At 38.9% G+C, this 60,948-nt stretch overlaps 1 protein-coding gene across 21 annotated transcripts; it reads left to right on the plus strand.

Annotated features, from left to right (window-relative positions):
- The first annotated feature begins 23,908 nt into the window (after nucleotides 1–23,908).
- On the plus strand, nucleotides 23,909–58,402 carry LOC102051563 (RCC1 and BTB domain-containing protein 2). 21 transcript variants are annotated; one of them, XM_055701859.1, is made up of 15 exons: nucleotides 23,909–24,050; nucleotides 27,681–27,745; nucleotides 29,381–29,474; nucleotides 33,718–33,781; nucleotides 36,548–36,706; nucleotides 37,163–37,313; nucleotides 39,490–39,656; nucleotides 40,372–40,530; nucleotides 42,075–42,182; nucleotides 44,160–44,302; nucleotides 46,050–46,240; nucleotides 50,290–50,416; nucleotides 53,472–53,608; nucleotides 54,231–54,361; nucleotides 57,933–58,402. In XM_055701859.1, the coding sequence occupies exons 2-15, from the start codon at nucleotides 27,727–27,729 to the stop codon at nucleotides 58,071–58,073; spliced, it is 1,791 nt and encodes a 596-aa protein (XP_055557834.1). In that variant the 5' UTR covers nucleotides 23,909–24,050; nucleotides 27,681–27,726; the 3' UTR covers nucleotides 58,074–58,402. The 21 variants fall into 21 exon arrangements, with proteins under 21 accessions (XP_055557834.1, XP_055557835.1, XP_055557838.1 ...); XM_055701863.1 differs by having other exon boundaries at nucleotides 23,972–24,050; nucleotides 27,681–27,796; nucleotides 29,298–29,474; XM_055701861.1 differs by having other exon boundaries at nucleotides 23,972–24,050; nucleotides 27,681–27,796.
- Nucleotides 58,403–60,948: the final 2,546 nt, after the last annotated feature.

Genomic DNA, 60,948 nt, shown 5'->3' on the forward strand with positions numbered 1-60,948 from the left:
TTGAGAGGGCAAGGCGGCTGACAGCTTACTGCAGATGTTTCTAAGGGAAGTATTGATGAGCTACCTTTGGAACAGAAGAAGGCATCTTCCAGATAAAAGGCAAGAAAGTTTTGTGATGTAGTGATTTCTCGGTGTGGATGGATTTAGAGAGAGATCACAACGTTTGACACTGAGTGATACAGAAGCTGTGATAATGCATTTGAGAGTTGGGGTGGCTGCTGCACCGGCTGCTCTGATGAAATACGTGTAAGGTCACTGGGACCTTCCAAGATTTTGGTATAGCAATGCTATAATGACACAGATATAAATGAACTGATGCTTGACCAGTGGGACACGTAAACAAAATGTACTGTAAACTAGACTATTTGGGATTTAAAAGGCAAAGACAGAGGCATGCTTTTGGAAATGCACCCCAAGCTCATTGCCTCCACATCTATTCTTTCTCTTCTTCTGGCCAGAAAAGCAGGTTGTGAGCATGAAAAACATAATAAACTAATATGAAGTTGCTCTTTGTGGTATTATATATATATATATATATGTATATTTCAGCAATTGTAAACATTAACTCTTCCTCTTGATTTCTGTCTAACTAAGCTTATGACTTCAGTGTTATCTTCTTAGGGTGAGTGATCCAAATCATTCCTAGCTAAAATAAAATAACAGTGTTTATTGGCACTATGTCCAAACTCAGTCTAATCAGATGGAAATCTGTGTGTTTGATTTCAAGAGCAGTGGGTTTAAATTAAAATCCAAAAGCATACTCCAAACTTTCTGACCTCTGAATTTTCAGAACATTCAGACTTGAGTCAAAATGTTGATATGGAGAACCTAGAATGTAGAAAAGCTGGCAGTCATATTTGATTCTACCTCTGAACTTTGAAGCCTGGAATATTTTTCTCCCTGTGGTAAGTGTAAGTAATAGCACTCATGGCATGACACAAAGACCATAGGGCCAATATTTTAATGAAGTCAGGCTTTTCTTTGGAGGGGAAACCTACAAGCAAAGCCAAAATGCTACAAGAAAACTACTGCAAGTGCAACGTGATTTATCTGAATCAGAGTCCCACCACGGTGCTGGAGCCGACCTATGTTTTGCTGGATGCGCTACCTTTCAGTTTAGCTTCAAACAGAAGCCAAGATGGTTACTCACTGCCAAGACACCTTCCTTAAGGAGATTCCTGTAAGGAGCTATTTTTGGGAGACCCTTCCACTGCACTGAGGTAGCTGAGCAAGGGAAGGTCCCTGATATGTCTCAGGGGAATGAAAGCCCAGGCTGAGGTAGCTGGGGAATTGAAGGGCATCAAGAGGAAGGGAGACATGGAACAGAAGCACCTGGACTAATAGAAAATGTGAGCCAGACTGATGAACGAGGCAAGAGAAGGAGAAGATGGCTGTGCAGTTCAGCTGACTGAATGCTGCTGAGAGAAGGAGACTGCACCCTTTCCAGGAGAGAGCATCCTGAGCGGTCCTGGCTGGTTGCCTGCACTGGACCACTCACAGGGGCTCATGAAGTGCACTTTTTCTGGGCTTGTCTGGAGTACTGCAAGCTGATCTGGAGATCATGTATCTACACAGAGCTACAGCCAATAGCAATGACAGTTCCCTCTTAATCCATGTATAATGCAAAGTACACCAAAATCAAAATTGGCAGATTTTTTTTTAATGTTACTCAGGGTCTCAGCTTTCAACAAACAAAATAGAGTTGTGTTATCCCCTCATTTCAGAGGATCTTGGAAAAAAGTTATGATTTTCAAAGCATTCAGACACTGAAGTAACATGCATCATGGCAAATCACATATGGAAATTACACATTGTTTTGAGAAGAGGAGCAGAACAAGGCTTATGGATCTGCTTTATTCCACCTAAATAAATACTCACTTAAAGTGCACGATATAGGCACTTATTCACCTTAGGCTCCCCACTGCAGCAAAAAGAGAGAAAGAAACACTTCCAGAACTGGAAAACCCTGAGGAATGCTAATGTCTCTCCACTGACCCCAGAGGGATCTTTGGACAGCTGTCCCCTAATTCCAGGGCCAGTAAACTAGGCCAAAGGCTGAAGGCTGAAGCAGGTTAAAACAAAACTTCTGAGGAGCAGCTCTTGAACAGCCATCACTCTTCCTTTTTGTGCAGATTAAAGGCAGAAATTCTTTGGAGCAAAAATAGCCAGGGAACAGATAGCTAAAGACTGTACATTAACGTGCCTGTACAAAGGGGAAAAATTAAGGTTGTCAGTGTAAATTTTTTCTGGCATTTCCTAGCTTTTGAGAGCTTGATTCTAAAACCTTCATGCTCTTTTAGCACAGCTTGGTGTGCAAGATGCGCAGATACCTCTCATTTATTCAGGGTATCTCCATTGCTAGACCTAAATACATCAGTCTTACCTTCTTGGCCAAAATGGTCATCAAAGACTGGTAATGGACTTTGCCTTTTTTCTTTTTGTTACTTTTCCATGTTCAGTTTGGGCTGGATACAGGATTTCCTTAAACTTCAGAAATGCTTAATGAACCTGTGAGTTAGGCTTTAGATCATGCAATCTCTTATTTAAAACGCAGTATGCTTTATACATATATATATATATATTTTCCAGTTTTCCTTCAGGTTGTGTGAAAGGAAGGGACATGGCTTTGACAGCCCCTTCCCCCCTGTTCTGCACCAGTGTTAAAGGCAACCCAGACACTCCCTGTGTACAACTGAAAAAGAGGTCGCACACGAGCCCCCTAATTCAAGTATAGGCTGTTTCCAGAAAGGATGTAAAGTACATCTCTAAAATGTGGTGTTGAGCACCTTCAAAGAGAGCTTTCCCAAGAATCACAGAAAGTTCAGTTTGCAGCAGCACCTCACAGCAAAATGCCTTTAGCCAGAGCCGTCGATGAGGTACCACTTCTCATCCTCCCCCTTTTCTGAAGCTCTGGGTGGAAAAGCCACATCACAGCGTATCTGGAACATACAGAATTCTATATGGAAGTATTATTTATAGAATATAATTATTCACTGTCTTTGGCATGGATTGCACACAGCATCATTCCTTCTATAGTCCTCTCTACTAAGGGATTAGCTGCTGCAATGATTTACACATGAGTATGAATATTTGAATTAAACCTTTGAGTTACTAATGTTATTTTAGGAAAACAGCCATGTTATACTAAGCTATTCTGGTCAAGTTTCACTGGAATAAAAGATACTTTACAAACGATGATTTTGTTCCCATTTCCAACATCTCCCATCATATATAAGTGAAGAGGGTTACAAGTTATGGCTATTGACACCTGACAACACCCAGAGATGGTAGAGCAAACCAGGCCATCTTTCACAAAGCAAACACGACATGCACGGTGTCATACAACCTGTCTTAGGCTCTGTCTTGTGCTCTTTCAGGAACACAATGTGAATTATCAGATTACATTCTCTGTCACCACTACTGTGCCTCTTCTGCAAACTATAGGTAATTAATTAAAGGCAATCTATAATACAATCTCAAATTAATTATACACTTGAAGCTTTGGTAAAATTAAGGCTGCCTCCTTCCTTTACTTTATTTTCCAAATCTACATCCATCCATGGTCTGTCAAAATTTGTCTCCACAGTCTAATTACTGGCTAGTTTGTGGCCAGAAGTCAAACTTTGAAACCATTTTGCTCCAACTCAGTAATTTCTTCCTTTGCAGTACCTCTAAGTGTGGGCACTGCTCTTTTGTTTTCAGTCATTTCAGAATGAATGTATTACATCCATGATTTGATTCCATTTATATAGCATTGGTTAGGGTCACAGGAAATGTTCAATGTGCCTTTTAATTCAAACTGGTAAGTCCCATCTAAACAGTACCTTGATGTGAATTCCAAGAAAACTGGAAGACACTATTATAGTAATATCAAAATTTATAATTTTGTAGTAAGGTGGCACTATTACTGAAATAGAATTCCTGCTAGTGCCAAATTGTATATAGCTTACAATCTGTGTCGTTTTACTTTATGATATACTTTATAGTAAAAGGAGGTAAGCAGGCATGCCTAAGGCTGCATATCTGACTTTCTTCAGACATTAAAAAGGAATCATGCCCCAGCACCACTGTCCCTCTCTAGTGACTCTATGTCACAGCTAGCTCAGACATAGACATTGACTACCCAAAAGGTTTAGCATAAAGAGCCACTATATCAAAAGCTTATACCTAAATGACAATAAGGGCTTTGATTGTGCCTATATAACCTGCTGAGAGCACAGGTGGAGCGTGGGTCAAAGGGACAGGAATTGGTTGCTGTCAACAGGGCTGCTCCTGACTGCAGCGACACAACGAGCTCCCTCTTTTCTCCTAGGTGCCACAGCTGCTTAGATGTGTGAACCCATGAGATGTGCCTTTCCACCCCTTCCTGCCTGTTTGTTCAGCAGCACAAACAGCTTTATCACTCACACATCATGGTATGAAATACAGAAAAGCCAGAAAGGCTATTACAGCCATGGTCTTATTTTTCTTTATGTTGGTTCATGGTCTTGCAGGAAGAAACCATTACGTCTCCTGGATTACCTGGAGGAGTTTAACACTAAAAAATTATCTTCGTGTTCTTATACCCTATATTGATAAATTCAAACCAGGTATTGATTTCAGAGCTTCTGAGAATCACCACCAGTTTAAAACCTTTTCTTCAAAGAGCAAGCATATCTGGTCTGATTTTTAGGGCCAATTAAAAATTGAAAGAGGAAAACTCTCAGCAGCAGCCAAAATAAATCTTTCCTCTGCGATCACTCTTGCCTGCAGCTAGTCAGTATTTGTTCTTAATCATATTTTCACACATTGCAGTATCTTGTCCTTTGGAGAAACATATGGAAACAATGTCCAGTAATACTTTCCAACAACCCATATTTTTCCTGCATTATGGCACATACAGCTTAATAGATGCATCTCTGGCAGGGAAAGGGTCTGTCAGTGAAATTGCTCACAGTAATCGCATGCCCTGCAAGTCTGGTTATAGCTGCTGCTGTTTGACTTGCGGGGGGCTTTGGAGCTGACCTGTGTTGATAAAGGAAGACAACAGAGGCAGAAGGTGGACAGCCACACGGCAGATTCCTAACACCGCATCTGCTTTTCGACCTTCAGTCATCCGATCAGAAATCAATCCTAATGGCACTGTTAAACTGGCTTAACGACTACTTTTTGTCCTTGGGATGGAAAAAAGCATAAAGAGTCCTGGGTGTTTTTAGCATATATCCTTTATATTTGAAGTGACTAAGCATCTTGGGCATAAATGCCATCTAAAACAACCTCTATAATTATTTTTCACTGGCAGGGGGCCTGTGAGACCAGAGATGATGAAATAGCTTGTATCTGATGTATTTTGCTATGAACAAATAAATTAATAAATGTGTGATTCTCTTGCTCACCAAACCTGACATCCCTAAGAGAACACAGGTTCACAACAAAATTGAAACAACTTCCTAATTCCTTGGTTCACTCTCAACACATCTAAAATTAGCCTGTAAACTGCTTTAATTTTCAGTAAGAAGCCAATGTCAGCTGTACATTGCAGGAGGGGGACACAATTCCGCCGCTCCCTGAAAATAAAACTGCCAGCACAAAGAGGTATTGAATTAGGAAGTTTTCTCCAAAATCTTTCCACAATTCTAAACAGACTAATCCACACTAACTCTTTCTTCTAATTTTGCCTTAGGCTCTCTTCTAACCCACAAGATGGAAGTTTTGAGGTCTGAAACCCATTCAGCAAGAGGAACACAGCAAATTGTCTGCCATGGTTCACTGCAGTTTGGGTTTCCATCAGTCCAAACACAACTATCTGCCTTACAATTTGTGGTTCAAAACATAAAAGACTGTGACGGCTGAAGTAATTATAATATACATGAAACTGTCTGAAAAAAATAGCTAAACTCCATTTATGGAAAAAACCCCACGTTTTTGTGTTTAAAAATATTGTACGTACATATAGAAAAGAACAATAGGGAAAAGGCAGTTAACCTTCAAAGTTCAGCAGCACTTTATTGAAAGATTGTGTTGATGCTACTCAGCAAATAATTCGGTCCACCCCAATACCAGAAAATGTAGACAGTGAGGAACTCCAACAACATAGGAACAGAGAGAAATAGCACTAGGATTATTATTAGCATGACCAGAAAAGAGAGAGTTAGTCAGTAACAAGAATCGATACTAATAATTAGACCTTCAGGTTTAAGGATTCAGAAAGCAATCTGCATTTTAAGTAACCCAGTACATAATGAAACTAATAATATCCAATGTCTTTTTTATTTTTGATGTCACTAAAGAGAAATCAAGATTATTTTACTTATGTTGTTTAATATCTTAATTGTAATTTTAATGTCCAGAAAAATTGTTGATTTACATTTAAATGTAAGTGCTCAAAGACTGTGTTCAGCTTTTCCAGATAGAGCCAGAGATCAGACATTTCTAATTCTTTGTACAAATCAGAGTAAAAAAAGAACTGAGTGTGAATGAAAGTCATTTGCTCTGATGAAAATCAGCTGAAAACATCACGTATCATGGGTAGTTCACAACAGTATTATGGTATTTCTACATACACCTCCAAATGGACAACCTCAAGTTATAATCATCAAAAAATTACCCAGTAGCTCAGTACATTTCAGCAGGTTATCCTGCTGTTGCTTTGTAAGCAGCCATGTGCCCATGAAGCCCAATAGTCAGCGATGGATTTGCTCCATCAAACAAGGATTTCTGTGCCAGTCACCATCCTAAATTCCTACCATAATCAACAGAGAGAAAGGGACATCACCAGGATTTGTTTCATCTTGTCCTACAGCAAAAATCTAAAATAAAATAAATCACTCCTCAAAACGATGATTATTCTCCACTGTTTATAAAGGATACATGGATGATTGTATATGTCTACCCTGTAGATACCTAAAGGTAGGAAAGATGCTCCCACCCATGATGCCTGCTTGTGTGGGGACTGGATCTGGCCTCACTGAGGAACACAGACGTTTCTCTCAGCTCACATCACTATAAGTTCCAGTCCCTTTTCACAGCATGAAAGACAGATTTTTTTAGATTCATTAAAAAGGGAAGATATCTGTATTTCTGTGAAGCCCCTTGCTTTTGGGAATCGAGCCAGACTCCTCTTGGTATCCCACATTATGAAAAGACTCACTTTTAGCCTGGCGCTCTTCGCATAGCTTTACTTCTACCCATATTTTTTTTGGCTTATGTAATTTTCACCTGTCTCTGAAACATTTTCCCCTAGAGTAGATGCAAAGCATGCATCTGCTGGGAAGATTAAAGTATGATTTGAACAGTACTTTTTCGTTCATAATTTTATTCTTAATTATCTTGCTTCATAGAACTCCATCCTATCAAGGTTCCTGTTACTCAAGAAGAGTAATGAGCAAACTGAGGCTTCAAATATAATTTAAAACTTCCTTAATTTAGACTGTGACTCTAAAAGTTCAGCTGCATCCTGGGTTTATTATCTCCAAGGGCAAACTAATATTAGTTTGGTTTTCTGCTTCACTGTAACTGATTTTTTCCAGTTAACTTACTGGTTTGATCAGTCATTTGGATACAAAGAACCAGGAGGAAGGAGGAAAACAATGTCAGAGTTTTCTTCTCAGAGGTTGGATAGAGTATAGAAGAGAACTGGGTTAGATAGGATTGTAACTATAGCTCCTCAGAAAGAAAGAAATTCACTGAGAAGGAGTAAAAGCCAAAGAAAGACCTTCTGAAGAACAATTCTCTACATATGAAGCCCCTGCAGGGGACAAAAATGCACAAAAGAAATACTTTTGGTAAACTGGAGCTGGGAGAAACTCCTCTAGAAATTTTGAATAGTTCCACCCCAGTGTTCACAATATGAAGCTTGCACCCAGAAGCCCAGATGGCTTCCAGATGAATAAATATCTATTTTGACCACACCCCATTTAGCCCTGTTTTGCTTGGTTTTCTGTTCACTGAACTGTGCTAATCTGTACCCTTATCCCCGCTGCATGCTCTGTCACTTGTCAGGCAATACGCTTAGAAGTCACAGGCCTTGCTTCAGTCCCCTGGCAGCAAGTCAACCAGTCAGCTGGCAAAGCTGGATAATTACTGCTTAGCCCTAAAGAGCTTAACATTTGTTTGCATAGACTTGAGTCCTGGCAACACCAAGGCACTGAACCAGAGGGCAAAGTTCCTTTTCCCTCAACACTTTCCATAAGGGAAAGGACACAAGGGACTTTAAGACAGATACAAAATGGTAGTTACCAAGAAGGATTACTGGGGACTGAGAGATGTGGACTATCCTCTATGGTTAACTTGCTGTCATTATAGTGTAGAAGAGGCAGATGGGCTTCATTATTCCTTCTTTTACACTTTTATGGAAAACTGTACATGTCTCCACTGGTCTAAAGGTTTTTTGGGGATAACCTTTGCAGAGGTGCTTAGAAGAAGACCTGAAAAGTAGACTGTGGTAGAGCTGAGAAAAAAAGCAGCAAGGAGACATCAGTTTACATGTTCCAAGTAAAGCTGAAGTTTTCTGTTTATTCAGTGCAACTTGCTTATGACAACTTCTGGCTTTTGAGTTTCTCCTGATTGTTATTGCTGATTTTCATGGCTGAAGCACCCTGGCTGGCTCTGTCTGGAAGGAATAACACTAGTCAGGGTGATAAGGAAGGTGCTTAAATAAGATTGAGCCACATTAAGCGCTGTTGCTCTACTGACCTGACTGCAGCCTTTCCATGACATCAGTGTTCAGTGTGTAGGATGCTAAACTGGAGCAAGGATGGCAGCTGCCGAACGGCCACCCTACATGTCACACTCATGCATGAAGTAAGGTGATCCTATGACCACAGAAGGGAAGTCTTGAAGGACTTCCTTGGTCACTAAATCTTGAAAATGCTGGCAATCAGGTTATACAATCCTGTTGGTGGTCTCAAAGTCGAAGTATCAAAAGAAGCTTCAGTATTCAACCTAAGTACCCTCATTCTTCAGTTATGTTGCTTGTACTCCCATTTAACTCCAGTAGCACATTTGCATTGCACCCTGGTAAGCACTGGGGTGATTTAAAGCTGCATTAAACATGATGGGTGCAGAAAGACAGAAGTAGCAGGACGTTTTAGAGCCCAGTGTGAGCATCATCAAAATAGCGAGGGGAGCTGCATCCTACCCCATTAGTCAGCACTGCTCTGCAAGAGCAAACATAAACCCAACTTGGAGCTGGATTTACTATCTGTTCATAATAACCTGTGAAAGTCTTCAGAGGCAGCCTAAATGGTCCAGGGAAAACCACACCTACCTTCTCACGGTGTTCTCAAGGTGTTTATCAGTCCTATGAACCAGCCCTGCTATGCCTGACCTCTCCAAACCATCTCAGTTAGATGTTTACTAAGCAAACATCACATGGCAGAGAGACAAACCAGTCCATGGTCCTTCCTGGAGGAACGCTGACTCTGCTGTCAGCCAGGGCAGATGGGAAGCATAAGCAGCCTTACACTGGGATGGGAGAAATGTGAATGTTCAGGGAGAGATTTCAGAAATGCTTTAAGCTTCAGGATTGCAGCAGAAACTTAAGAGATCTTTAGTGGGTTTTTTAAGGTTTTGAGAGACTGTGGTTTGGTGTGCACCTCTGAACCTTGAGACTCAGGTACCATAAATACATCTTTTATACAAACTTATTCTTCAAGTATATTCTACCTATGTCCCCTGAAATGTCAGTGGGGTCACAACTGTGAGGCGATCAGAACCTGCTATCTGGCAACTCAGCATCTCATAGGTTGGACTGATGACTTAGAGACACTTTGTACTTAGCATGTTTATATGACTGTAATGTGCACAATCCTTGTTCTGTGAAATTCCAGTGCAAGCTTTATTACAGTGACAATACCAATGGCTGCTTGCAACATTACTGTGTTTCTCCATTAACAGCATGCTCCTTTTTTCTGTTTCAGGTGGGGGCTTTTTTTAGAAAGGTGTGTGAGAGGCAGTTGTTGCATTTTTATGGATAAGCAGTACATAAATCAGTCTTCCAAAACATAACAAGACATCTTTTGAAAATGTGCTAAGGGTGGTTCTATTTTCTAATTACTGATGTGCTCCCTTAAATCTGTCTAGAAAAATAGATGACATCTTAATAATTTTTTTTTTGTTTACTAAGCAAAGCCTGCAACACTGGTATAATCCTGTTTTATTCTCTTGGCTACTTAAACTATAGCAGGAAGAAACATAAAACTATAGTGCTTCCATTAATGATGCATGGGAAAGAGTAACAAGCACTTAACTTTGAGAACCTCAGAGGACTAATGTACTGAAACCGGGGCCTGGGTGGAATGTAGGTTCCTGCTTCCCCATTGTTACGAAAACTGCCAGAAAGCCACTGCCCAGCCTCAGACATGAGCATCCTGAGGGAATGAGCTCAGCTGGATAACGCCCTGTTGAAAGGCCTGGGTTCTCATTAGTTTTTTCATCCTGACCAGCATTCATAGGGATACAGACAGACTGGTGTGCTCTGCACACTTGCAGATGGTCATTTTGGGGGTTCTTTGGGTTTGCTTGGTCCACCTCATCTCAAAAGGGAAGTAGCAATGGACACCAAAGATGGACAAAGTCTGGTGCTCTGACATTGGTCTCCAGCCTATGCTGCCCTATACTGCTCACAAGCAGACCATCTCTCAGGTGCTAGCACACAGTTAGCTAGCTGGGATCGGCTTTGCCCTAGGTGCCAGTGCACTGAGAGCCATTGGACCCACAGGCATACAGATCTGGAAATGGCATTTGGATACAGGTTGGGAAATGCAGTCAAGCCCTTGAGAAACTAGACCTTTGTGCACATTGAGAAGTTATTGAGATGCAAAAAACATCTTCCTACTTGCCTGGGGATAAGGAGGGAACTGCTGGGCTGGTCATGAGAGAGTTTCTCTAGCTGAATACGCAAAGAAGCCCCAGCAATTTCTGGCTACTGGCCACTGTCCAAGTGAGCCTTTCCATCTCCTGCAAGGATGGAGGCCAGAAGAGCATGGTGGCTGTGACTAGAGCACAGCAGCTGGAGTGGGGCACAGCTCTATTGCTTATCCCCTTTCTTCCAAAGGAGAACTTTGCATTTCTTTTCCACTTGATCCTGCTGCAGCTCATCCACCCAGACCCTGGGACTTGGCAGGAAGGAGCAAATCAAGATGTGCTCCAGCTGCGCCCTGATGTTCCTGGAGGGACGGGGTTAAGTAACTTCAGGGCTAACACAATGCCATGGTGGTGCACCCCAGCTGCCTGCACCTGGGGTGCAGCTGCCTGCACATGCTAGCTTTTATATACATATTTTTAAGTTGTTCCATTCCCCGCGCTCCCCAGTCTGTCCCTCTTAAAATTATTTAATGACCTGTGGGCTAAAAGGTTGTTCTGTCATTAAAGTCCTCCTTCACATGAACAGAATACCTTTAGTGATGATACACCTGACTTGCAGGTAAGAAAGGTTTGGGCATGGAGCAGTGACACAAGTTTGCCCTTTAAAAACTGAGTCAGCGGAATGCACATCTATGAAGTGAACTTCTGAATCTCATAGACTCAGAATGTGGCGTATGAGGCACAGACTTTGCAAGGGTTGTGAAGCAAAGACATTTATTGTTAGTTAGTTACAGCTTGTATAAGATCATACGCTGTACGGCACTGCTAAAAGCTTTATTATTGGTCCAACTCTACTGCCCATGTGGCCAGCCGCTGCTCACTATAGGCTACTCTCTGCTGTTCATGTTCAGCAGGTGAGCTCACATTCCTCCTTTGTTTCTGTCTCACCCGGGTTTCTTCTCCTACTCCCTCAAAGTTATTTACCTCTTTGCTGCAGGATCACAGCTGCACATCGTCAAAGCAAGGCCACAGCTGCGCATTATCAATGTCAAACAATCCACTGTCTCCGTTTCCTACACCAGAAGATCTTACGGATTTCTGTGCTAAGCTAATTGGATCCGTTACCCAAAACTATCCTACTTTGCTAGCCATCTTTACAAATTAATATGTAGAACCAACATCCACATAACCAAGCAGTGTGCTAGATGTTGATAACTCTCTTCCGAAGTTAGAAAAAGGGGAAGACTGAACAGTCTGTATTTAAGACACTGAACTCTTCCACAGGAGGCCTTTTTTTATTCTTGGTCATATCTCAAATCCTTTGTGATTTTGCCCAGTGCATTTGTAGTTTAGTCCCTGCATCAGTTTTGAAAAAGAAGGGAGAGGAAATATTTCTTAGTGAGGATGTCTAACATTGTAGGATCTAAATGTTTTAGATAACAAGAACTACTAATGCACTGATGGAGAATACTTAACTGTGTGTGATTAGACTTCTGCCAGAGGATCCCAATTCAGATACATTTCTTGAACAGTCAGGACCAGTTGGGACCCTTCTGCCTTTATCTCAAAACCATTAAAGAGAGACCACCACTAGCCATCAATAAAGCTGAGATGTACACAAAGCTGTGTGACCTCTGGTACTGAAAGAAGTGGAATTGACTGTCATTAGGAAGTGACCTGTATTCCCTAAACATTGGTTTTGGAGAGTTTCATGCCCCAGACTTTAAGTTTATACCGTACAGCATGCTTGTGCATGATGCTGAGACCAAGAGGAAGTAGCAAAGAGGAGCCACATCTGAAAAAATAGTAACTGTGTCTTGGTGCTTAATTACAGGTCTGGGGTAGGCACTCTGCTGAAGAATGTGATTTACATATCAAAAGTGCTTCCTGGACTTCTTCATCTGTTCCTTTTAAGAAATAGGTTTTGTATTACAGCAGAAGGATCAGAGCCCTGCTTTGGGCACTTAACAACTAGACTGTAGGCAAGATTCGATTGAAGCAATTTCACCCCATCTGTGAGAATTTCAAGGAAGACACACAACACTTGAGAGGAAGGGGGCTGGGTGAAAGAGAAGGACAAAAATACTGTAGAACATGTGTATAAAATACGTAGCAGTAATGAAAGAGAAAAAAACATAACCCTGAAAGACAAACAAGTTAAAAGAAGACTTTAAAAAAATTGATGGAATTAACTTTTCATGCAAATCAAGAATTTCAGAGGAACTATTCTGTTCCGTTGCTGAATTCTAAGGCACAATTCATATCTACAACTTCAATAAATTAATTTTACTTAAAGGGTTTTGACTTTAGGTCAAAATGAGCATTTTGGCAAAACTTCTTTATTCTTCCAGTTTCTCTCCCAATAGCAAATGCTCCCCTGAATGGCAGGGCTTCCCTCATGCTTTTTGGAGTAATTTTCATTTTTCCATTGGAAGAGAAACTGACAGGGTAATTGATGAACCATCGCACACCTTGACTTGCAGTTACAGAAACATGAAAATGCTGTGAAGTACAGTGTGAACTATTCCCCAGTGTATAAAAAAGAACATTGAAAACCTTGTGGTGGTCCAGACACCCTTGTCACTGGAAAAGATTGAGCGCTTCAGGAATATTCTAAATGAAGCTGAGAAAACAGATTGTCTGCGGCTGGTCTGAGGAACTCTGGTTTATAGTTCCAGCTTTTTCTCCCGAGCAACTTGTTTATTTTTTTTTCCCAGGTATTGTGAGAACTAATGGTTACACAACACTTTGGGGAAAACAACATGAGTTTAAAAGCAAATAATGAATTCTATTTCTATATCACATTTCCTCCAAGAAGTGCTAAATACTGTATAAAGATATGGACTCGACAGCCATCTGCTGACATTGAACTATTTGAATTAACTAAACGTTTTAAAGTATGCACAGAAGGTGCATAACAAGGCACATGGTTAAGGTATACAAAATTAGAAAGGTAATACAGCAGGCAAATTTTCTTCGCCTCTTCATGTGTTCTCAAAATGCAGGTTAATAAGGCTATGAAGAAGCTGAATGAAAACAACTTTAAGGTTGATAATAAAGACAGATAATTTAGGGATGTTCACTTCCTCAAGTAGACCCAGACTTGTTGCTTAATTGATCTACCTTCATTTCAAATTCTTGTTTTACTTTTTGAAGTTGTTTAATAAAGATGACCATCTATTTCGCTCATGTATGGCACATCTTTAGAGCTGATATACCCTAAATCAGTGCAGCGTATTCAGTGTACAACTATATATGGTACACATACTCTATAATGTGTACATAGTATAATACTATAACATTTCTGATGGCAATATAATAATTTACATTTGTACAGACTATATGATATCCTTCATTTTTTTAAGCTATTCATTTCTATATGTTTCGTTACAGTATATATAAAACATGTTCAATGTTGGATTCAGTGTGGGTTTGGTATGTCTGGCTGCCCAGCTAGTCTTGCATCACATTTCCTATACTAGTCCAAAATCTTCAGTTCCTTTGACTTTAATATAGTCCTCACATCAACAAACAGCAACGTTTCCGTTAAAAACAAAACACAAAAAAACCCCAATCCCAGAAAGCATTGAGCATTTCCTCACAGGAAGTAAGAAGTGCATGTCAGTGTTATCTCAAAAGCTAGACGCATAATTAAACATCCTCTATATAAGGACACAGAATGGTAAAAGGGCCAGAAGGGGTCAGGCCAAAGTTTTACCAAATTCTCCTGAACACTAACAAAATCTGTTCCCTGGCAGAGAGTGTTAGAAAATAACAGGGTAAGTAAATATGAAACTTCCTTTAAATATTATCCTAGCCTTCAAACGTTCATAGCTCAGAGACTTCTGCAGCTGGAGACTCTTGAGCAATCTCAGTTGATCACTCTCCTTTGACTTGTTCATGCAAACTTTTAGCACTTACAGAATCTTGTAACGGGAAATTCTGTGGGTTGAACTGCAAGGGGAAAACCTCTTTTTATTTGAACTCTTAGGACTAATGCTGTGAATTAAATTAAAAAAAACCCCACAGTTTTATTTCTTCTGACAATTAGTTTTACATGTTCACATTTTGGTAGTGATTGTAAACAATATAACATTGCTCTTGGCTTCTGATAAAATGGGATGCTTCTATCATACATACCATTCTTTTTAACATGTATTTAAAAAGCAATTGCTTGGTTTTGTTTAGCTTTCCAACAGCCCACAGAGTGACTTGCAAATTACTGCCAGTGAAAAAAAATGCATACTGTTTTTAAGACATTTGTGTCAAGCAATATAAATCCCACAAAACCTGAGATATCAATGTCATTATCTAAGGTTGCTTTATATGTTCCTTGCCAGAAAGCTAAGACCAATGATAAAGCATTTGGCTAAAATTAGCACTTACTTTGTCTTTCAGTAACACAGTTACAGAACTAAAGGCGATTTAGTGAAAATTTTACACCTCATCACATATATGCCACCATAATTTTTACATTTTAAGTTTAGAAACTTAAAACTGCTTTATTCATTAGGGCAAAGGAAATGTCTCTGAGGTGTCTGCCCTATAGAAAGCAGATGATGATAATGGATATGATACACTATCCATAGATAGCTTTCATACTGCCTCTCTTATTATTTATTGATAATGTCCAATAATGGAAAATTGATCTATTTTATCCTTGCCATTACTAGATTCAGTGTAACCAATTTTGTTTTGTTTTGGAATTATAAATCAAGTATGCAAGTGGATTTTTCTATTCCACAAACATTTTCACACACATCCTCAGTGAGTGACACAGATGATTACATCAATGTCACCTTCTTTCAGATGTCTGAATAGCTTGTATAGTCACCACTGGGTTGCATGACTTGGATCAACTTTTTGCAAGAATACTTTATTCACTCTCTTCCAGCCTAATTTAAAACAAAACAAAACCAAACAAAAAACTTTCACTCTGTTTCAGATTCTGTTTCCTTGGATATTTTTCTGAGGATATGACCAGGATGTGCATGCAAAATATACCTATGCACAATACACCAATAATCATTTTTTTTCCCTCAATTCATCCCTATGCATGTAGGTCTTTGCCTAAAGCCTTGACCTCCAGATTCTTCTTTCCTTGGACTGTTCCAACAAAAATAAAACTTAAGACAAAGCCTTAAACCCCACAAACTCATCATACCTGGACATACAGCCTGAACACTTGACCTCTGAACATCCAGACTGCCTGTTAGCTGACTTCCCAGCAGACTTGGCTTGTGGTAGCTAGGGCAGTTCAGGGATAGTGCACACCAAGCACTGTTTCCGTTAGGCTCTATGGACAACACTGCTCCAAGTCTGCTCCCTACAGACTCCCTCAGTGCTATCTCAGCAGGCTTTGCACCCTCAAATACTACACACTTTCAGCAACATGCCTTAATTTTACTTTTCTTGAAAAACTGCAGGGAAGAAGACTGTGGAGCTGAAACTTTTAAACAAAAGGTAATAAACAGTCACTTTCAAACACAATGAACTGAAAAAAACCCCACAGACATCAATAAGTATTACGTCTGAAGGCCAAAGGATGTTAAACAGCACAGATGAGCTCCAGGGTCAAGAGCTATGCAATGTCGTTGGCCAAGGTCTGACCTTATGGAAAACACAGCCCTACATAATCTGGAAATGAGTCAGGGTATGCCTCTAGGCTTCAGGGCCAGAGGCTGCATCCTGGCCACCTACTCTTTAGTAGAGGTATAGTCAAATATGTCCTCGATCTTTGTGTGAATGAGAATTAGAATCAGCTGTGCATAAGTTTTACTTACTGCCTGTCTCTTATCACCAAAGTAGGTAACTCCAAAAATGGCAAAAGTGGTTCTGTTGACTGAAAGCATGACATTTTGCTAGAGTAAAATTCTTGAATATAGTCTCATTTTAATATTACTTTGCAAGAACAATGCTTTGAAGCTCTTTAGAAATTGCCAAATTTCTTCTAGGTCAATTCAAGTCCAAGTTTGCATCGAACAATTAATTAGACCCACCATGAAGTCCCACCTTCTCATCTAAAGCTATTTTAGAACCTTATTGAAATCACTGAGACAACTGCAAATAGTGCTTTATTTGAAATATGGAGGAACTTGCACCTTTCTGGGAATTCCCAGTTCTCAGTGCTTCATGTGTATTGCTATTTCATTTATTGCTCCAGACGAAGTTTAAATGAAGGGAAATGGACAATATAAAATCTTGCATCACATTATAGCTAAATGTCTGACTCACTGAAACCTTTGTTTAACAGGATGAGCACACTTAGCCAGATCACATGTGCATGTTAATTATAGCAAGAAAGACAACAAAATGTCAATAGCTAAAACAAATCCTACCAACAGGAAATGGTTATCAAGCTATGATAAAATGTTTATCAGGAAATGTTGTTATGCTATCCAAAACATTTCCTGCCTGTAACATTTTTTGTGGGAAAAAGAATGTCTGTGGTGCTAGAAATAGCATCTTTGCAAGGAATAACAGTACTTATAGAAAATGGTCATAGTCACAGTTCTAGTTTCTGACCTGTTTTGTTCTTTGTACACAGTATGAATTAACTTAAAAAGAAAACTGCTTTCAGAAGTTACATGGGCATTCATTAAAGTTTGAACTTCAAAATGAACAAATAATTTAATGCAAAATTTTCATATGTATTGTCTAAGCAATGTAATCATTCAGGAAGTGAAGCCCTGCTCCTTCTCTCACTGAGATTGATAATGAAACATTATTTCTGTTAGTATATCTCGAAAAGATCAAAAAGGATTAGACTGATAAACAGTACTATTGAAGATGTCAAAAGAGCTTTACTCAAGGGGAAGAGGAGCCAGGGATTATCTATTGAAATGTTTACTCAAAACAAAAAACATGAAGAATTCTATTTCCATAACCATGACCTTTCAAAACCAGGAAAATCCTGATTTGTTGTAAGCATAATGGGTATTATCAGAAAATTGCAACAAAACTGACATTTTGATGTAAACAAAGATCTGACAGGATCAACCTATAAGACATTACTGAGTATGGAAGCAAAATACGCTTCTACACTTGTTGCTCTATCAGCTGTGTGAAGACTAACTTGTAGTCTGTCGTTACATTCTTAAAAAACTCCATTTAAAAAAAAAAAGTCAACTTCAATGGATTTTTAAAGGGAATTCAGCCACTAAAACTGTGTATTTTGAAAAATTAGGATATTGTGAAGTCAACTTTTTATTAATCAATAATACATGAAAGACACTTTGCTTTGATTAGAAACTGCTGTTTGTTCCTATTTTAACTACAGAGTGTAATGGAAATAATGATAGAATCCTAAAAGTGGAAAGGACCTCAACATGTCATCTAATCAACTTCCATGACCTGAATTAGGATCAACAAAATATGTATTTTATATTAAATATATATTTATATATATTAAAAATATGTATATGTATTACTGATATACAAACTCAGATTATGGAAACTACAACCTCACTGAGAAATCTATTCCCAACTTCCTTACTATTTCTGTGAGAGCAGTTTTCCTTATTGCCAAAGCTGAATCTCTTTTACTTCCATCTTTCTCCTGATCATGTACCTCTTTGCAATAGCATTTTTCATCCTCTACAGTGTTCTTTCCCCTCAGTCCTTTCCTCTTCACTCTAAGGAGCCCTATTCCTTTAGTCCTTCCTCAGCTCTGTTTTGTTTATTAAGTTTTACTTTCCTTGAACTACTTACAACTTTCTTGAAACACAACTTTCCACAGCTGTTCCACAGCTCTCCGGGGCTCACATACCCGGGGGTAATATTTCTTTGAAATGTTCTCAAAACCAAGAAAAGGGCAATGTTTCTTTTCTATCTTAAGATACTCTTACTAAACATCCCGGTATGATGTTTATCACTTTTGCGATGACATGATGCTGCTGGGATAGCTAAAATTAGACTGCCTTCCAGTACACTGCCAGTCCTTCCCAGCTTCATATAATCAAAAAATGTAATGACTATCATCCAGGTCATTAATGCAAATACTGTAAAGGACTGGACCCATGACAGACTTTACAGTGTTTTATTAAATACATTCAAGTAGAGAACCATTGCTAACTACAGTGAAAAAAGTTACCACCACATATGGCAATGAATTTTTCCTTTCTGTTATTTGAGTAAGATCCACAGCTATGAGTGTCTATAATGAAAGACATTCTCGTGTGAAATGTCCTACATATTATCAGAAGCTATGGAAATACCTCCTCTCCTCTGTATTTGACTGGTGCAGCCATCAAATCACATACATCTGTCACTTAGAAGGTTAAAATCAAATATAACCAAAGAAAGGTTAGCACTACTAATTTTACACTACTAATGTTCTTGCTAATTTTATTTATGTTTCTGGTAGTGGGCTATTAATAAAGCATAGATTAACAAGGCAAGTAGCAAGCAACAAAGCAGGGCAGCACCAAGATAATGTAATTAGAATTTTAGGGATTGCTTGGATCTTGGTCAGCTGGAGAAGAAAAACATATTAAAAGGCAAAACTGTCAAGATAAAGCTACTTAACCACAGTAATCCATTTTGTTACAGTGAAATGACTTGAGGTATTGATCCATAGCGACTATAAGGTACTTCATGCCCAAGTCTTCCGTTGATATGAGGCAGGGATGTGGTCAGAACACAAAACCAGACTTCACGAGTTTGAAAATTCATGAATCCACCAGTATAACTGAGGGTCCTTAGCCTTTATCTGCTAAGATGCTTTCTACTAGCAGGAATGTACCAACCTCAAAGCACATCAAAATGTTTCATTGCTTTTTTGGACCTTTGTCCAACAGAAGATGACAACTCTTTTAAAGTATCTGCTTCTTGGCAACTTCCCACTCCTTTAACTTGCTGTGTCTGCTTCAGTTCTAACAACTTTGTATAAACCCAACCCTAAATCTCTTAAACTTCCTCCCATCTCACGTCTGTTGACAGAACTTATCAGCGTACAGTTGCCTTCCACTTAAATTATTTTGCTTCCACAAAGGTCACAATGGTCGTCTTGTGCTGTCTAATAACTCTGCAGACAACAGCAGTTTCCCCTGGTGTTCATAACTGAAATGTCATCACCCAAAATCACAACACAAGTAATGGAAACCCTGCTCCTGAGGTCAGAAGCTGGTTTTATTTTGACCTGAAAGGACTCCTAGCTTTCTCACTTTCTTCCTGCTGACAGACTCGCTAAGAAACAACACAACAAGAAGTTTACACAGCACCTTTATTTTATGACCAAATTTAGCAAAGTAAGTCTGTACCTCTGCCACCTCTATCCAGTACAGTAGTTGAGCTCAGGTACAGAAATTGTAATTACTGAATGAGAACTACAAAAGCCCATATTTTTGTAGCAAGCCCCGAAATGATATGCCAGTCCAAAGCTTTCTTGTCATCCAGGAAGTACAGACACCCTTCCCAATGCTTCAGATTCTGCAGGGAGATCTATGAATGAATGTGAGTTCAGTCTGTCTGTAACCACATTTGACAGAGCTGGATGGGTGCCAGGGGCAGCATTCAAGACAATATGCTTTGGCACGCTCCATCCAGAATTTTGAGCATCAAACTGCTATGAGTTCAACATGCTGGGGGCAGGTGACAGCTCTAGATGGTACTGTGGGAAGACAGTCTGCATGTGGGAAGAGATGATACTTCCAAAAATACAGAGCTACCACTTAGATGTTGCAGATGATAATTTTCTTCAATGTTTTTGAACAAAAAATATTAGTACCTCCAAATATCTCCACTTTTACCAACTGAGTCTCTAAAAAAACCTGATCCGCTCTCTGCTTACTCTCTATGGCTTCCTTAGGTCCTTAGTAATAATCCCTCCATCCTTCTCCTTGTGGTATCATGATTATACCAAGGTGTAGCAGACTGACTACTATAAGCCAAGGGTTTGGAAGCAAAATCTCTCCCTGCGTGAACTACTTGGTCTAAGCCCTTCCTTTTCTTTGTAGTCCTGGAGAACATGGCCATGCTCTATGCTGCTTCTGGTTTTGTAGTCACAGAAGAGCATGATCTCCGAAAGCCCACATGGGAGTCTGCAGACCGCTGCACCATGGCACTCACGACAGCTCAGGCTGGCCTACAGACCTGCCCAGTGACTCCTGGTGGGCTTGGAGAATGCACATGCTGTGAAGGCAAGCAAAACTGCTTGGAGAACTTGCATCCTGAAACACCACTGGTGTTCTGAGCTGGTGCTTAGATATTAAAAAAATAAGCAACTTCATATGGAAGACACAGTACTGAAGAGAAGCAACTGAAACCTTGTGTGGAGTACCTTGGTGCTTGGACTGGTAAGCCAGTTCACTGATTTACAACCATTTGATTCCTGCTATATTCTTATTTATGTCTACTTATATTTTTGCAGTGTACAAAATAAACCTGCCAGATTAAAGCAAAATAAACATTAGCTAATCAGAAAAGAAAATTTGGTCAACTTCAATCAAGTTATTCTGAAGACCAAAGGGAACTGCAGAAATTCAAGCGAAAAGTAAATTAAGAGGAGATACGAAGCTCAAACTGCAGCGGCCAACAATACATTGCTAGTGGGAAAAAAGGAAAATACAATCCTGGTGTGTACTCACAAGAGTGTTTGTAAGATGAGAGAGGCACATATTCCCTTCCATTCAGTGTTGTTGAGTTACAAATCTGGCATTACATTTAGGAAAGAAGAAAAACAAACTGGAGACAGCTCAGATGAAAGAAATCAAATAAGACAGGTGTGGAACAGCTCATATGTAAGGAAAGGCAGAAATAACTAGGTCAGATTTTTACTTGAAGGCATAAAAAATAGAGACCATTTTCCATCTTAACTGTCAGAAATTTGAGCTCCATTTCTGATTTGAATTCCTGTGGCTTTAATTTCTCTATACTGCTTCTTGTTATGGCTTTTTCCTTTAAATTAAAATGCTGCTCAATACCTAATATTTACTCATTGTAAGGAACTTATAAACTGTAATCACCTTTAAGCTGTTTTTAATAAACTAAACAAATAATCTCTTTACCTATCACTTATTTTCAAACCATTCATCATCTTTATGCAGCCTTACCCCATTTTCAACTTCTCTATCAAAATGAATAGTAGCATTATATCCAGTGTCCCACTAGCTGGCTTAAAATACTTATTACTGGAGGCAAATTACCTGTAAACTACTGTTGAGTCCTCTCTTTGTACATTCAGGAATGACATTAGCTTTTTTCACTTCTACATCCTCTGGCATGACACTTTCAGTTGTTGTTCACTGATCTCAGTCCTTTATCTAAATGTTCCAGAACACAGTTTCTCTGCTTGTAGGTCTACATCCATCGCTTCTAGATTTAAGGACTTCATTGTATTGAACTGTACTTTGTTTCAGTGGGTCAAATACACCATCTGTTCCACTGACTCTAAGTGTGACCTTCAGTCTAACGCAGTACACGCACTTCCTTGAGTTAAACAGAGCATAACTTCTATAAAAACGTCCAATTCTGTTTTAAAATGTGCACTGAAGAATCAATAAACAGCTCACAGCCCAAGATGAAACTTTTTTTAGGGGACAATTACTCTTTGCTTTACTGCCAGTCTGAAAATGGACAGCTTCAGCTTTCACTGGGTCTTGTTACCACTATCTGCTTGACCGAAAATTTTGGGTGTATTATCAACATTTACACATGCATCTGAGATCCAGCAAGTTTTTTCCCCCTGTATTGTGTTCAAGAAAACAGAAAACTGAGAAAGAAACATGGAAACAGACAGTAAGTTGCTTTGTGTTATAAAGTGATCACTTTATTCTGCATAAAGAGAAAACAAAACTACTGGGCACCACATATAATCCTTACTGAGCCCAGTGCCCTAAAAAAAAATTCATCATCTTCTGTCCCACACTCTATACAAATCATTATGGATACCTCTTTTGAATGAAGAAACCACTCCTAGCAAAAAAATACTCTCCATTTTATCTTGGAAAGAACCAAAGTGACTGAGCCAACAAAAAAGAAAATGTACACCCTTTGCAGATTACAATGCATTCAGATGCATGCACCGGAAGTTGAATGCATTTTGAAGTGCAAAAAATACTGGACAAACTTAAAAGGAGATAGTGACTCCACCGACCACCACAGTCAGTGGCAGAGAACATGCATGCATCAGGGACATCAGGAAAGAGCATTGGTAGTTGGTATAGCGATACAGGCACTTCATGCATTAAAGAACAGGATGCAAGGCACATGTAGCCTATCGCATGACTGTCATATAACACAGCAAGTATGGAGACCATGTTGTCTATACTCCTTCGGTAACTTAAGGACAAGTTCTTGCTACTTTAGGTACTTACACAAGCCTCATTTTTGGACATTCAAAGTCTCATTTTTGGACATCCAAAGTTGTGTATCTAAGTATATCAATCTTTAAAATATCAAAGCATCCTTATGAGGCTGTCATTCCTACAAGAAAAACTGAGAGCTCCCCTAGGTGATAAAGGAATTCAATTTTCAATAGAAAGTTAGATCCCTAGCCCCAGAGCAAACTCTTTCTTTCTGCATACAGTTCCCACAGCAATAGCCTGTGTCACTGGGTACCAAAGCAAAGGTCACTGAACACACAGAGCAAGATTTCAGGGTATTATCACACCCGAGGTAAGAGCCATAACCGAGTGAAACAGCCAGGTTGTTGGTTTTAGGTAAACTTTTCAAGGCTATCCTCTTTGGCTTATCCACTTAGTTTTAAACATACATCTCAGCAGAAATAGAAAAATACCTATATCCTCTCACTTCCTTTGGGGGGTGGGAATATTGCACGTCGGAAGAGCAGAGCAATACTGACACTCCCCTGACAGCCGCCTGCGACCACGCGCCTCTCGCTGTGCTGCGGCCCCAGGTGCTGAGGCCCAGGCCGCAGCCGCGGCTCGGTGTAACGCGGCGGGGGCTCCCAGCGCTCCCCAGGGCAGCCCCAGGCCCAGGCGGGTAAGGCCCTGCCGGAGCAGGCACGCAGGGCTTCCCGCGGCCCCTGCGCCTCAGCTCAGCAGCAGGGAAGCGCTCTCCGGCAGACAGCAAGCGGCTGGCGCTCAGGGCCAGCCCTCGCGGGGCAGCCTGCCCAGCCGCCCTACCTACGCCGCGCCCGGCGGGCCGCTTCCCAAGCTGCCGCTGCAGTAGGTGGATCCCTGGGAGGCGCTAACCCCTTTCCCTCCTCCCTCCCTCCCTCCCTTCCCGCCCGAGGAGGCGCCTATGCGCGGCGACGCCTTCCCTTGTCTCACTGGGGGGAGGACGAGCCGCGGCCCGCGGGGAAGGTAAGCTGCCGAGGAAGGGGATCGCTGGTGCCGCCGCCCCCCGCCCTGCGCGCTGGCGGAGCCCTGCCCGCCGCCCCGCTGAGGAGAGCGGCGGCCGGACCGTCGCGCGGGGTCTGGCCCCCGTTCCCGCCCCGCGCCAGCCGCTGACGGGGAAGGGGCGGGGAGCGCGGGCGGTGCTTCCCAGCCGGCGCCCGGCAGCGTTGGCTGCGGCCCTGCGGCGGGGCGGGGCGGGCCGGGCCGCCGGCGGCCTGCCGGGTGTGCCGGGCCCGGGGCCTGCGGCAGCCTGCGCGGGGGGGCCTGCGCTGTGGGGGCGAGGCCGAGGAGGCCGCCCGGCCTTAGGCTGCTCTTCGGTCACCCCGCCCGGGGCCATAGGCGGGGAAGGGCGCTGTCGCCTGCTCTGCTCGTGCTGCGTTCGCCTGGGGCGTCTTCCTCTGGCACCTGGTGTATAAATGGCTGATAACGCGGGGGTTGCAGCCTCTGGCGGCGAGTTAAATTTGCGTCGCATGGGAGAGCCCTGTCGGCAGGTGTGCGGGCCAGGCAGTGCCTTCGGTGCGCTCGGCCGGGTGGCCAGTTACGGCTTTAAGGATGAGAAAGAGTACTTGGGACACCAAGGGTTGTTCATGCGTGGGAGATGGGAAGGTTGCATTGTATTTCCTCATGGAGACGAAATTTCTAGCATTGGTGATGAAAAGAGAGGGCACAGTCAGCAAAGAGTTTACTGGAGATTATGAGTGGAGCAAGGTGTGCAGGCGGTGGTGGCCGTGCATCCTCAGCAGTGGTGGCTGTGCACCATCGGGAGCCGTGTGGGCTGCGCTTATGTTGAAGGATGTGAAAGTAGACGTGGTGTGAGGGAAACATGTAGAAATCATGACCCTGCTGGATGTGGGGTAGGAGAGCTAATACTGTCCAGGCATGAGAAATAAATGTGACAGAATGACACAGGATGTGAATGGTGTGATGGACTGTAAAGTAACAGGAAGAGATTGTGTGAATAAAAAACCCCTGAAGCATATCGTTGCTTAGAGAAAGCAAAATTTGAAGAGCTTTTGATGGTGTCTGCCGTAGACCACAAGAGTTGTATTTGGATAAGGATATTGCTTACTTAGAGGTACTCTCAGGGATTATGTCACAGGTGGATTTCTTTCTTAGATACAGGTAACAGCATCATTTGGGAAGGGCATAAAGAGATCGAGTTCTTACATACAACTGCTGTAAGCTTGCCAAGTAAGCACTGAATTGCTTCAGACTTGTTTTCAGTCGATACTGTGAAAAATTCTGAGGAGAGCCAGTTTATTCGTCAGCTTGTGATCTTGGATCTCATTTTTAATTAGATTAAATAAATAGGAATAAATTAGAGGACTAAACAGAGACAGGTTTGAAATTCCCAGTTTTAGAAGGGTTAACTTTGAAAAATCAAGAGGATTAATCAGCGATGTTAGTTGTACTGGAGTCCTGAGGGCCTTGGAAGCAGAGAAGGTATGAAGCTGTTTTATGCCAAAGGTAGAATCTATTTGGAATTTATATCAAAAAAAATGAGAAAGGTCTTTTGAAAAGAACTTTTACCCATCTCAAAAAGGATTCTGGGAATAAAGACTAGGAAAAGGATGGGTAAGCAAAGAAAAATATGAGAGAAAATGCAGCTGTAAACCAAAAATTGACAAAAAACATTTCTGGGTTAGTTATAGGCAGCTGTTTTTTAAAGCTTCTTTAATCATGTAAGTGAAAACAAGAATAGTGGTAAGACCACTGAGTGGTAAAGCTGAGGTAAAATAACCGTGATGCATATGGTCTGTTGCAGTTTGGTGGAAGCTACTGCAGCAGGTAGATTTAATACTAGATGCTTAAACTTGCACCACAAAGAATAACATTTTGTCTCTTAATTAATTTTTAAGAATTGGGAAACCTCTATGTGTTATGTCTAATCCAATGGTCTTGCCACTTAACATTGGTCAGTTCCAGTATCGGAAGGCTGTTAAATACATACCCAAATGGGCAGTTGTGCAGTCATTTAGTCACAGAGGAAATGGGTGAACTTTTCTTTCATATACACATTCTATTTGCTGTTGTAGTTCTCTCTTCTGTATCTTTCTATGCAGACAGCTATAACTATAAAAATTTAAACTATCAGAATTCTCAGCTCCAGGTATGTAATACCTGTTATGTGTGTATATCTTCATATTAGGTATGTGTTTATGTATATGCATTTGATGTATATACGTAGGTGAATTCTGACTTTGTGTCAGGGAAAGATTGCACCATCCTCCACCTGCCCAGGTGCTGCATTTTGGGTTCATGGTAAGTGCTCTCGCACGTGCCCAGTGTTCTAGGGAAGCATAAACTACAGCCAGATTCATGCTGGAACCGTGCTAGACGTTGTCTTGAAAAAACTCTTCTCTTGGTGACCCAACGTGTAGCCCTTTTAGCTGTAGGCAGGAGCCCTTATCATGGACAAAGGCCCCAATGTGCAGAAAGACCATGCTAAATGGAAGCAGGCAAGGAATGTAGAAAAGAAAGCCATGTGGTTTAGTAATGTCTGGGGGGGTTATTAGGATTTAGAATGTTTTAGAGGTTACATTTTATAAATTAAAGCTTTTAGTCTAAATGAGGCTACAATGACCTTCCTTGGACATCTAAGACAGTGTTAGAAGTGTAGAACCTTGAATATTTCTTCTTTAACAGCTAGAGCAGATTGTGAGGTCAAAGATCCATCAGCTAGACAGCTCAGTGTTTGGCTGGATCGGGTAACTGCAGACTGCTAACAATTTAGGCTAGGTGAGATCTCTTGAGAGGGGGCTTAACAAAATGCGTGCATTCTCATGCTGTTTTTCTCTTAAATGCAATATAGTAACTATGATTACATGGTAACAGAAGGGGTCTTTCCAGACATGCTCTTCCTGTGGCATTGAACTGATGTCCAGTCAGGCTCCCAAATGCGGGTGCAATGACACCTAATATGCAAAGCTTGTACATGGTTTATCCTGAACAATTTCATGGCCTGTTAGTGTTTCTTAAATTCTTAAAGCTTTAATATTTTCTGTACTAAGATTCTTTAAGTTTATACAAATGTAATAGTTATTACTTTCACATATTTATTGCATTATTTTGAATTATTTTGCTCTGTTACATTAACACTTTTTAAAAGCTCTTCTAAAAGGAAATCTTTGGAATACTTTTATTTCCCTAAAGCTGATTCCTTGAACTCTCATGTCAGAAGGTCAAAATGAAGAACAAGTACAAGTTTCAATTCTGCCAAATCATTTATATGGTAAATTAAATTTTATGTAGCATTTAAAATAAAGAAGAGCTAACGATTGTTCCAGTTGTGGTTTAGTATGTTTATGTGTATATATGGATTACAGGAACTGAAGTGTGTTTAGAGTTTGGCTAACAATTCAGCAAAGAGACAGCTTTTCAAGGTAATTTTCTGAAAATCTTGGATCAGCCACATTAAAAAATGTGAACAAATGTTTTTTGTCAGCATCTCAGGTTAGATTTAGATCACATTAGGTTAGATGTAGATAGAAGAATGACATTCTGTTCCCAAGAGACTGTCTAACAAAATGTTTGATTATTTTAACACACTTAAAGGTCTGGTGATAATGCTCATTATATTTTTTTCTTTTACTGCAGAAGTAAACTACTAATTATGTGAAAATGACTCCAGCGGCCTCCTATAATGCTTTTCAGCATTGAAGGTAGTTCTTGCATTGTTGCCATGATCCGAAACACTTGATTGCCTTCAAAAGGTATTTTTGCACTTGTAGAAAGAGGTATAAATATTTTTAAGTGAAAATATTTTTTGATTGACACCTCTTTATCAGGCTTTTTTAGCTGTTGACCTTGACATTTCAGTAGGTCTATTAGAGGCATAATTTTAGTGTAAACTTCATTACTATTTTCTGGTCTTTGTATTTCTGGCTTTCATTAGTTGTTTGTTATGTAGTTTCTCTTCCTTATTAGTTGTTGGTCACATTATTCAAAATCTTTGTGTTTTTTCAGTCAAGTAGTTGGATAGCCAAAGCTTTGACATTATTTTTTCAGGGTGACTGAAGGGCTTGTAGAATGAGAAAAGAATTTGAGATCTTTTTTTTTCTGCTGCTTTGAACATTTTTCCTCTGGTGGGTGACGATGCATTTTTTTTTTTTCAGTCACTTCTATTCTTGTTGCTTGCTGGTGAACAATACGCCATTCTACATCAATGATGATGATAGACAGCAGTTCTAAGGGGGACAAAACTAATTGGGATAAGAATTGGAGAAATAAAGAAACTTAATATGAGTAGTGTGTTATACTCATAGGACTTTTAGAACATCAACTATGATTTTTTTAAAATCAAATTAGTCAAATTTGTCTTGCTAACCCAAAACCCCAAGGTTGGTTTTTCTGGAGGTGAGGGAAGGGTGTCCCAGGAATCTACATATGATTTTTTCAAAGCATTTTTATCACTTAGGGCAGAAATTTCGCACCAGACCCTAACACTTACCTTTAAACCGTTGGAGAGTTGAAAAATCATGCCCTCTGTTTTCTTTCCTGTCTTCTCACTTCTTCCAAAATGTTTTTCCCTGATTGTATTTGCTCTTTATTGCAGACATGTTGAATCTGTATTGAAGGATGGTGCTAAGCAAGGGTAACGACACAGTGTTCTCACTGTCTTCCTTGCTTTTCTTGTGCCCATGTTTTCTTTTGTGTGTTGTTTGCATCTTATCCTTCACTGCTTTCATTTTTGGCAGCCAATTTCCTTTTGAGGCTGATGATGTTACTGAAATAAAGGCCTTTGCGAATAGGTTTCAAGCATGCAGCTCAACTACAGCATCCTGCCTATAGATGAACCTCTGAAAACTTCAGCTGAGGTCCATCCCTGGAGCCAACAAATGAAACTGGCTATCATGCAAAAGAGAGGTGGCATCTGACAGGATGTTTTCACTCAAGTTTTGTCTCTGGATATTGAGACAATAAAGCTGTTTTATCTCAGATAATTTCAATTAGAAATTTCTGTAGCAGTTACCTACCTTGCAAGGTCAAGGATTCACTCTTTCAGACTGTAAATACTCCAGCCTGTCAGAGTTTCTTGGATCTAGCCTCTAAACTGCATGTAGATTTGCTCTTGCAATTAGTAGGCAGCCAGTGGAACTTGCATCAGAAGAAAAGTCACAGTCTGGTGTGAGAAAGCAAGAAGGGAGGGAGAGGAGACTATGCTTTAGATGGAGTTTTAACAGTTTTTCAACCAACCATTTACTGTTTCTCGAGGTCTGCAATTTCTTGGTAATGGAAAATGCTGCATCAATGGAAGAATGAATGACAAGAGCTGAATTCTGTCAATTTATTTTCAGCACTGGATGGAATAGTGACATTTCACTGTACAAGAAGAAGGAAGATAATTATGAAAATAGTCTTCCTAGAAAGGGAGTGTGACCTGTTCAATAGGTATTAACTGTTAACAGTATTACTGGTCTGTCCTCTCCTGCTAGATCACTTGGACAAGTTGGCATCATTTCATTACTACTCTGCTAGGGAACTGCCGAGAAATCAAGAATATCGGAGAAGGTTAGGTTCCTTTTTTCCGTGATTTTTTTCCTCCTAACCTTTCCTAAGCCTGTGGTTAGACTCCTTGGGGAAGAAGCTCCAGACAGACCTTTGATTCAGCAGATGAGATTCATAAATGCTCAAATTAAGTGGGAGGAAATACCAAGTGGAGTTCTGGTTTTTGTTTGCTTGCCAAGTTCCTAGAGAGAGAGTGTCTAGGAGAATGTTTATATTTGAATGAGTCAGTGAACCTCTTTAAATATTTAGGATTAAATGGTTTTATACTGCTAATAGAACTTGGCTATTAAAACTAGTATTTGTGTTCCTTAATCTTATCTGTACGGCAGAAGCATACGTATATGCCTTACCCAGAGACATGTCATGGCTGGACTGAAACCAGGGTCAGAACTTTCAAATTCCAAGACCTAAACTCAGACTGCCAGAGTATGCTGTCCAGATTCTTAATTGTACTTGGATTTCAGACAAGAGATTTGTGAAGGTTTAATATAAATATTTTTGTATTAAAATGCTGTGCACTTCCTCAAGAAATGGATATTTACAACAATGAAGTTTTCTCCTTTTGATCTGTACTTTAGAATTTTTTTGGAAACACAGCTAGTGAAAATATATATGAAGTTTTAATACATTAGAAATATTTCATGCTTACCTTTTTTACTTTCTAAAGTAAGAATTACACTTTTTTAAGAAAAATGTGGCTAGCAATTCTTAGCAATTATACACATATTATAAAATTTAGTAGATGAACCTCAATAACTTGTCTGAAATAGCTAGGGTATGTTTTTCTTCTCTACCTGAAGTACTCAAATATACAGGGTTTTATCTTTTTAATTTTTGATTAAAATACTGTTTTTTCTTTGCTTTACTCTGTGTGTACAATTTTTATTTTTATGGAGGCAAAATTCCTATGAGTAGGCAGGTATGAACCATCACTAGTATTTTAAAGGTATACGGATAAGAATTATTTGTAGGCTTAATGATTTTATTTTTTGTGTGTCTGTCTGTATTTTCAGGATCCCAGGGTGAATATTTACTCTTAAATCAATTACAGGTTTTTAGAAAGAACACCTTTGCAGATGCAGATATGTGGCAATCAGTATGTACTTCTATTAGAATACGCGAGTTTGCATGGAAGAATAAATTGGTGTCATTTGAGCCATCCTATGTACTCCTACAGGGCTGCTTAGAAATAAGGTGTCTATGTTTGCATAACAGCCTGAAGAATGGAGTTGCAAGGTGATTTTCTGTAGGGGAATTGTAGAGGAGTTATAGAGAAATGAAGGCAGGTTAATTAACATTGATATTACACAGCTGTGGGCTGGCTTCAGGGGCGGTGGGTTGGCTGATGTGGATAAGGTGCAGCTGTCGCTGGTTCCTGCTAAGTAGTTAAATAGCAATAAGGGGTATGGAAGAAGACCTCTGGATGAAGAGAGATCTGGAGGAAGCAAAGAGAGTGCCCTGGATGTAGGAGAGGCAAGAAGCAGGGTGGGCTGGCCTGAAGAGGATGAAGAAACAACCTGGACAGTAGATGAACTGTTGAAACCCTGTGGGGGATTGGTGGCTGTGCCCGGGCGAGGTGTGGGAACTACTTATTGACGTTAACGTGGTATGTGGTGGTAAAAGCCTTGTTGCAGCTGGCTAGTTCTGGTAGTGCTGCAACAATTTTCTCTTAGTTATATATAAGATAAAACTTGTTATAACTTTCTGAATTGTGATGACGTATAAGTGATCTTTGGCCTTGAAAATTTAGGGCAGAACTGTCTGCATGTCTGTGGGACTCTGAAAAGTAGTGGGCTGGAGAACCTTTTGTTAGGTACCTGAGATGGTTAGATCATAATGTTATCTTTCTTTATGCTAACAAATAAACTGCTTTTTAAAGTCAAATTATGCTTTTGTCTAAACAGAAGCAATTGAATTGAAATATTGGAACTTGAAGAGTCATGGGTGTCAGTTATGTATCCAGTGGCTTGAGGAAGGAAATAACAGATTTCTACATTAATTTAATTTGGAAAATACACAGTTAGTAGTTATTCTCTTGGGGGCTGAGTGTAGGCTAAGGATGGCCAAGAAGTGGGTAACACAGGGGTCCTCAAACTTTTTAACCAGGGGGCCGGTGCATGGATGAAGTGGCAGGCAGTCATCTGCGGCTGCTTGGTTCCCCCCCCCCCCCCCCCCCGCCCCAACCCCTGGCTGGGGTGGGGGTGTGTGTGTAAATACCGGGGGCCGGATTGAGGACCCTGGGGGCCATATCCGGCCCGTGAGCCATAGTTTTAGGACCCCTGGGGTAACATATCAGCATTGCTAGTGAGTGCTGGAAATTGATGCTGCAAAATACTGGATAGCCTTGATAATCAGTTTCACAGTAGGACTCCTCAGGTATTTGAAATTAAATGTTTTGGAACTTCAGTAATACAGTTCTGGACAGGCTGTGCTCATGCCACAGGCCTTAATTGGGTGAGTTTTTTCTAGTTTAAATAGAGATAGTGTACACAAAATCAACTGGTTGCATTCTTGTTGTTTGAAAAAGTATGTTGAAGAAAATAAGAAAATTACAAATTGCTTAACAGCAAGAGCTTAACTGTTACCCTATATCCATTAAGTTCTAAAGCATGGTAAATGGCTGTGTGCCTTGTTGTTCTTAGCTGCTGCTCCAGCATGGCATGGATACCCTATAGGTCGCGTATCATATCTGCCAGCACCATTTGGTGTTGGGGATCCCCAAGGTCATCTCAGATAGCAGGAGGTGCTAATGTGTGGGCAACTGAATCGGCCCGTTAGCCTTTCCTAGTTAAAAGGGAATATAACTTAGCTTCAATTTATTTCCGTTTGGAAAGCCTTAAGCTCAAAGTCAACATGGACAAGAGAGTAGCTGGACTTCCACACGTGAGCTGAATTTATCATGTAATGTCTCAGACTAAGTGTATAAAATACAATGTGTGTATGTAGATTTGTGGGTTTTGTTAAAACATAAGCTTAACAGTGTGCGTGTTCAGTATAGTTAAGCTGCAGCAATTGTTTGGATTTTATTTAAATAAATAAATTTTTGTTTATTCAGTAAATTAAGTTATTTTTTAAAAATAATTAACATCTATAATATTTAAATCATATTAATTTCACATATTCTATATTCTTGGCCTAGGTCTTAAGACATGAAGTCTTACGTAAGAGGCATGTTTAGTAGTAAGTTAGTTTTATAAAGCTACATTTGATACTTCTTTTACTGTGGTATTCCTCTGAAAAGTAACTAAGTAAAATGGTACCTTCTTGTTTGTTGGATGTTATTCTGCCTGTAGTCAGAATTTTGCAGACATTTAATTTTACATGAAACATAAACAGATTTTTAACCTTGGCTGAACCAGTGTACCTTAAAGAAAATTATTATGTACAACTTTCTCACTTGTTGAGTAAAAGAAGCTTGCACAGCTTCAGAGCTGTTTACTCATTTTTGCAGTTTTACTGAAAATGGAGTTGCATGGCTTTATGTTAGGAACTAATTTAAGGATAGTAGAGTCGTGCATATTTTATTTGTGAAGAAACATCTGATCTGAAAATCTGTTTCTATTGATAATGCATGTCATAAAAATTATACAAGTCATTTGCAGGGTTGGCAATATTTTCTGAAGCAGAGTGATTATTTTAACAATTTTAAGTAAACCTGAAAAGACCCAAATGTTTTTCTAACATTGCTTCTCAGAATGGAACTGGAATAAGGGCATTTGAAGGCTTAAGCCAGAAATGGAAAGCTCTGACGCATGTGCTTTTCTTCACTGAAAGAAACGTCTTGAAAAATTATGTCAGCAAGGTTCTAAATTTATTCTTCCTGCAATAAAAAGACATTGGAGTATTGTGTTTAATGAAACTTCTTCCTTTCCAATCGCACTGATTAATTTTGTTACTTGTTTTAAAAAAAAAAGTTTTGTCCAAAATTTCTTATGTAAGTAAGAATACAGAAGAGCAGAGTCTTAACTGATCACTGTACATTGAATATAAAACCAAAGTTAAGTGAGCTTTGTGTGTGTTGTTTTCTCCCTCATGGATGCAAATAGTTCTGGCTTAATATTGTGTATTGTTAGCGTTGTTGCAGCATTATGATATGGTTATTTTAACCAGCTCTCTTTCTCTGCAGGGGGACACAAGCACAAATCCATATGGAGGATGAATCTCCTCCTCCTCAAGGAGTCGGTGTTAAGGTCAGCGTGTGAATTTGTATTGAGAGTTCTGTACTGCTCTACTCAAAAGGAAGAAGTTTGGTTCCATTTTGCAGTACCTTAGTATTTGCTAGTAGCTCTTAAGATAAACAGAAAACTAAAGCTATAGGTAGAAAAATGATACTGGCAAATGAAATGTTGCTTATATGAGTCACAGAATATTAGAAGAACATTATATTCATTTTAATTAAGTTGAATTGCTCATTTGGCTTAAAAAGCTAGTTTAATTTAGCATAAAGTTCCAAAGTTACATCTTCCAGCCTAATGTTTCAACAACATAAACTTGTTAGAATAACTTTTGTAGCATAATTTGTGGCAAAAACTTCCTCCCATTTTTCCTTTTTATTTTCTTTAAACACTCTGTGTATAAAACTTAATGAAACATCATTCAGATGTTGAGCTTAATGATGATGCCTTTTAAGGTGGTCTGTGTGACAAATAACTGAATAACAAGCTTCCAAATGGTCAAATGAACTGTAGAAGTTTTAGATTCCTTAAGGCATAACTGATACACATTTGGGATAGGTAGATGGACCGTATGAAATCTCAGATTCTGGTCTATCTTTCATGACATTGTGCAATGCAATGAGAGAACTGATCACTTATGAGACATAAATATTGGCAGGCTGATAGTTCAATCTGTTTTTCATATTTTGGGGACAATATATAATGGAGAAAATCTTGAAAGGTGAGAGAATATCTCTTACATTGACTGTTGCTGGTAATTCCAGACAGGATTTAATGGATATTCTTTGGTGTGATAATGTTTATTTCTTTTGTTTAAAAAAAGTCAGTATCAGAAGTGTTTCCTTGGGTGCTTTTTATAATAGTAGTTTGGGTTTTTTCCTTCAGTGTATTATTTTAGTGTTAAGAAATGTTACAGTTTGGGGGGTTTTAGCCTGCTAATTATAGAAGTAGAATATGAGTGCTTTGTAGAAGGAAGTTACAGGAAAAACCTATTCTATTTAAGATGAATGGGTTCTGACCTACTGTACACTCAGAATTTAGAGCCCTTATATTAAAGAAACTAATATATTATTTCAGTAAGGGAATCTGTATAACTGAAGGACACACTGATTGTGGTTTTGAACCTCAGGCTTCGTCAGTCTTGAGCAAAAGCAGGATGCAGTTTTGTTGGTGCAATTGAAAGAGTGATCAGTGATGCTTTCAGCATTCATTGTTATATTTTTAAAATCCTCCATAGAATTAATGCTAACCTTCTGACATAAAACAAATTGTGCTGCAAACAGCAGATGAATGAAGCCTGATTCCATGTGGATTCGTGTCCTTTGTCTCTTATAACCCTGTGGTGTCATGAAGGACAGCATTTGCTAGGATAGCTTGGACCTAATTGCTTACTGACTTATCAAATAACATACATGTCTGATTATCCAGCTGCCTACTGCCAAATAGGTGGTGTTAGCAGAATCTTACTTTCCTTCCACTTACAAATCTGGCAGAAATTGCTCAGTTACTTGGTGTGAGGAGGTGGGGAAAGAACTGGTGTGATCAAACCCACAACTTTAGTGAAGATGACCAACACTTCTTGCCCTTTCTCAGAAATACATTATGAAGGAATGTGTGATTAACAGATATTTGTTTAACGATTTTAGTTCAGGATTAATTCAGGGTTTACCACTGTAGTTTCAAATGTTATCTATGTTTCTGTGTACTTTTTTGTATTAAGTGATACTAATCAAAAAAGCAATACTCTTCTGACCAGCATAACATGCTTCAGACTCCAAATTAGAATTTATTTGCATCTTTGTTTCAGTCAGAGGTAGAAAAAATAAGGTTCTGTAACAGATCATTTTGCAAGTCTGGTACTTGCTAGAAGTAAACCAGGAACGTTACATGGTAGGCTACATAATGCCTGTGATAGGCAAAAGCTGTTCTTACTTACCTTCTGATCTGGCAAGTAATGCCGCTTTTCTTTCACATTCAGAGCCATTTTAATTTCAGTAAAAAAAATTTGATGCATGCTCTGTGCAAAATTTGCCATTAAATTTTGGTACTGCAACATTTTTCTGATTTGTGTATAATAAAGCGGTAGAAATGTTGCATAAGATCCAGACATTAGCTTGACTAGTTTTAATGTCTGGAGAGACTTATTATTCTTTCTCTTTAACTATAAACTTGTAATTTGTGCTTGGATAAGCTGGAAAATGTTCAATTATCTTTTTTTTTTAATAATATGGCTACTTACATAAAATGCAGATATTCTTAGGAAGTTCCCAAAGATTCAAGAATTGTTGAAACACAAGTAAATTTCAGAAGTAAAGGAGAAAGGAAAAAGTTTCTCAAGTTTTCTCAGGTTTCCATTTTCAATGTTAAAAAAAGAAAGTGTATATTTCTCAAAGATACGTGTATCCTTGGGCAGATTTTTTTATGGTTTCATCTTTTAACGGGAATTTTAGTATTGGAGAAAAAGACAAATTAATTTCAAGTTTTGAATGTATGCCTTACAGTTTATGTTAGAATCCTGTACATTGAATTCTGTAAACTAGCAGTTAAGTTGTATGAATGCAGTGAAAATACAACCTCACCATTTAATCTTATAAGGTACTTTTCTCCATGCATATAGATACTTTTTTTCTGGATCAGGATATAGTTTATTTTAATGGCTTCCCTTCTAGAATTAAAACACTGGTTTGTGGTTGAAAAAGTAGAATTTTTTTTCCTTTTTACTGTGCAAAGGTATACATTTCTTACTGTTTAGGTATTTTATATAATTTTTCATAATATCAGGTCTTGGAGGCAACATTATTGTCAGCCCTGAAGATGCTGGATGTTGGGAAATGGCCCATTTTTTCTCTCTGTTCCCAAGAAGAGCTCAAGTTAATTCGTCAAGCCTGTGTGTTTGGCAATGCTGGTAATGAAGTGTTGTATGCAACTGAAAATGATGAGGTAATTGTCCAAGAATGTGTACGAACATGACATATTTAGTCATTTATGTATCAAGTTATTCTGAAAGCCAGTACTATGATAGTATATCTAAAAAAAGTTGCATGCAAAAATGTCTGATTGTTTTGATTGCTACTAAAATATTTTCAATTCAAATAAATGGCTTCCTACCACAGTCAGAGCATAAAGAGAAGGTGGTGTTAGACATTTCTTCAAGGTGCATAGTGACAGGAGAAGAGGCTGAGTCAGCATTAGGGAAAAAAAAATTACTGTGAGTGGCTAAATCCTGGAGGGGTTGTGAGATCTTTTTCCTTGGAGGTATTCAAGACTCTACTGGACATAGCCTTGAGTCAACTAATCTCGTTAGACCTTTGTGGAGCTGGGGGTTGGTTTAGTTGACCTTTAGAGAAGGTCCTCTATTCCAATCTAAATTATGATTCTGTGGTTCTTTTATAACAGGTTTTTGTGCTTGGCATGAACTGCAGTGGGTGTTTGGGAACAGGTGACATGCAGAGCACTATTGAACCAAGGAGGTTAGATACTCTGTGTGGCAAAAAGATAGCCTGTCTGAGTTATGGAAGTGGCCCACATGTTGTTCTTGCTACAGAAGGTAAAGTATGATCTGAATATTGCTTTTCCAGATAATCCACTTTACTTAATCCAGCAGGTGTGAAAGGTCTGTGCTGGTAATATGAGAGAATTGGGATAGACGTTCTGGGCTATCAAGTCCAACATATTTTCATTGGTGAATGTGATGTGTCAGCTAGTTCTGTTATAGCTAGTTCTTTTCAAAAGTTTTTCAGGCTCTCCTTTAATCTTGTTGCCACTTTGGGAAGGTTTTAATTTTTACTTTGCAGTTTGGAACTTTTGATTGCTTTTGAAATGCATCAGTGGCTATGTTATCCCCCTATGTTCTTGTGCCGATGTTGTCCTTTTGCTAAAATGTATCTTTTCCCTCCTGTACCTCCTTTTGGATGTGCCTAAAAGACCAGTTATATCACCTCTCAGCCTTTTGTTTTCACTTGTCTTATTGACACACCGTTATCCACATCATGCTAGTGGCCCTTCTGTTCATAATTAAGCACATTATTTTCGAAGACAAATGACTAATACTGTGTTCCCAGTGAGATTCTGTTAGTCTGATGATGTTAACATTTGTCTCTTTCTCCATTAATGAGAATAAATCTTTTTGAGTAGTCTAAATTAGATGATGAAGGGTAGGTGAGAGAAATTATAAATGTGTGACTGTTCTTTATATTCAATTACATTCCACTGTTTTCTCCAGTCTTCAGGGTGGGCCATTCTGAATGCTTTTTATATATCTATCTACATTCTTCTGAGCTTTGTTGCTGGCAGATCTCACTGACACTCGTACTCCTTACCCAGATAATAAAGTACTGCGAAAGAACAGGCCCAGGACTAGTCCTTGAGGATTTTTACTTGTAACGCCATTCACATGAATAACTTCCATTCAGCACAGCCTTTTTTAACCCACCTTTCAGACAGGCATTATGTATTTCACAATTCTTGTGTTAATTACTATAATTTCCAGTTTATATTGTATATTTCTATGTGGCTGTTTCACTTGTTTACTGAAATTTATATTCTCACGTTGGGAAGGAAGGGAAGGTTGTTTGCTTTTGACAGGATAAAGTAATTAATCTAACCTGTTACTGTAGACCAGAAATACTGGCTTAATGTAGCATGTTTTGCTGTGAAACGTCAATTTCACTCAGCTCCATGCTCATGTACCTTCTGAGCATGCAGTTCCAGCTAGCCTTACCGTCTGTGGTCCCAACCCAGGAGCACTTTAATGCGGATAACCTCATCTAACCACAATTATAGATCTTGATACAGATGCACACTTTGTAGTTCTGAGGGAATCCTTCTTCAGGATAAGGAGATCCTGGTAATCTCCTTAGAAATTGGATGGATTTGTATGTCAAACCTAGCTCTCATACAATAATTGTATGATTTAGGTTTAGAAAATTAAGATAATGCTCATAATAGACAAGATGAGTTCAGGACAGCTATTCATCATCCTGCACAACTGTGACTAGAGGACACTTGATTTAAAACGGGTGAAAGTGAGTACGAAAAGGTGTTAGCTTCATGGATAACAACAGAACCAGAAGTACCTGGTAATATCTGTACTCTAGTGATTGTAAATGCTTGGGAACTACAAAAAGTGACCAGGCTTATGTTTCTCTTGAACAGCAGCTTTTTTCTATTGCCAGTTGGAGACAGAATTTTGCATTAGGAGGACCGTTGGTCTAACCCAGTCAGACATTTCTCGCATTCCTAATTTTACTAGCATGTTTCTCACAATAAAGGACGTGAATAGTACATTTGAATAACAAGTAAATAATGTTATGTTTATTAATACGTAATAGGATTTTTTTCTCACAAGCATCCTCGTGCATATTGTCAAGGAGGGAAGCTTGTTATTTGAATTTTCCAAAGCGGGAAACAGTGCCAACATGTAGACAAGAAATTGTGATTGATCGTCAGTAACAAAGAAATTGAAATGGGGACACTTGACTGTCATTTCATCCTTTTCTCTTCTGTATTGCACTATCTCCTTTCTTTTAACTACATGATTTCCTTTACTAAGATTATGGTGATACTATCCTTTGGGATTTGTGGTCCATGCTATGCAAAGGTAGCATTAGCAAGTCAATGCACTTGAGCATCAAAGGGCGCGCATATATATATACACACATACACGCTTAAATATGTATATTGTTATTGAATTTGACTTTTCAATTGGGAAAATTTTATTTTAGAAGGAGAAGTGTATACGTGGGGTCATAATGCTTATAGTCAGCTGGGCAATGGCACAACAAATCATGGTTTCATCCCCTGTCAAGTCTCTACTAACCTGGTGAACAAGAAAGTCATTGAAGTTGCCTGTGGCTCTCATCATTCTATGGTGTTAACATCTGATGGAGAGGTGAGAATAGCTGGAATTAATCTTTTCTTTTTTTTTTTTTTCCTCCTTCTCTTCATGAAACTCATGTGTGTGAGAAACAGGAAACTATTGTGTACCTAGAACATTAGACCTTGCTTCTTGCTAGCCCTGCAGTGCTGATGCAACACAAATGTTTGATAAAAATGGAAAACCTGTTAAGGTCTAGCTGCTTTGAAGTGCATGCAGAACATTGATTTTTGTAACACATCTGCTTGGAATAATCAATTATAATTTCTTTACAGAGGGCAGGTAGTTCCTTCCTATGCTATACTATACTGTAGATGCTTTAATGGCATTAAAGCTGACAATAATATAAATCACATTCATCTAAGGAGTTCTGCCCACCAAAGTAAAAAGTTTTCTGTCATTTACTTCAAAGTGCCATTTGTGTCCAGTTAGCTATTCGGGTTCTAGAAAACTAGCAATGGACTCTTCCAGCATAAACGTAGCTGTCATGTTGCCTCATACCTTTAATTGGAGGAACAGAAAAGAATGGTATAGTTATATAAAATTGAGTTGCATATTTTTGAAAGAAACAATTAAACTGTAAACCTGCATTTCTTCCTAGATCTTCAAAAGGATAAATCTGCTTGAACTCAAAATGTTTTTTTATGCATATAACTTTTTTCCTCTCTTACATATGTATTTTGAACTGTATATTATGTAGCATTCTTTTATGACAATTCTCTTACACCAGGTATACACATGGGGTTATAATAACTCAGGGCAAGTTGGATCTGGTTCAACAGCTAATCAACCAATTCCTCGAAGAGTTACCAACTGTCTACAAAATAAAATAGTAGTTAATATAGCTTGTGGACAGATGTGCTCTATGGCTGTGGTGGAAAATGGAGAGGTAAGAAATTTTAAGTGTATTTTCTGACTTAATTTTATTTGATGTAGATTATTTCAGATCTGTCAGTAATGAGCTACTACTCAAAAAGGAAGTGTACCATTTCAGACTCCCTCAAATCTACCTGCTTATACTGCTTGTAAAACCCCTTGTCATGAATAGTCCTGCACATTCTGACATATTTAAGCACATCTTCCTATCCATGCTGATTATGGTTTCTCCTTTAGAAAGGAGGTAGAGTGAAACAGGGAAAATTATTCACTAAAATTTGGTTTAGGGCTTTTTGGTTTATGAGATTACTCATAAAATTCAGCAGCTGTTTCTATTTATCAGCTATTGAAGTTGGCTTTGAGTTGAAGGAATTCAAGTATCAAATTTCAGGTTTACTTGAAAATACAATTCTGAGGTAAAAATAGCATTGTGAAGGTCAGGAGAGTTTTATAAATTTGGGGATTAAATCACATCAAATCTATATATGTATACTTTCCATTTCATGCTAGCTTCATGTTCTCATATGTAAAAATAGTTACATTTGTATCAGAAACTTACTGATTTTTAGAGCTGGTATTATATTCTAGCAAAAATGAAAGTGCCGATTAATAAGTCATCCTACTGCTGTCTTTAGCATTCATAGAAACATAAAATACATAGGTAGCGAAGTGAATATTCAAACAGAAACTAGAATATTAAGTGTCAAGAGTGTGAGAATAATCTGAATGCTATTTTAATTTTCAGTGCTCATATGCACACTTTGTCAAGAGAAAGCAGAAAATAAAAGTACATTGCATATATTTGTTCTGCTGCAGTACCCTTTGAATCCCTCTAGTACTTTATCGTTGCAAAGATACAAAGAGGTTGTTGTGTTCTTGGTTTAGTTCATGTAAACTGAAGATTTTGGGCAGCCTACATCCTCTCTAGCTCCATTACTCCAAGCATTTCAGTTTAGACCTAAGTAGCTATTGACTACAGTAGAACATATGTCACTTAAGAAAGGGAAGTACTGAAGCCTGATAATTTATGTTCAGCGTAAAGCTATCAACAGCCTGCTCAATCAAACTGTTGTTCATAGCTTCCAGTTTATATTTGGTTTGGTGTGTTTTCTTTTCTGTTAGAGGATTTTTGAATGAGAAATTAGCTCTTTGAAAAAGAGTATTCATGCTGAATTTGCTCTGTGCTGGGAAACAGCCACATGAATCACTTATTTTATACTCTTCTTATTAAAATGTTGTAGTCTTACATAATCTAACTCTTAAAAAGCAACACGAATATGAAAGTTTAGAATTTTAGATGAGCATGCAGTTGGTATTTTAAACAGAAACAGCATTCACAATTTGCAGTACAGAACAACATGCACATATGTATGTGTATATATATAGGTATGTTTGTATATATGGTTTTTTGTGTATCTACGTATGTAGTACAGATCCTAGAGGTGTGGGGATGGAAAGTATTAAGGAAAATTATCATTGTAACTCTGAAATAGTTACATTGCTTTCAAAAGGAGTAGATAGTAGCAAGCAGTTAAACTCCTTGTTTCTGTTTTTCAGGTCTATGTCTGGGGTTACAATGGCAATGGCCAGCTTGGGCTGGGCAGCAGTGGCAATCAGCCAACACCATGCCGAATAGCAGCTTTGCAAGGCATTCGTGTACAGCGGGTATGTGTGTGATGCTCCATGTCAAACCTTTTATGAGAAAATATGCTAAGGCATATTCTAAAGTTAAAGGAAACAGGTCTTTATTTAAAGGGCCATTAATCAGAATAAAAACATGTATCTTAAAATGGACCTCTTGTCAGTAGGGGAGGAGCTGTGGCCCTGTGGAGTTCAGTGGGAATTTTGCCATTGGCTTCAATGAGGTCAGGATTTTACTGAAAGAGGATGAGGCCATTAGAAATGTTAGGTCTTTTTTTTTCTCCTGTGAAACTTAACAGGGGTTTTGTTTGTTTGGGTTTGTTTTTTTTTTATTTTAGTTAATAAGAAAGCCTTTGTTAACCCCATTCTTCATTTAACCCCCGTTGTCTTTTCTGGGAAAATGCTGCAGTTTAGCATTTTGTCTTTCTGGCAGACTGAGTATCACTTTTAGAATTGCAGTCCAGCCACAGTGACTAAGTTGTATTTGGAGTCTGAAGAAATTGTCTCCAACTGCTTTTGGTCAACAGTTGGTATGATTCTATGGTTAGTCTTGATCTTGGGTGGTTATTACACTTTACCAAATAGCCTGCCTACAGTGTAACTAGCGAACTGATAACCTGTTTTGACTGATAAGAAATATTTAAAGTAACTGTAGAACTTTTCAGTTCAGTTTTTAATTGATTTATCCAAAATAGAGGATACTGTCAGGAAAATGACACATTCTGCTAGAAAACATAGGGTTTGTAACCGGGTGAAAATTTACAGGACTAATTTGAACTTTGGATTTATAGACTTTGGATTTAGGGGAAGTCTTGGATTTTATAAATCTTTTAAAATAAACTCATTTAATGATAGTTTTACATTCAGTTCATACAAACAGTAGCTTTGCTGGTAACAGTCGGTGTTGGAGAGTAACATAATAAAGGGAATATTATTTTTCCCCTGTATTTATTGTCCTGTTTAGAGAGTGAGTGCACCGGTAGGTTTGACTTGGATCCTATTTCTATCCACTTCATTTGCTTGATACTGATTAATACCAAGTTGTATACCTCCAATCAGTGAATAACTTCAGGATTTATCTCATCTAAGCACATCATATGCTTCATGGATGTCAGTGGACTACATGTACTTACAGTATATCTGCTTTACAGATTGTTCAAAACTAGCACACATCTTCATATAATGTGAATTGATAGCCATCTAGCTATAATGTTATATTAATTCATGCAAAGCAAGAGTGTTGCTGGTAATTTTGCCATTGTGTTATCTGTATGTGCAGCATGTGCTGCATATATAGGTCGTAAAGTGAATATTCAAGCAACCTTGTGTGGGGTGCCTGAGGAGGCAGCTCAGCAGGACCGAGTGGGTTTCCACAAGAAGGTATGAGCTGACAGTTGTGTACTGCCATCAAGATGGAGAGTTTCATTTCTTCCCTCTTTCATGACTGGCTGCTCCTGTTGATCACCTTGTGTGGGCACTGGTGGTCCTCAGGCTCAGCTGTGGAGAGTTTTCTTCCAATGATGTAACTCATCTCAGCAGAGGGTCCACTGGAGCTGGCACAGGGAGCGGACAGTTCTGGGTGGCTGGCAGTCAGGGAGTAGAGGAGCAGACAGGGAGACCTCACCTGTTTTTACAGGCCTGTAAGCTATTCATGTGGAGCAGTTGCCCATAGAGCAAGGTCGATACAAGACTGTCTGCCTCTTTCTGCATGCTGTTCATATTTGTCATATAGTTTTCTTTCTTCCTCGATTTCTAGCTATTCCTTTGCTGTACTCTTGAGATGATCTGGCAGGGTTCCTCACTGGTACCTTTTTTCCTCAAAGTCACCTCATCTGCTTTGCTTCCCTTTTTAATGAATGTTTCTCTATTTGTAATTATTTTTAATTTTTACACTGATATAGAATCAATAACATTAATGTATAGCATAACATGTAACTATCTGTTATGTATTAACTTACTGTTACATAAAAATGAGATTGTTCTTTTTATTATTCCTTATAGGTTGCCTGTGGCTATGCACATACATTAGTGCTAACAGATGAAGGTCAGATATATGCCTGGGGAGCCAATTCATATGGCCAGTTAGGTACTGGGAATAAAAGTAACCAGTCTTATCCTACAACAGTTATGGTGGATAAGGACAGGTAATGCTTACAGTCTTGCAGTCAGACATTAGTTGTCATACTCTCAGAAGAGCTACAGAAAAATTATGGCATTTTTAATCTGTTTTTTGGAAGAAATGGCCTATAATTTTTTGTAGTAGTTCTTCTGCTAAATGTGAATGGAATTTTCAGTGAAAGTGCTTGAATCTGCCCCATATAACCACCCTTGTGAAAGAGAAACTGAATGTTCTGAGCCTGAATGTGCTATTTTCTGCTTCGTCTCACACCGTACTTTATAGGCCTTAATTGCAGTTTCTCTTCAGTGGTGTAGTTTCATTGTTTGAAGTCAACGATAAAAGCTTTATTGTTTCTGAATATAAATTGACTTTTAGTATGCTACTTTCCACAAGAAGTACACACAGAAAAAGTAAAATTGGACACCTGGAATTTGTGTTATTTCTGCTGTTAAGTCCAGCTCATAACCCAGGAGAAAAAGAGAGTTCTTGGTATTGTTGCCTGAAAATTAAGCTTAGATTTTTCAGAAGTTAAATATTTTCCAGTAAGGCCTTGATGGTTAGTGGGTGGTTATTTCTATTGCTAATGTAAAGCTGTGTATATATGTGGCCAGAAATTTGAATCTGTTCCTTACTACTAAGGTCTTGATTTTGGCTTTCTGTTGTGAATGATAAGAAAAGTGAGATATTCCTCTTAAACTTATCTCTGTGTACAGTACTGTAAGAGGTAACTCACTCCGGTGATGAGACATGACCTGTTTTTAAGGTTTTGATTTCTTTTTGTGTTTGTGCTTTTGCTTAAAATGTAGCTGTTTTTTTGGTTTTTTTCCAGAATTTTGGCTGCAGTTAAAATGTTACCATATTTTAATACAGGTTTTAATGTTGTTGTGACTTTCCCTTTTGTTGGCCAGAATATGTATTCCTGGTGTCGGTGAGAATATTACACTCACTACAGCCTGCAAGATTTGTACGTACAGCTTTAAGCAAGTTGCTTCCCAGCCGTTTTCCCCAGACAGCTGGGGAAACAAGTAAACAAGCAGTAGTTCATGCTGTAAAACAGTGGATTGTGTAATGTTGTACACGGTGTAAGTTTTGAAATCCTAAATGAACTTTTGGATTAGCAAGATAGCCTAACGTAGCTGAAATACACTTAGAAACAGCTTTTAGTGCTGTTTGGTTCTGATTTTTTTATTTTCAAAATGAAAGTCTGTTAAACATCAGTAATAGTAATTGTGTGAATAATTACATTCTTTTAATTAAAAGTATGTTTAAATTGTTGGTTTATAACTGTTACCGATAAGCAAGCAGGAAAAAGTTTTTCATTAACTTTCAATTATAAGCCAAAATGCAAATTCCCTTTTTTTTTTTAAATGTCTCCTCATTTCCTCTTCCATCTTCTCCAAGTTCCTGTTCTCTACAGCTTAATGCAGCCACTCACCTCACTGCTTAGCACCACCAAGGACGTTCAGAGTCTTGAAACTCAGCTGTGTTTGAGGGAGCTAAGGGGCTCATTAGAGCATGTGCTGCAGCAGATACAGTGCTCTGCTGCAACAGTGTCTTACCACTCCCAAGATGCTTTTTCATTGAGAAACGTTGAGCACGTGCCACTTGAAGGAACATTGATAGCCCTTTTAATTTTGCTACGTATGATAAGAAAACATTCTTGCAATTGGAAATGCATGCTTACAACTGTTTTGCAACAGAGGAAGACAGGAGGTAGTGAGCTTCACTTCTGAGAGTGACTTGCCTTTTTCTTTGTTTGCTTGTAAATTCAGAGTTACAGAGATTGCGGCCTGCCACTCTGCTCACACATCAGCTGCCAAGACCCAGAGCGGCCAGGTGTACATGTGGGGCCAATGCCGTGGGCAGTCAGTGATCCTTCCCCACCTCACTCACTTTGCCTGCACTGATGATGTGTTTGCTTGCTTTGCTACTCCTGCAGTTATGTGGCGTCTGCTGTCAGTAGGTGAGCTTAAAAGTATTTTTTTTTTTGTTCTGACATCTTCTAAATAGAATCATTAGTACATAAAACAGTTGCGTGTATTGGAAGTCTAATCTTAATTTCTTGCAAAAATATACACTGGGAAGCATAATCATAATCATATGTTACATATGTGTAATTGGCAATATGGAATTGTAAAAATTGCGAAGGCCTGATGGCAGTGCTAAACAATTGTTTTATTGATGTAGTTCATTTCTGTGGGGAAATGCCTTGGGTTTGGGGAGGTTTCTTTTTTTGTATAACCACTGAATGTTGCTGTGAAGTGGCCATGGGTGGAGAAACTGAGTTTAAATTGGGAGACTTGAGGGAGCCATGCAGAACATTTAGGAACCCTGCAGCTTTCCTTGATGCCCTTTAGTAGACAACTGAGAAATGAGGGAGCCAAATTCCCGTGTTCAGAACTGGCCACAGGCACTTAGTCTCATCACAAGTGATCATGACCTGCACTTCTGAAGAGACAGGTTGCTGGATCTCGGATATTTGATTAACATTAAGGTTTGTCTTGCTGGTCTTGACTAAAAAGTGTTAAGTATATAGCACTAATGGAGAGCTCATTCCTCAGCCTCAAATTCAATTCTGTATGGGTTGCTACTTAAGTTACTGGCTTTGCTGACCTAATCAAAGGTGAGATTCTTGGGGTTGTTTGTAGGTATCATCTGGGAGCCTATGCTAAATGCTGGAATGAAGCAACTTGTAATTTGTAGTTTGAGCTGTACTGAGTCCATCATGCTTCTATTCCACTTCTGTACTGCCTTTGCAATAGCTTTTGTGTTGCTGTATGCTTTTGTCTGACCATTGTAGAACACTTGTTTCCTCCCTTGGTGTTTTCTGGATACCAAGGTAAGGAAATTCTGTTAATAGTATTTGTATTTCATCTTTGAGAGACTAGACAATTAAATGGAGAATCCTGTTGTCAGGAAACTGCTTCACCAGAATTCATGTTTTAGGGCACAGTCTGAAGACCCACATAGGTTGAGGCACTTGTGCTTTCTAGGGTGTCTTGTTCAGAACTGTAAGATATATGTTTGATAACTGTGGAAATTCTTAATATTCCTAATATTTGCCTACTACTAGATCAGATGTAAATTGTGTTACTGCATTAAAATCTCAGGCAATGAGGTTGTTCATTCCATGTAAATATGTGTGTGTTGTTGTCAGTTCCACATAAGAGTATCTGTAGTATATTATTCAGAATTTTCTTCCATAAGAACTGGGTATTTTTATGAAGGAAATGGGACATTATTAGTATATGTAGCTTAATAACAAATTCAGTTACATGTATCCTACATACATTAGCAGGGTTCTGGGGTTATTCAGCTTCCATTTCTTCTTGCCCTGTTAAAATAGTACTTCATACTATAAGAATTTCCTTTCTACTTTTTCTCTTGCCTCTTGTTCTCAGTTTAGTGCAGAGTATTAAGGAATTTTTCAAAGGAGAGTGGAGGAAGACGGGAAGCAAAAACCACATCATTCCTTATTTCGTTCCTCACAGAGGAGATAACTGCTTAAGTGTGACAGACTGTGTTACAGTTTTTCAGTACTCCTTTCTGCAAATTCACCTTTTCTTATCTTCTACAAATGCTATTTTAGGTCAGAAATGCTAGGTTAGCTAAGAATCCTGAGTGTTATTATATATGCTCATTCATGTAATTACCACCTTTGTGCTGAAGATTCCAGGTAAACCATTTATTATAATAAGCATATTGCTCATTAATACTCATAGATATTCACTCAGTTCAACACCACATGGTTAAGACTACATTTATGACTATTTCCCAGCCCATCTTTTATCCTCACCTTCATTGTCACTGTGAATAATGCACTCTGCCTCCCTGCACTGCTTCACATCTTGGGACTTGTTTTTGACTGTAGTAGCTCCTTTTGTTTTTGTTTTTTTTGACCTTGACTTCTTGGTCCCTTTGGAAATAATGTTGCAACACTGTAGCAACATTGTACCAAAGCACAAGGTGAATCCTTACAGGAGGAAAACGTTATTTTATTTTTAAACAAAACTCATTTCAGATGCACTTTCATACCCACGTTCTGATATGTGCCAAGTGGTTTGTCCAGCATCCTGGCACTGAAAAATGTGTTCAGGTGGTCTGAGCAGAGTTCCTTGTGATGACACAGGACAAAGGATGCTGGCTGTCAGGCCCTCATCATGTCTTCTGGATTCATTTTAGTTAGGTGACTCTCTGCTGGTTTCAGATGTGCCTTTTTGCACGCTCTAGGGGCTGAGAGTGACTAGTCTCTTCATCCTGTCCCACCTTGGCAAGGCGTCAAGACTGACTCACTGATGTTTGTCTCCTGATCTACATGTGGTTAGAATCATCAGGCAGCTGCATCCTGGGATCTTAACATCTGGTGAACTAGGTGCTGTGGACATCTGTCACACTTACAGCCCTTCTGTCTGTCTGGCACTTCCCCATCTATGCATTCACATTCGTTCTGTTTGTGGCAGTTCTAACATTTCTATTACAATTCTTAGTACCGGGTGCTAAGGATTTTTCTTGGCTTTGTGCCTTGTCAGTGTAAACTGCCTCTTCGTTTCCTTCCTCTGGTCCCTTCTTCACTGCTGTAACAAATAAAAACAGCTATCATTCTCTCTTGAGAATTTCATAACTGAACCCCACTATAGCCAGTTTAACTCTGCTGGCTGTAGAAGTCATCTGGAAACGTGTATTGGTGGACATCTGAATTGCCAGTTAACTTTGAAGAAGAGCTTCAGCTTTGCATTGGTGGCTAAAATTATAACTTACTTGGATAGCAGAGGTCTGAGTAAATAAACCGCACTGTACAAAATAAGAACAGTCAGTCTTTTACAGTGTCATTGTTTCAGAAGGATTTTTTATCATTACATTGGGTTTCTCCACCCCCCAACTCCTTTCAACATCAAGATACTTTGATGATTATTGCCCTAATTGTGTATACCTGAACATAATTGACAACATCTAAATGAAATGAAAAATACCATGCTAAACAAAGTGTAACAATATCAAACTGTGTTTGTTGAGGTTTTTTGTAGAGCTTGTGGTGAAGGTTTTTCCATTTCCAGCAGAATACTACTCTTATTTCTAGCTTGGTAGGTTACAGGACCTAGCATTTATGTAATTTGCTGTAGAGGAAGTCTTATTACTGACCCACAAAATTTGTATAAACCACTAATGTGTATTTATATGGTCAGAAGACAAAATGTTTTCTCGGTTCAGAATGAGGTTTGGGCGGTTTAACTTTAGTAATATTAAAGAAGGTAGTTCTCTGAGGTTACCAAATATGATGGGAGATTTGGAAACAGTTCAGGATTTAAAAAACTTTTATGCAGACGACGGATGACTTTTCAAGGCTGTCTAGTAACTTTATAATGGCAAGTGTCAAGTGCAACGTAGGATATACATACATATGACAAACATGAATATGCAGACATTCACATAGTGCTTCTAACACCATAAGTCTATGGAAAACGCTTTTTGAATAGACATGTAACTGTTGATATTTACTTTTAGGGTTATTGTGCTGGGCAGTTTCACTGCAACCAATATGTTGGTTATGTAATAGCTTTATTTATGCTGTAAGATACTGTCTTCTCATGGGAGTATTTTAGAAAATTGTATTGTGGTTTTTTTTTTTAATTGACTTTTTGGGTATCTTATAATTAACACTTTGCATTTAGATTAATTTACCCAGTAATGACTGATGGCATTTGCTATCAGGTGCAGCATTAAACTTCTGAGACTGTTCATTTTTTTCCTGGCCTTATATAGATCAGAGGAATGGGACTTACTTTTTTTTTTAGTAGCAGTATTTGTTTGGAGTAGGAAACTAGTAAGGACTGAAGAAAGCTGCCATTTATTTGCTTTTCTGGGGTTTCATACTGAACACATTGTCTGCTGAGTTGTTTTTTTACTAGTCTTTATTAAAGAGATGTCGTATTTATTAAGAGTGTTAATTGCTGACAGATACCCAGGATGTTATCATGAGAGATACCTGTATGACTATTAATTCCCCTTTTCTAGAGCCTGATGACCATCTAACAGTAGCCCAGTCATTAAAGAAGGAATTTGACAACCCTGAAACTGCAGACCTGAAGGTTCTAGTGGATGGAAAATACATTCATGTTCATAAAGTTCTTCTCAAAATTAGGTAAGAAACAAACTGTAGAGTTAAATATAAACTAAACTGTACAGTGTACTCCACTGTCCTGAGTCATTACTGCTCAAAATTTTTGACTTATTCTTACAAACTTCCTTCTCCCTCAGCCAAGGGGTTTACCTGCTACCTGCTGTTCTTCGTTGTTACTCTTTTCTTCTTCATTTCCTTGCTGCTTGGACTTACCAAACATGCTGGCTACTACCAGCCTTTTCATCACTTTGCTCCATCTGACATGTATCTTCCTTCATGCCACCTGAACAGTCTTGACCCTGATTTCTAAAAACCTTTTCCTGCTGAGGAAAAGGCTCATTTCTTTCTGCTGCCTTCCCAGTTGAATCAGTTTTTCCTCCTTTACATGTTTGGGTTCCTCCACTAGGATGATTTGAAGGGTTTGTGTTCATTTTTGCCTTTCTTTCCTTTCACAGGACCCTTCAGTTGTTTCAGCAATTTCTACAGATGCTCTTCAGATTGTATTTGTTTTTCCTTTTTTGTCGCCTACTTGGTTTAAACCTTCTTAACAATGACTTTGAATTTTAAGCTGGCTTCTCATTTTGACTTTACAGCTTTTTGCAGTTTAACACTTTACAGTGAGATTTGACATATGCAGTTCTACAGAGTAATCGCATTGTTATTAACATGCAGAGATTAGTTTGTTATTGCTGGCACAGTTTCTACTAGGATATTCTAGAGACACTGCTTTAGATCTCTTCTGACTTGCTAACTGCTTCTGTTCCACCCTCCTCATTGTTAGAATAACTTTTGCTATTTTCTTTCACAGAATACTTGGCTATCTCATCCTGCTCATCATCACTTTTGTCTTCCTACTTTTGTTCCTGAGTTCCATTGGTGATTTCTTGTATATTACCGCATAAAATTAACATTTCTTTTTAATTCTTGCCTCCCTTTTTTTGGTCTTTTCTGCTCTTTTCTTACTACTCTAGTTACCTGTATTACTATTTTCTTCTCTGGTTTCATTGCTTGTATATTACACTCTAGCTTATAGTCTACCTCTTTGTTTGGAACACCACGTGTCCTTCATCAGATACCACTTCAAATCTTGTGTATCCCCAAAATGTTTCTGAAGTTCTTTTTCCTGATAATCAAACTATTTGTACCTTTTCCTTATTTCTTTTTTCTTGTTCTGCTTTTCTCAGGTTATATGGCATTCTGGGAAGCAAATGTGTCTAATTCTGAAATGGATTTAAATGTATGGCATTATCAAAATAACATGCAGGGATAATAAAGCATCGGGCACAATCTGTAAAATTAATATTTCCTTTAAGCCTTATAGTCTCATGACGCAACTATCAGCGGATAATGTTTTTAAAATGGTATTTTGCAGCATTCAGCCTGTTCCAGAGCGTTGTCATCCATGCAGTGCTGGTAAAAGTTCCTTTTCATTACAGAGTCATTACTTTACGAAGACTTTTTTTCCATCTTGTTCTATGCCTACTGTTTAACTAGATCATATTGTTGGTAGTATTTGCTTGTGATGGTGGTGAAATGGCAGGGCAACACCCAGCTCAGTAAGAGGCTGCCCCAGCAACATACTGCCTGCAGAAGCAGATATGTAAGAGTATGTCCATGGGATTTGTCTGCTCTGCATTTAGCCAGCCAGATTTAGGTGTCTGCTCTGTCTCTGCTCAGAAATAGAAGGGAGAGAGGCACTCCAAAGGATAAGTCACTCCAAGGTACTTTGCAAACTGAAGGATGAGTACCAGCTGATTTTTAGTTATTTACTTACTTTTAAGGGAGCAATGTTTACCACCTTCTCTCTGACTTTTTGCTTTTGTGTGGCGGCACTGGCGCAACAGATTGTTCCCAAGGTCTGTTCCACAGCTGGATGGATAGCACAGTCACCACTATTTAACATGAGGCTCTGGGAAACAAAGCAATGGGTTTAGTCTCCCTCTTCCAAATCCAGAATGTGGTAAAAGATGTGGTGGAAGCTAGATAATAACTTTTAAATTCTTTATTCATTTGACTTGAAATTTATTTATTTTAATAACAAAATAAAATACTAAGAAAAAATCTTTAACCAGTAAAAGCAAATGTGAAGAAGTTTAATAAAACAAATAATTGTTTTTCACTTGTATTTAAGTTATGCTGTCTTTATGGCATAGACTTGTCCCAGAGACATTAAAAGGAAAGCAACCTACCTTTTACATAAAAGTTTTAGTAAAAGAAAAGCGAATTCTGACGTGGTGGGAGAGTTAGAAAGTAAGTAGTGCAGTATAAAAGAGTCCAATTACATTGTAGCTGTTGTAGGAAAAGTTATCCGAGATGACGATGTTCATTTACATCAGCAAAAAATTTGAAAAAAATGCAAATATTACAGTGGGGTTTTTTAGGGAGCAGTAAGTTACAATGACTTGTAAGTTAATGTGAACTGTAAGTTGCAGAGTACAGCTATCAAAGGCAGTGCTTTTTTCTTGTCTGTACCTTGTCTGTCACAAAAGTATTCAGACTTACAAGAAAAAGCTGATAAAAGATCTGGGTGAGAGTGTCTTTGCTTTAAATATTTTAATCCTCGAGTATAATGATTAAATCTAATGCTAAATTGTGTATGGACTCTGGCACTGGAATAAATGCTACCTAAAATAATAATAATTTCTTTCCTCACTAGATCATGTTGGGGAAAGCATGTTGAAATGTGAGAATTGTCTAGATTAACTGTGAACTTTATCTGTTGGGAGCCAGGTAATAGAATTCATAGTTAAAGTAGAATATATTTAAGAAAATTACATCAAAAACACATGGACCATCCTTTAAAAATACTGTAAGGAGAAATGGAGCCTAACATAAAACATCAGTAACAGAAATAAAGGTAAAATCTGAATTTTATATATATGTATAAGGCTTAAAAGCCTTATAAGGCTTAAGGAAATGAACGTGTTCAAACCAAGAAATCGGGTAACTAGAGTTTATGGGTTTGTATTTGGCCTGTTATGACTGACTGATGATTATTCTTTTACCAAATTCTTGGTGCAACTCATCTTTCAAGCTTAACTCTTTACAGTATACAGTCTTTGTTCTTGTTTTGTAGGTGTGAACGTTTTCGTTCCATATTGAATAATGATGATGAAATTATAGAAATGAGTGAATTTTCTTATCCTGTTTACCGAGCCTTCCTGGAATACCTGTATACAGACAACATTAGGCTGCCTCCTGAAGATGCAATAGGTATTTGCTATAAATGGAAATAACTCCAGGTTACTGTTTCTGAAAAGTTCAATTTGTGTATTGTAACAGAATGAGGAAAGCACGGCTTGTTAATTTTCATTTTATTAGCACTTAAATCTTGAGTTTAGCAGTGACAGGAAGAAGGAATGCAGTAGCAGGAAACATGCCCAAGCAGAATGACTTGTGGCGATGCAGTAAAGTCAAAGATGAAAAGTGTTCAAAAAACTCCCTGTTTCTCATATTAAGGACTATTTTTTTTTTTCCTTAAAAAGGCAATAATGCCATCCTAAAACTTTTCTGTTTGAGTTGCTATGGTGATTTGATCATGATTGAAAAGGGAGCTGTTCCCCGCATGAATTTAAGAGGATGTTAGTCACTAACTGACACCTAGAATGAGATCCTATACAGTGAACAAGATGACGGAACACCTGCATGGTAATAAAAGGGTCCCTTACTGATATGTCTTTTGAGGACCTTTAGAAATGTACACATCATCTAGAGAGAAAAAAAATAGAACAAGTCTTTGATTAATTCAGCCTAAAACAATAAGGTAATTGATCAATTTGAAAAGAAATTGGTATGTTTTGCGCCAGGATAGTTAAAGCTGTGTGAATTTTCACAGGACTGCTGGATTTGGCAACACTGTATAGAGAAAACAGGTTGAAAAAGCTTTGCCAGCAAACGATCAAACAAGGCATTTGTGAAGAGAATGCCATTGCTCTTCTTTCCGCCGCTGTCAAGTATGAAGCTCAGGTAAGGAGGACTTCTCTTCAGACAAACAGTTGTTTTCTGAGAAATTAAACTGTTTAATATAAACATAACTGCATTTGACTGATGAGGCATGATTACCGCAATTTCCTGTTCTGGCTTCTCAGATGTTTGTTTTCCCCTCTTTAAGCTATAAAAAATTGCAGCTACTAGTGTTTTCTTCCTGACCTTTTGGCTTGCACCTGTGAGTCGGGACTCTTAATCTGCTTCCTGCCTTGTCATCTGGCACAGTTCAGCATGGCATGCAAATTTATCATCGCCGTTTAGTTCTCCACCTTTGGATTTTGCGTTGCCCGTTCATTTCCGGAGTTCTCCACCTGATCATTTTGTCTGGTACAGTCATTCTGGTACCCCCCTTTACACAGGCAGTGGGAGAATTGCCCTGTAAAGTCCCTTCCTATTTAGGCTTGTGCTTATATTAAAAAAAAAAAAAAAAAAAAAATCCACTTTTCCCATGTTGTTTACAATGAATCATACTGACATACAACAAATTACCTATTGTTATTCCTCTCCCTATATCCTGTCATCTGGTATGCCCTTGGGTCTGGAAAATTTCACTAGCACTCTACCTGTTACCAGTAGTACTGCAAGTGGTTTTTTTGTAAACAGACAAATACCTTAAAGTTTGCTTTTTTCAACTTCTTAGTGCTATACTGATTGTGGAAATAATGATGTGGTGGGTTTTATTATTCAAGAAATCTGCATATGTATTTGAAACTTAGTAGCTGTTGTTATAACTGAGCATCTTACTTGAGAAATCCTCATCTTTCTGTTCAAGATTTCTTCTGCTTTACAAGAATAAAACTAACATAGCCAAACAGAAGATTACCTATTAGAAAAGCCAAAATATGTAGTTGGTAACAATGTTTTTTAAAAATACTTGTTTTTTTCTTTTGCCTGGCCATGAAACGTAGGATGAAGTTTTAAAGGAGGAGAGGCTAGAAGTGTAATACAATGGATTGATAAACGGTTCCAGGTACAGGATGAAAGTGGAAAGAAGGGACTGAAACAAAACTGAGTTAAAGTTGCAGTAGTCTGTGCTGTGTGGAGGCCGTGTACTTAATGAGATGAATTTGTGTAGGAACTGCAGAGAGGAGGACAGAAGTCAGTGACTTTTGTGAACTGAAAGAGAAGGTATCGTTACATCAGTAGATGAGATTATCAGCTGCCAGTTTTAAGGCAGTTGTAACCACGGTATCAGTAATGGAAGGCATGAACAGTTGAGGCAAAGAGGAATAGTACTTTCAATGTGTTGTAGTGGTAGAAGCCGAGCGTATCAGGGAAGACCCAATGATTTTATTCTCCTAACAGCAGAAATTTTCATTAGAAGTTTACTCTGGAGTTTCTCCTCTTACAAGCTTTTCAACAGTTTTGAACATCTTCAAAGCAGAAGTACCTTTAGTTGCCCTGTGTCAGGTGAAGTAATTAAAGAGCAGTTAAAGATACATTTAGGTGTATTGTGAAATAGTAAAACTAGCCTGGACAAAGTACTAGAGTTTATATGGCTGAAATACCATTAAAGGGTTTGGCTAGATGACTAAACATACGTTACCCTCCTCTTCCTTCTATGATTCAGTGTTTACTCTGTATACCTAGTATTATTTCAAAACATGCAACATTTTAACACTGTCATCAGATGATGGATTGGTTCAACTGTCCCAGGCACAGCGTGTGCCAAACTCAGGGCTGCATTGTTGCCCTCCTCCCTTCACCCACAGCTCGGGAAGGGGTATCGTAGAACTGCTTCAGAGAAAACGCAGCACAGTCTCTGTCTAAGGAATTGTGAAGTAAGCCTGGATCTTTTAGCATACTACATTAATACAGCAGAAATCTGTTTGAGAACCACGTGCAGTATATCAGCACTTTGGTAGAAAACTGTTCAAAGAAAGATTATGAAAGAGGCCTAGTATTCTGGAAGTTTGAAAAGACAGAATTGGGTTGTTTTTTTTGTCATTAAATGTGAAAACTGGAAATGAAAGATTATAGTGCTGTGTCATCTGCCATTAACATATCAAATAAACTGAAGACTGACTTAGCTGCTATATGCATGTTAGGACTAAAAATTCTTGAAAATATTTTGTCCTATCCTCAGAAAATACAAAGAGTTGCTGCTACAAGTCATTTGCTGTAGTGTGTATCACAAATATGCTTTAAAATTTTAGATTGATCATCTTCCATGTAACAGAATTAAAAGCCAGTATTTCTTGAAACTGCAAAATTAGTGACCAGGATTTTATGGTATCTATGGTTCTCTTCATAGATCAGTACCAGAAAAGGCAGCTGCTATTCATTTTTAGTGTAAAAATTTACACATTGACTGTAAAACAACCCAGGTTCTGGCAGTAGCATTTCAGAGGTCTGCTGAAACTTAAGCTGTCACTGTCTTTGATAGTCTACAATTTTTATTTCTTCTTCTATTCTCATTCCTTTTCTTGCTTTTCCAGTATTTTGATGAGAGATACAATGTACTTCTATGCATTGTTGCTATCTTATTTCTTTTTAAAGGATATTTTATGCTGCTTGGCCTCTCTTAAAGCTTTAGCTGCATCTTGACAGGGGCAATAGACTTGAAACATTCAATCTAAGGAAAAGGTTTCAAAGGGAAATGTAAAGCTATTCTGCTAAATTGCTTTCTATTATTAATCCCTGGCTGCAATGTTTACGTAGTTAACATAGAATGAAACTGGTGTGGAATGAGAGACCTCTTTCTACTGTAACCCTTGAAGAGTTTATATATCATGCATCATACTGCCAATTGAGATTTGTCTTGCTGCTGGCTCCAGCTCTGCTTGCTGCAGAAAGTAATTAATTTTCCTTTAACAGCAAGCTGTTGCATAAGAACCGGTTACAGGGGATTGACCCAGTGCATGGAGGGAAGGATTGCCGCTGTTGTGAGGAATGCGAGTGGGCAGAATTGGCTGTGTGAAGTCATGGTTGTGCGGCTTAACGGCTTGTACCTATCCTATGCTGAACATGTGAACATCCTGTTATAGCAAGACTGGGACAAGACAGAATCATTTTTGCTATTTTGGATTCCCAGTTCCTAGACAGGGGGACACAATTCCTAGGTTTGCCACAGAAGACACACGTATCCCCACATCCAGTTTGTGTTCAGCAAGCGTCACGCAATATTACATCATGTTTTGCTTTTATTTTCAGCAATACTAGGATATCTGCTGTTTTTAACAAGACCACTACTGAATTCAGTGCAGGAAGGAAAAGGAAAGAGTTACTGATGCGCTAGTGGTTGTATGTTGGGAAAGTTGATGGGTTCACTTATACTAATAACTTTTCTAACGAGCTCAGTAAATGTGATGGAGTCATATAGTTGATTTAGATGGCTGCTACTCTTCCCCCCCCCCCCCCCCCCCGAGGTGGTTTATTGAATAGTTTGTACTAACAAATTTCGTCATTATTTGTGATCTGAAGGGGATTGGTAATGTGAACAATCTGGTATACTCTCTGCTAATTAAATGACAGATGTGAAACAGAAAAGTAAAAATAGTAAGTTTCCTACCAGTCATTCATATTACAAGTTAACTCCATTTGTTCCTAGGACTTGGAAGAATTCTGCTTCAGATTTTGTATAAACCATTTAACTGTTGTCACACAAACTCAAGGCTTTGCAGAAATGGACCATGACCTCCTGAAAAACTTCATTAGCAAAGCAAGCAGAGTGGGAGCATTCAGAAACTGAAGTCTGACTACCACCAAGCTGCAGAGCATGTCCTCTTCCGTCCTAGAAATACTTGTCCTTTGGAGAGCTTATCCATGGTCAGAATGTGCAAAGGTTTGGAAAGACAGACTGTGTCCATCAGCTTAGGAAATGCGTAAAAGTCCACTAACATATAGGTTCTGTAAGGATGGCTACAGCATAGGTGTACGGTGGGAGTTCATTGCCAACAGTCAGAATTTAACAGCAGGAGTCTAATGCAGTAACAAGACTTTTGCACTTGGTCAAGTAATCTAAGCTATCATTATCTTCTCTGTCTGTTTTGAAGCTTTTGGGTTTTTTCTTTTTTTTTTTTTTTTTTTTTTTTAAACAATCTGCATTTGGATTTTATGGGAGAGTGACCTGTGTGCTGCTGAAACTTCCTTAGTATACTTCTATCACCAAACTAAGTTAATATGCCAGTGGGCTTCTTTTTGCCTGGTTTATCATCCAATGAAGATACAAACTTGGTTTTCTGAACATATGATAAAGTAATATAAATTCTTTAGGATGAGAGGCTTTCTGATTAGTAAGAGAACATGTCTTGGTGTTTATTTGGAGAGTAAATACATCAGCCATTAAGTGTTTCAACTGGATATTACGTTTTTGCATTCCTGGTGCTTATGTCCATTGTTCTAGACAGAATGAAAAGATTCTTACTTTCCATTACATGAAGCATGTTCCCTGGCACCCCAGTGGGCCAGGAAGCATTCACAGTATTTTTTCTGGACTTGAATTATTGTGCTATGTGTTTTGGTACTGAGAGAACCATCTGGTCGCTTGTTACCGACAAAATGAAGCCCAAAGAAAATCTCAAGGGAAGGGAAGTTCCACTTGAAGTTTGTAAATTCCTGTCTTACTATCGATCCTCGGATAGATCATCTTAAGATAAATGGAGAAAAAGATAGTTCTGAAGTGGTAAAATGGGTCTTACAATTAAATCCAAGAGTGACACTCAGTCTTTTTCACAAGGCAATAAGGACACCTTGTCCAAATGCATTGTTTCAAGTTCTTCGGTCAGTGCCATGAGGCAGGCCTGTTTGAGGTGAGAGGAGTTGCCGTCCAGACACGTCGCTCTCATCACTGATCATTGAGGGCACCAGATGGCTGAGGTAGAGTAGACTAATTTCTGACCGACTCTGTTATGGTGAAGCCACACCTAGCGTGGCACGGAGGGAGGTTTGCCCCATTGCAGAATATGCTGAGCTCATGAAGCACTTACTTGAATTTTCTAATAGGCGTTGAATTAACCCTGAGAAATTACTACTTTTTTAAAAATTTTGACTGGGTGAAGTGGCTTTAAGTGCCCTTTGTAGTATTTTACAATGGAGGTGGCAAGAAGCTGGATGACCAGGCTCAGTACACTAATATAGTTAGTCATGCGACCTTCCTTCAGATCCTTGCCACGCTACAGAATTCTTCGATACTTTTTCTTTTAATCCTCAAAATGTCTTTTCGAATTCCCGTAAATGACTGCGGCCTCATTTCTAAAGTAGAAATAACTGTCCTTTTTTATACTGGAGGATCATTTCTCAAACAATCCTGTTCCTTAAGGAGAAGGAAGAGAAGCACATTCTCAGAGAACAAGGTGAGAATTAGTAGGTAGTGCCTCTCTTCACATCAGTCCCTGCAGTGTGAGTGGAAGGGTGAGGCATGCAGGGAGCAGAATTTGCTTAGGAAGAGGGCCATAAGCAAATTATTTTGGAAACGCTGTGGTTAAAAAATTACTTCTCTTTGAGATGTGCCGCAGACTCTCACTAGAAATAAACTGGATCATCTACTTCTAACAAGTGTGTCCTGCCACCCCCTCGGTGATTAGTACCACTTCCTCCAGCAGCACAAGTCCATACTTCAGCAGCTGTGTCAGTATTTTGTATTCAAACAGAACTGGTCAAAAACTTTCCAGTACATAATGCAGTTTCATCAAAACCACAGCTTCGCTGGGGCCTGAGATCAGTTTTGATACGTTTGTGTTGAAAAGCACGACTCTGGCACACAGAGAGGTTAATGTAGACAGTAACGCAGTATCAGGGTAGGGCATGACTTGCCTGCAAACCCTGTATGATACAGCCCAGCAGTAACCACACTGAAAGCACAGACACCCGTACTTCTATGTAAGCCAAGGCTGGGTAATTCCAGATGCTTTGGTTAAGCCAGGGATGACTGGAGTGAACTCTGCTTCTTTCGGCTCTGGGCACAAAAGCTACCAGGTTCACCTGCCAGCATTTTCTTAGCCCCAGCAGCGCACTTAGAGGGTGTACTGCCAAAGCCCAGCCTCTGGGTAGCGGCTCGTACTGGATCCTGCCCCACGTGCACGGCGCTGCGCTGGCACGCAGCCAGCCTTGCTAGGAAATGGAGCCAGCTGGGCACCCGTGCCATGCGTAACAGCCTTGCGGTCACGCCGGCCCTCCCAAGCAATGTACTATAAAAGGTCTCTCCAACTCTTTCTGTTGCTTTACTTAAAGAACCAATCCAAAACTGTCAATGTGAAATAATCGTTTTAAACTCGCTATCTGATCAGAAATGTTCTCTGCTCAATGAAGAGCCTGGCTCCCTGGAGACACCGCTCCACAGAGTGATAGTGCTGGGGAGTGATACAGCTCTTCTAAGCTGCCTCAAGTTCCTAACACAGTAATTCAACAACTACTGTAGTCAAAATGGCATGCTTTCTTAGCAAGGCATTTTTGACTTCATATAACCAATGGTGCCCTTTTTTTTCCCCCCCCAATTCATTTCTTTCCTGTTCATAATTTCCAACCTACTGTGCAATTTCAGAGTAATTGACAAAGCCTGTAATGTTGAGGAAAAAGCTTCTCTGGACTGAATGAGGGTGGTTCTAAAGATCCCCTGTGTCAGTGCT

Source organism: Falco cherrug, chromosome 2, assembly GCF_023634085.1.
Source record: "Falco cherrug isolate bFalChe1 chromosome 2, bFalChe1.pri, whole genome shotgun sequence".
Classification (NCBI taxonomy): domain Eukaryota; kingdom Metazoa; phylum Chordata; class Aves; order Falconiformes; family Falconidae; genus Falco; species Falco cherrug.

Excerpts from the sequence above, each read along its gene's own strand:
- LOC102051563 (XM_055701859.1), top strand. Across the intron at positions 33,782-36,547 it reads CTCAAGGAGTCGGTGTTAAG|GTCTTGGAGGCAACATTATT; the intron begins GTCAGCGTGTGA and ends TCATAATATCAG. Across the intron at positions 36,707-37,162 it reads ATGCAACTGAAAATGATGAG|GTTTTTGTGCTTGGCATGAA; the intron begins GTAATTGTCCAA and ends CTTTTATAACAG.